The 71,515-nt window shown below is 51.9% G+C and overlaps 1 protein-coding gene and 2 long non-coding RNA genes across 3 annotated transcripts; 1 reads left to right on the top strand and 2 right to left on the bottom strand.

The window, feature by feature from the left end:
- Nucleotides 1-42,063: 42,063 nt before the first annotated feature.
- LOC150005555 (uncharacterized) lies at nucleotides 42,064-43,483 on the bottom strand. The gene is made up of 3 exons (XR_016512330.1): nucleotides 43,432-43,483; nucleotides 42,820-42,943; nucleotides 42,064-42,439 (listed from the first exon to the last, which is right to left on the bottom strand). It is a non-coding gene; the product is annotated as an uncharacterized LOC150005555 (long non-coding RNA).
- A 4,007-nt stretch (nucleotides 43,484-47,490) lies between these two features.
- Nucleotides 47,491-49,473, bottom strand: LOC150005554 (uncharacterized). The gene is made up of 3 exons (XR_016512329.1): nucleotides 49,003-49,473; nucleotides 48,268-48,348; nucleotides 47,491-47,587 (listed from the first exon to the last, which is right to left on the bottom strand). It is a non-coding gene; the product is annotated as an uncharacterized LOC150005554 (long non-coding RNA).
- Nucleotides 49,474-53,119: 3,646 nt separating this feature from the next.
- On the top strand, nucleotides 53,120-63,774 carry LOC150005553 (histone-lysine N-methyltransferase PRDM9-like). Its single transcript, XM_090284975.1, has 11 exons — nucleotides 53,120-53,188; nucleotides 53,407-53,530; nucleotides 53,721-53,828; nucleotides 54,843-54,889; nucleotides 56,225-56,381; nucleotides 57,011-57,112; nucleotides 57,303-57,574; nucleotides 58,186-58,253; nucleotides 59,392-59,585; nucleotides 61,442-62,647; nucleotides 63,695-63,774. Exons 1-11 carry the CDS (start codon nucleotides 53,120-53,122, stop codon nucleotides 63,772-63,774), a joined length of 2,427 nt encoding a protein of 808 aa, XP_090141101.1.
- The last annotated feature ends 7,741 nt before the right edge of the window (nucleotides 63,775-71,515 follow it).

The raw sequence follows: 71,515 nt of genomic DNA, 5'->3' as shown, positions 1-71,515 counted from the left end.
GCCTCTCCCCGCCCACTGGAGGGGCAAGCGCCCGTCGGCATGTATTCGCTCGAGAATGGCCAAAGTTCTCCACGCAGGAGACGAGCGAGCGACCACAGGAACCACCACTGATTTAATGAGCCATTCGCAGTTTCACTGTACCTGCCGTGCGTACTCACACACGCATGGCTTAATCTCTGAGACAAGCATATGCTACTGGCAGGATCAACCAGGTGGAGGCGGAGGTGAGCGATCGAGAGCGACAACGCCGAGGCGGGAAGCCAGGCAGACGTAGGATGCCTCTCCCCGCCCATTGGAGGGGCCAGCGCCCGTCGGCATGTATTCGCTCGAGAATGGCCAAAGTTCTCCACGCAGGAGACGAGCGAGCGACCAGAAGAGCCATGACTGATTTAATGAGCCATTCGCAGTTTCACTGTACCGGCCGTGCGTACTGACACACGCATGGCTTAATCTCTGGGACAAGCATATGCTACCGGCATGATCAACCAGATAGTGGCGCAGGTGAGTCAGCGAGAGCAACAGCGCCGAGGCGGGAAGCCAGGCGGACGGAGGACGCCTCTCCCCGCCCACTGGAGGGGCAAGCGCCCGTCGGCATGTATTCGCTCGAGAATGGCCAAAGTTCTCCACGCAGGAGACGAGCGAGCGACCACAGGAACCACCACTGATTTAATGAGCCATTCGCAGTTTCACTGTACCTGCCGTGCGTACTCACACACGCATGGCTTAATCTCTGAGACAAGCATATGCTACTGGCAGGATCAACCAGGTGGAGGCGGAGGTGAGCGATCGAGAGCGACAACGCCGAGGCGGGAAGCCAGGCAGACGTAGGATGCCTCTCCCCGCCCATTGGAGGGGCCAGCGCCCGTCGGCATCTATTCGCTCGAGAATGGCTAAAGTTCTCCACGCAGGAGACGAGAGAGCGACCAGAGGAGCCATCACTGATTTAATGAGCCATTCGCAGTTTCACTATACCTGCCGTGCGTAGTGACACACGCATGGCTTAGTCTCTGAGACAAGCATATGCTACTGGCAGGATCAACCAGGTGGAGGCGGAGGTGAGCGAGCGAGAGCGACAACGCCGAGGCGGGAAGCCAGGCAGACGTAGGATGCCTCTCCCCGCCCATTGGAGGGGCCAGCGCCCGTCGGCATGTATTCGCTCGAGAATGGCCACAGTTCTCCACGCAGGAGACGAGCGAGCGACCAGAGGACCCATGACTGATTTAATGAGCCATTCGCAGTTTCACTGTACCGGCCGTGTGTACTGACACACGCATGGCTTAATCTCTGAGACAAGCATATGCTACTGGCAGGGTCAACCAGGTGGAGGCGGAGGTGAGTGAGCGACAGCGACAACCAGCACCCGACGGGGAAGAAGGGCGCAGGGGAGGAGGCGGCCTCCAAGGTGGGGGCGGTAGGGGCCTCAGTCATGGACGGGCCGCCAGGAAAACGACACGGGTATCCCACCGCCACACCAGCCCGCCAGGGCGACCCCACGGCGCCCGCGACGCCGGCCAGCCCTACGGAGCGCGCACACAGACACGCCACGGCAGCTCTCCTCCTCCCAAACGCGTAAGCCCGGCCCCTGCCCCCGGGGTACCACACGCGACACGCGCCGCGGTGGGGAGGGTGGTTCGTCCACGTCTCCTCCGGACACACAACGGTCAAACCCCCACCCGGGCCGGACCCGGGGGGGGCTCGGCAGCCCAAGGGGGACGCCCCAACCTTCAGGCACACACACCGGCTCCCAACCGTGCCACGCGCGGCGCGACGCCGGCCGCAACTCACGAGCGGATCGCAGCGGAGGCGGGGAAACCGGGCACACCCGGGGACGGGCGGACGCCCGCACGCCCCCCTGCTCAACCCGTGCCACGGGAGAGCCACACGCGCAGAAACCACACATGGGCGGCCCCGCGCCAGAACACCAGCCCGGCCCGGCGGGACCCTCCCCCAACTCGGCGGGGGGAGGCGCGGGTCACAGTAGGCAGGGTAAAAAAGCAGCGTGGGAAGGGGGAGGGCCCGCATTCTCCCCTTCCATGGACCACCACAGACTCGACTCCCCGGGCGCACCGCTACAGCGGGGGCAACCCGGCGGGGCGATTCCAGACGGGAACAGGAAAACGACAGCACCGGCTCGGCCTCGGGCACCTGAGGGACAACCCGGAGCGCTCCAGGGGCACCACACAGGGCCGGGCAAGGTGCGTGCGCGTTTCAGCGCAGCGGCTCCCCTCCCCAACGCGGGGAGGGAACGCTCGCGAGACACAGCCACGGGGGCAAGGTGGAGAGGGTCCACCGCGTCAAGGTGACCACGGGGCCCGCCAGCGCCACGAGACGAGAAGGCAGGATCCCCGAAGGTCGGGCCGGGTTCCGCACCCCTTCCCTTCCACACACCGCCACGGGACGGGGAGGAGAGGAGAGGAGCCCGCACGCGGAGCGAGAAGAGCGATCCCATTCGCCATGAATGTCCGTCCCTCGTCCGGCGCGGCTTAGGGCCGGCCCGGGAGAGCGCGACGTCACCACATCGATCTGGCAAGGCAAGAAAGAGAAAGGACCGCCGCGCCCGGGAGGGCAGCGGGCGGGGAGCACGGCCGCTCGGGCGTCAGTCGTTGGACTCTTCCCCCGCGCCGGGAACGAGAGCCGGGCTCAGAATCGCAGCTGAGGAGCCCCAGTAGACCCGCTGACGGCCAGCGTGTCGACACTAATCTCGTGGCACAATCTGCCGCCTCGGGGCAGAACAATAACGGCTCCCGGTCGCGGGGACCCAGCCACGGGTAGCGGGACGCCCTGGAACGGAAGCGCGGCCACAGGCCACCGGGTATCTCCCCATCACCCACAGAGAAGGGGGCGGGGGGGGGCAGAAAACGATGCCGGGGCCATCTGGTCGACCCCTCCCCGCCTACCCGCAGGGACCGAGTCCCATGTGACGGGACCGCGGACACGCGTGAGCGTGAGGAGAGGGCCGCCCGCGCCGCTACAAACGCGCTTCCAAATCGGGACTTGGAAAATCATACCGCCGGGATGCCTGCTGGGACCGGGACCGCCGACCCACGCCCACACGCAGGACACGGCTCGCCGCGCTCCCCGACTCGGTAGCGGGAACTCGGGAGAAAACTTCCGGGTGGGCAGAAACCGAGTCCGATGCCCGAGACCCACGCGTGCACGCGTCCCGGCCAACCACGGCCTCCGCGGGCCTCGGCCCACGGCCCTTGCCGGTCACCGCCCTCCCGAGCGGGAACTCGGAAACCTCGGCGGGGAAGTCGCGCCCGCTGACCGGGACCCACGCGGGAACGCGCCCGGGGGCACGGAAGACCACGGCCACCGCCCCCCTCACGTTTCCGGATCGGATCGGGACTTAGAAGAAAAACGCCTCTGAGGCGCCGCCGGCCCACGGGCCGGCCCCAGGAGCGAACGCGGCCGGGCCCACGGGGCCCCGGCAGGCCGCCCCACGCCACGCCACCCGAGTCGGTTGCCACCTCCGGAGCGGTCGGCGCGCCGCCAACCTCTCCCGTTCCCCCGCGGCGGCCGGCCGGCAACGGTCCGGTCGCTCGGCACCCCTCCTCCACCCCCGGAGGGCGGGGAGGGGGGGCGAGGAGCCGGGCAGCGCCGGCGAGTGCTGGCCGACCCGTGCCGGCGGCCTCACACGGCGCCGCCCGCTACGCCCTCAATAGTCCTGCAGGTCCAATCTCCGGCCCGTGGGCCGCGCGGCAACGCCCAGCCGCCAACGGCATGATTTCGCCGCAGGCGCCGGCCCTCCCGAAGTGAACGGCGGATACCGCGGCCGCATTTTCCTCCACCGTGGCTCCGGAGGGAAGAAACGTTATCAAAGCGGCCGCCAGCTGGAGTCCGACAACCTCCCGCCACGGCAGCGGGACGGATCCCGATGGCGGGCCGGCCACGGTGCCCCGCCGCCCGCCCGCAGGACCGATCTCACCCCGGCACCCCACGTCCTCCTCGGAGCTCCCGGCCGGCACGATGCCACCGCGGCAGCAGAAGGGGGACTCGGAAGGGAAATCTCGGGGCGGCGGCGGCCGGGCGGTGGCGGCCGCCGCGGGCTCCCCGGAGGGCCTAGAACAATCGGGGCGCCCGGCCCAGGGACCTACCGTCAAACAGGACAACCATTTGCGGGACGACGACAGACGGATCTCACTTATCCTTTTCCTCCTCTTCTTCTTTTCTAGTTTTCCTCTGTTTTCTTTCTTTTTTTTTCTTTTAAACGTGGCTGGTTATGTCGTTACAGCAGTCAAAATTGTTTTTCCCTTCCCTTCCCTCTGCCCGGTACCCCTCTTCACTTCAACAATCCCACCCCCGCCCCACTCCGCTCATGTCCACGGGTCTTGCCTGTCAGTTCTTTGGCTTCCCCCTTTCCTAGGTGACCCTTCACTTCCCCCTGTCTGTTTTGTAACAACCAGTTCATCCTCTTCCTCCCTGCTCCCTTTCCGCCTTCTTCCCCCTTCCTCCCCCCAGCCGGCAACCCTTTCGGTGATTCCCCATACCTATGATTCTATCCCCGTTTTGATTTGCCCAGTTGGACTTTCTTTCTATCCTTGAGATTCAGTTCTCGGTAGCTGGGAGTTTGTGGTCATTTTAACCTTCATAGTTTTCTTCTGCTCCCGCCGCTACTTCTTCTTCAAAATGTCCTTTTAACGGGGATGAGAAAGAGGCATCAGCCATCCTCACAGACCTCTCCCCGGGGAATGGAAGAGACAGGACCGCAACAAACGAGTGTAACTCGCAACTTTTGTTGTGATGCGATTCCCAAGAATGTCCACAGAAAGGCACCACCGAGACGCTGTCGGAGGTGTTAGCGCTTAATGGGGCTGCTCGGGAAGCACTGAAGAGTATGTGTCTCAGCTGGGTTCTCAGCTGAGGCAGCGGTAGCCGAGTGGAAGAACTGCTTTTGCAGGAACCCTGAAGACCTGGGTTCGGGTCTTGGTGAGAGCACAAACACCCACGGTAGCCCGTTTTTTGCCTTTTTGGAACACAGCAGAGACGGCCATTTTGTGCCTGTCACCTATCACTTTTCCCAGCCTTCCCACCTCTCCATAAGTCCAGGAAGAGAAGACATCACGACCGAGAGTGAAGCGACGTGCAGATCAGTCCTACTGAAACCAGAGCCAACCAGTGAATGGTAACGGAAGGCAGAGTCACATACTCCCAAAACGCCATGACGGCCGAGAGGAGGAGGATTTAATATCTCTTGAGAATGACGGTGAGGACGAGGTAGTCAAACCGAAAGGAAAACAGAACAGTCCGAACAGTAAGCTGTCAAAGGGTCACACTACTGAAGGGGGAGCTGCGGCACCTAAACAAGTGTCGGTAAAATCAAAAAAGAAGTTATATCCAGACCTATCAGAATATACTGCAAATCATTCTGACGAGCGAGAGGTTGATTGGGATCGCTTGGCAGAAGAGGCAGCCAAATGCCATAACCCTGAAAGGCCGCCTCTCAAAACAAGGCCACCGCCCTATATCTCACCCTCCGCTCACCCTTCTGCACACCCTGTTACTGATCCTCGAGAAGAACTGAGGAATAAAATTGAATATTTAAAAGAACAAATACAATTAGAAAAGGAGCATCAGGAATTAATAAGACAATTAGAGGGGCTAAAAATAGGAAAGCAAAGAAAAGAACTTGAACCCTCTGTAGAGGGCCCCCAAAGCCAGAGGCCCCCAGTCAGAGAAGCTGCCCCCAAACTTCCCCTTCGGTCACGACTAATACCAGGCTTGGAGGAAATAGAGGCATTTCCAGTGTCGGAAACAGTAGACGCCCAGGGACAGGCCTGGCGACACCACACTGGATTTGATTTCAAAGTCGTAAAGGAATTAAAAACTGCAGTAGCTCAATACGGAGCCACGGCTCCTTACACTATGGCCATTTTAGAATCGGTCACAGATCAGTGGCTCACGCCACGTGATTGGCAAACATTGGCTCGAGCGACTCTAGCTGGAGGGGACTATCTCCTATGGAAATCAGAATATGTAGAAATCTGTAAGAATACTGCTAGACGCAATATGCAGGCAAATAATGGGTGGAATTTTGATATGTTAATTAGAGAAGGCAACTATGGAATTAGTGACAATCAAAGAAGCTCCCCACTAAGGGTGATATGAGCTCCTCTCTCACCAACATTAAACAAGGACAAGATGAGCCTTTTGCAGATTTTGTCCATAGACTCGTTACTGCAGCTGGTAGGATTTTTGGTAGCACCGACGCTGGCACAGACTTTGTTAAACAATTAGCTTTCGAAAATGCGAATGCTGCCTGCTGGGCAGCTATTAGGCCATACAAAAAGAAAACTGATTTAAGCGGATATATATGCTTGTGCTCTGACATCGGAGCGGCCTACCAACAAGGCCTCGCCATGGCTGCAGCGATGCAGGCTTTTACTGTGAAGCAGTTTCTAGCTCAACAAGGGAAGAAAAATTGCTTCAGTTGTGGAGAAACTGGTCATTTTGCAAGAAATTGCAAAGGGAAAAAGGAATCTAATAATAAAACTCCAGCTCCGGGGTTATGTCCTAGATGCAAAAGGGGAAATCATTAGGCAAATGAATGCAAATCTAAAATGGATGCCCAGGGCAACAGTGTGCCACCTATACAGGGAAACGGGAAAAGGGGGCCAGCCCCAGGTCCCCAAACCCAAACAAATCTATGGGGCAGTAAGCTTTGTTCCATCAACCAGCAATCCGTTTCAAGCCTCCTCAGAGCCACAGCAGGAAGCGCATGATTGGACCTCAGTTCCTCCACCCATACGGTATTAACCCCGGAAATGGGGGTCCAGGCTCTTCCCACGGGAATATTTGGCCCTCTTCCCGATAATACCTTTGTTTTAATAATAGGCCGCAGTAGTTCGACCATGAACGGTCTGCAGGTCCTCCCAGGAGTCATAGATAATGATTTTGCCGGAGAAATCAAGATCATGGTTTCCTCCCCTGAACATATTAACACCGTTGCTTCAGGCCAAAGATTTGCACGATTACTGCTCCTGCCTTTACTCTCTACTGCTAATACTGCCGTCTCGCAGTACAGAGGTGATCGTGGATTTGGGTCCTATGACGTTTTCTGGGCTAAAATTATTTCAGCACAAAAACCCTCTATGCTACTATGGCTACACGGCAAGGAGTTCTCTGGCCTAATAGACACTGGAGCAGATGTTACAATTATAAAAAGAGAAGATTGGCCTGAAGCCTGGCCCTTAGACACAACCATGACTCGTTTAAAGGGAATAGGACAAAGTCAGAACCCTGAGAGAAGCTCTAAATTATTAACTTGGAAAGATCAGGAGAGAAATCAAGGTACCATCCAACCATATGTTATAGCCGGTCTACCTATAAATCTTTGGGAAAGGGACCTCCTATCTCAAATGGGGCTAATAATAGGAAGTCCCAACACCACGGTCACCGCCCAAATGTTAAGAGCAGGATACATACCAGGTCAGGGACTAGGAAAGGATAGCACAGGTATAACGGCACCTATAAACACTCCTCCAAAAAATGACAGAGCATGTTTAGGCCATTTTTCTTAGGGGCCATTGACACTTCTGTGGCCCATGCTGAAAAAATTACTTAGCTCTCCAATGAGCCGGTATGGGTCGATCAATGGCCTCTTACTAGTAAAAAATTGCTAGCCGCACAACAGTTGGTACAGGAGCAACTCGAGGCTGGCCGTATTGTCCCCAGTAACTCTCCATGAAACACCCTTATTTTTGTTATCAAAAAGAAATCAGGCAAGCGGCGATTACTACAAAATCTAAGAGTAGTGAATAGGACTATGGTGCTCATGGGAGCCCTACAGCCAGGGCTCCCTTCACCCGTCGCCATACCATTAGGCTATTTCAAAATAATCATATATTTAAAGGACTGTTTTTTCACCATTCCCTTGCATCCGGAAGATCAAAAGCGCTTTGCGTTCAGCCTGCCAGAAACAAATTTTAGGGCGCCCGTGAAAAGATTTCAGTGGCGTGTCCTGCCCCAACGGATGGCAAATAGTCCTACTTTGTGTCAATCTTTTGTAGCCACAGCTCTATAATCTATAAGAGACCGCTGGCCTGACATGTATATAATACATTATATGGATGATATATTAATTGCAGGCAAGGCAGGAACTGAAGTTTTAAAATGCTATGATGAAATGCGCGTTCCTTTACAGAACAACGGCTTAGAAATAGCTTCTGACAAGGTACAAATTACGGACCCGTATAATTATCTAGGCTTTCAACTGAGAGGGTCCCAAGTATCTTCACAAAAACTAGAATTAAGATTAGATAAACTTAAGACACTGAATGACTTCCAAAAACTTCTAGGAGACATTAATTGGTTAATGCCCTATTTGAAAATTAGCAAAGGGGAACTTAAGCCACTATATGATATCCTTCACGGGGACGCTAACCCTACATCATACACAAGGTTGAGCATGCCATTCATTCCCAGACTACTACTTTTATAAATTATGACAAACCTCTAAAATTTATCATATGTAGAACAACACTCTCCCCTACTGCCGTATTTTGGCAAACAGCACCTCTTATGTGGATCCATCTACCGGCCACGCCAAAAAAGGTCATTGAACCATATTATCGATCTGTAGCTGAGCTCATTATAAAAGGCCGTGATCAGGGTAAATGCTATTTTGGCAAGGAGCCGGACATAATCATCCAACCCTATACCCTTGATCAAATTAATTGGCTCATACAAACTACCGATTTTTAGCCCATTTCCCTAGCTTCCTTTAAGGGGACGTAAGATAATCACTATCCTCCAGACAAACTCATTGAGTTCGCTAACAGGCATGAGTTTGTTTTCCCCCTACGCACGGCATCACAGCCGATAGCAAATGCCTAGTTAGTATTCACTGATGGATCGTCCGCTGGCAAAGCAGCTTATACATATCTAGATAAAAAGGTATCATTTATGACCAAAAGCACCTCTGCTCAAATAACAGAGCTGCAAACAGTGCTGGTGGTTTTTTCTGCTTTCCCCGACTGTCCGCTTAACATATATACTGATAGTGCTTACATTGCACACTCTGTACCTTACTAGAGACGGCTGGCCAAATAAAAAGCACCTCCAATGCTGGAGAACTGTTTAGACAATTACAAAAATTAATCATTCAAAGGTTACATTCATTTTACATTGGACACTTATGTGCTCATTCCGGATTACTGGGTCCTCTAGCTGAAGGAAACCAAAAAGCTGATTTAGCCACCCGAACTCCCGAGGTCTCTCAATTATTTGTAGTCAATAACAGCATTCGGGACAAATTCGCTGCTGCAGAAAATAGCCATCAACTACATCACCTTAATGCAAAAACATTATGCCTTATGCATCACATCACAAAAGAACAGGCTAGGCAAATAGTAAAGAATTGCCCATCATGTGCTATTTATTTACCAACCCCTCATCTAGGAGTAAATCCTAGAGGACTAATTCCTAACGCCCTATGACAAATGGATGTTACCCATTTTTCTGACTTTGGCAATCTTAAGTACATACATGTCACTATAGATACCTTCAGTGGATTCATCTTTGCCTCCCTTCAAACGGATGAAGCCACCAAACATGTCATTAGCCATATGCTGGCCACATTTACAGTATTAGGATGTCCTCAACAAATAAAAACAAATAATAGGCCGGGATACGCTAGCTCTAATTTCTCTCACTTTTGCAAACGTCTCAACATCCAACACATTACAGGTATCCCTTATAATCCACAAGGGCAAGGAATAGTAGAAAGGGCAAACCAGACTCTTAAAATTACTTTAAATAAAATAAAAAAAGGGGAATGGTATCCCACGAGGGGGTCACCAAGAAACATCCTCTCCCGTGCCCTCTTTATACTCAATTTTTTAAATTTAGATGCCAGTGGCCAGTCTGCAGCCACTCGCTTTTGGCAAACTGAAACTGAAAAGCAATTCGCTTCGGTTTTGTGGAAAGATCCACTAACTAATTCCTGGCATGGCCCAGACCCAGTACTTATCTGGGCCCGGGGATCAGTGTGCATTTACTCTAAAGAAATGAAGTCCGCCAGATGGCAACCGGAACGTCTGGTTAAACAAATAAACAGCAAGTCTGACACAATAAATAACCACAACTAAACCCAGGGATAAGGATTTACCCTGAGGAAAATTTCCTTATTTTCTATTTCAGGACATGTTCAGGAAGAACGTAATCCTGCTGCTCGGGATACTACTGCATTTTTGCCCGGACATAGAAGGTGACCTTGGGGAGCCGCAACATAAAGATCCCTACCTTGCATTATTCGGGCCCCCCTGCAGCTGCTGGGGAGGTACTGCCACCAATTACGCCACACCCAGTCACTATACCAAAATTGTAGATTGTGGCACAAAAAAGGCCTATCTCATATATGACGTGACCTTTGCAGGGGCCTCTGAACAGAGGTGGTATTGTGTAAATAAGCCTCCTGTCATACCCGCTACCAATGGCAAACCAGGAGCATGTCCCAAGGAATGCACCACCATCTATAATCAGATGCATTCTACCTGTTATAAGTCAGTACAGGAATGTACCTCCTCTAATGTCATTTATTTTACTGCCATACTACAGAAAGTGCAAAATGCTATTGACCGAGGAGATTGGGGGTCCAACCCTTCACCAATTGGGTCTACTAAGTATCTGCAGGCCTCTTGCCAAGGCACTGTTGGAAAGCCAGTATGCTGGCATAAGAAGGCCCCTGTACATGTTTCTGATGGTGGTGGTCCTCAAGATAGAATAAGAGAAATTAAAGTGCAAAAACAAATAGAACACCTCATAACAAACCTGTATCCAAAAATCAATTACCACCCTCTGGCGTTACCTAAACCGCGGGGTATATATCTAGATACCCAGACCACTGACATCTTGATGGCCACCCACCAAGCCCTTAACATCTCCAACCCCCAACTAGCTGCAGACTGCTGGCTATGCATGACTTTAGGGACGCCTATGCCCTTAGCCATTCCTGCTAATATCGCCTCCTTTAATGAGTCTCATCAAAACTGTAGCCCCAGCTTGCCCTTTAGAGTACAGCCCATGTATTTTCCTGCTTCCCTCTGCCTCCAAGGTAAGTCTCAAAATAATAGCTTTCATATTCATGCTGGATTTGTTGAATTTGCTAACTGTAGTAGCATAGTGAACCATAGCAGCTCCCTCTGCCCAGGCAAAGGGCAGGTGTTTGTTTGTGGGAGAAACTTGGCATTTTCATCCTTGCCCAACAATTGGACAGTGTGGGGAACTAAAAAGTTCCTCGGCTAAAGTCTTGCTGACCGGCATCCTAAAGTTCTGCTTGGCATGGCCTCATTATCCCATAATAGTTGTCTGCTCCTAATTAAGGGCAACTTCCCTCTTTCTCTTCCTGGGAGTTGCTGTCCTTCATTTTAACTCTTATCCCTTAGATAACACCCCAGCTGCGGCTGCCCTCCTCCCTAATGAAAACTTCCTCTTCTCCTGAGCTACAAAAATGCTGTTGTGACTAAGAATAAACGAGACTTGATCAGAGCACTGTCTTGTCTCCATTCTTTGTGCCTCTTGCCCCTTTCTCATCCTCACTCCCCCTCTAGGGTCCTCGTTGCTCAACCTGCGGGACGGGTCAGGACAGGAATATGCATCCTAGCTACCTTATTGCCAGACATAGATATAATTTCTGAAGATGACCTTGTTCCCATTCCCAGTTTTGACTACATTGCAGGTCGCCACAAAAGAGCCGTATCTTTCATCCCCCTACTAGTAGGGTTAGGCGTTTCAGGGGCATTGGCCACAGGGACAACGGGGTTAGGAATTGCAGTTCACTCCTACACAAAGCTCTCTAATCAGCTAATCGATGATGTTCAAGCTTTGTCCAGCACCATTAATGACATCCAAGATCAATTAGACTCCCTAGCTGAAGTAGTTCTCCAAAATAGGCGAGGACTAGACCTACTTACAGCAGAACAGGGAGGAATATGCTTGGCTTTGCAGGAACGTTGCTGCTTCTATGCCAACAAATCAGGCATCGTCCGAGACAAAATAAAGAAGCTGCAGGAAGACCTAGTGAAAAGAAGAAGAGAACTCTTTGAAAATCCCCTGTGGAGCGGACTTAATGGGGCCCTTCCCTATCTCCTCCCACTTTTAGGACCTCTCTTTAGGGCTAACTCCTGCTGCTATCCTTAGGACCTTTCATTTTCAATAAGATGATGGCCTTTATCAAGCAACAAATAGATGCCATAAAAATGCAGCCGATACAGGTCCATTATCATAAATTAGAACAAGCTGAGACTGCAACTTACCATGATGCTCATACACGTAACTAATGCCTCAGTGAGCTGGACTGGACAGTCATTGACGGGCAACTGGAGACCACACGCCTTGCCAGCCGCCGCCTAAGACAGGTATCTGGCCTAAAAGAAGTTGTCTTAGATAACCAATGACGGGTAAGGTAAGGCTGGCTCCATGTGGCGATCTCCTGACCTAAGACAGGCGCAGTCCCCGCGAGGCCATCAGCTTACATAAAATAAAAAAGGGGGACCTGTGGGGAACTAAAAAGTTCCTCAGCTGAAGTCTTACTAACTGGCATCCCAAAGTTCTGCTTGGCATGGCCTCACCATCCCATAATAGTTGTTTACTCCTTACTAGGGCAACGACCCTCTTTCTGTTCCTGGGATTGTTGTCCTGCAGTTTAACTCATATCTACCAGATAACCCCCAAGCTGCAGCTGCGTTCCCACCGAATGAGAAATTCCTCTTATCCTGAACTATAAGAATACTGTTTTGACTAAGAAAAAAGGAGACTTGATCAGAACACTGTCTTGTCTCCTCTCCTTGTGTCTCTTGTCCCTTCTTTATCCTCACTCCCCCTCTAGGGTCCTGGTTGCTCGACCTGCGGGACGGGTCAACGGAGAAACAACTTTCAAGAAAAGTGACAGTTAGGTGGTCCAAAGCAGTCAGTAGACGAGACGGGGACATAGGACAGACTGCAGGAACTGAATTTGTAAGGCTCCATCATAGCAGTGACGAACCTCAACAGTCATGAGATAAAAATAGGAAGCGAAACTAATAAGAAACAAAAGGGATGAGGAAATGCTGAGAAAGCTCTGTGCGGCGCGCTCTCACATACTCTACAAGTAACTTTTACAGAAATGTAGCAGTCAGGCTGTTCCTTGCTCCCAATAGTCGCTAGCCCCCCGGACTCCATCCTCTGTGACCCATAAGCTACATGCTGCACACATAGTCACTGAGGCCAGACCTTCAGAGGACCAGATCCAGCAGCAACGGCACACAATCCGGCAAGACCTCGCAGATCCATGATCCCGGCCAAGCATGGCACTCTTCCTTTTGTCAGTTGAGCTGTCACCGTCCCTGACGGGAAACAGTCCATGAGAGGCCTGGAAGTCCTGTGTGATGCGGCAGAGCGACACAGCTCGTCCCGGAGCTCCGGGAAAGGCATGGAGAGCAGTGGCAAAATGTTCTCGAGGGAACATGGGACAGAAATGCAGGTTTTCTCATTGGCCGCTTGGAAAACCAAGGAATGAAGCAAACCAGTGGAACAACGAGGAAACTCACAGTGAGAAGCCACAGAGGGAAGTGCCTGAGAAAGGAATTGACTGAGGTGCCGAGAGAAAGATGCAGGGACCACCCTGGACGTTATGTCTCAACAGAGCCAGCGGGCAGCAGTGGAACAAAAGGGTAGCTGCCTGGATTCCCGGCAAGGGAACAGACGAGGACAACGGAAGAGATGCCGTGCAGGGGACCCTGAGAAGCAGCCACGGGAAAACGTGCATCTCCCTGGAGGTGTCCAGACACACATCTCTGCGTAAGTAGAGGCTACCTGATGCTGTCAAGGCATAAAGGAGAGCAGCAGTCACAGGGGGCACCCACAGCAATGCACAGGAGTGCAACCTTCGAGACACACAGGGAGGAGGCAGAAGCGGAGTCAAAGGAGTGACGGCGGCAACGGCCGATGGTGATTCAACCCGTATCATCAGAGCCGGAACACACAGGTCCTGTGAAGAGCAAGAACGATAGGATGGGGACCTTGATGGCACACGTCGAGGAAAAGGAGGGTGAAAAAACGGTCCTGCGAGGTTCCTCGTGGGCCCTTGGCAAACAGACAGGAAAGTCGGGGTAAGAACCTGCGGGTGGTGGCAGGACACAGCACTGGAAAGGGAAGGAGGGAAGAAGCAGCCCAGACAACCAGTTTCCTGCCTCACGCATAGCCAGTGACGTGCAGTATCCAGAAATGTCCACAGGGCGGCAGCAAGGACGCACGGTGGGAGGTCATGCTGGGGAGGAAACGTAGCTGAAAGTCTATCAAGACCAAGCCCTGAACCTGCCTTGACAAAATAAATGCAATGCAGCTCATGGGATAGCATTTCCGGTATGTAGTCTGAGACACTTCAGATCACATCCCTTCGGACCCAGGATGACCGTGTAGTGATAAGCAGGCAAGCGGGACCATGAGAGGAAGAGATCGGTATCGCACTTGAAGTACAGAAGCACCCGGAGGCAGCAACCGGGAGCGATGGAACCCCAACCCGTAACACTCCAGTTATACGAGGAGCCTAAATGATGCCAGTCTGCAGACAGCCTTAGCGAAGCTGTCATTCTACAGGATGCCCACAGCAGGAAAGCGGTCCGTCAGAAATGCAGTCCGAACCTTATCATAGGCTGAGCTTGGGCATGTAGCAGAGGCACTTGCAGCTCATCCCAGCAGAGAGGAACCACCGGGAACGGACCGGTTTCCCTCACAAAACCGGGCCTGTGTTTCCACAGCTGCACAACAGCTCGCATTCTTCCTAAGGACCGCCTCACCCTGGGGAGAGAACAGCAGGCATGGATCGCACAACCGTAAAACACTGTCTTGCGGTCCATTCTGATGCGGTCACGGGGAACGGAAGGTGGCAACGGGAGTTTCCCTCTTCAGTCGTGCACATGTGACAGTCTGTCCCGTGACATGCAAGTAAAAGTCATAGAATGCAAGGTTCGGCACAGTGAATCGTAACTGTCTTGGGGGCAGTACATGTACGGGACCATGAGAACCGTGTTCAGGCTAGATCACAGAGCACTGTCCCCTCTGGGAACTGACCAGCCTCCTGCACTACTCTCCAAAACGTTCTTGCAGCCCCTCAGCATTTCTTCACACTAGCAACAGTGCCGTGGACCCTGCTGGCCCGAGCTCCTTTACCAAGGCAACTTGCATTGTAATGAGGCAACATTCAGAGAAGAGCAGATGGCATGGGGCCATGCACCTACAGGTGTACAGTTTTGTCAGCATTCGGAAACGTCAAGGGTTCCCGGTGCGATTCCCAGGAAGTGGACATTCAAAGCGGACCGCTCCCAAGCACGCTGTATGGCAGAACAGAGGGCAACCGCATGAGGTAACAGCCAACCTACGAAGAGGATCCCATCCTCAGGGGTTCAGAAAGGAAAGGTGGGCAACGGTCTTAGAGCAGGAAACCCATGGGGCAGAACCCAGCCCTCACAGGCATTGAACAAAGGCAAATTCAATCGCCTGATACAGAAGTGCAACGTTGCCAAGCACGTCGACGTGGAACGGGGACAACTCTAGCTCAGCTGAACCAAGTGGAAAACAACATCCAGCAACATAGAATCCTTTCTGTCCAGAGTAGTCACAGGTGAGGAAAAGGCAGGCACAGGACAAGCACGGAGCGGAAGTCCTGTGCGCAGAAACGGAAGAGAAACGCTAGCGAAGGGGAGGAGACACGGGCGTCAGCCGGCATCACGGGGCTCTCCCCAGGGAAGGAAAGGCACCGGACGGCAGCAGAGCTGCATTCCTTGCAACCTGCACTGTGATGCAATTCCCAGAAATGTCCACAAGACGGCAGCACAGAGGCGCTGTCAGAGGTGCTCGCCCTGAACAGGGTCGTGCAAGAGATACTCAAGAGCATGTATTTCAGCTGTGTACTCAGTTGATGCTGCGGTGGCTGAGTGGAGTAAGTGCTTCCCTTGGAACCCTGATGACCTGAGTTCGGGTCTTGGCGAGAGCAGGGACATCTGCACTTGCCCGGGGTGGCCTTTTTTTGGAGCACAGGAGAGACTGCCGTCACCTGTCACTTTTCCCAGGCTCCCCACATCTCCATGAGTCAAGGAAGAGAAGCCATCAGGACCCAGAGCTGACAGATACACACAGCAGTCTCATTGAAAGTGGAGCCAATCCGGTGGTAATAATGCGAGAGAGAGCCACAGGTTGCCAGAGCACCGGGACACAATGACAAGGGACAGTGTGTCCTTCCCATGGAACGGCAAGGCACAGGCAATAGAGTGCCCTTGAACCAGAACTATATCGAGCACCGATAGCCAAGGACAGTGGGAGAGCCGAAAGTGCTCCTGGCTGCAACCACAGGGGACACCTACCACATCACCTCCATGAATTGAAGTAGCAGAGACCACAGTGCTCTGAAGGCAGATCCGGACATGGAAGCTGCTGTAAGGGGTATCTCTTTGGAGAACCACACACCAACCACACTGAAGCGCCAGCAGCAGAAACAGACAGGGGCTGGCCCTCATTCCCAGCGCCGGCAGAAGAAGGCAAGCAATCCCCAACAGGAAGCTCCAGGAGAAACACAGCCCACTGCAGCTCAGTGGAGTAACTGCCATGACACAGGCCAGAGGGTCAGCGGTAAAGTCCCTGAGGTGGGCCAACATTCTGGACCACCGTCGTATTCCACCTTCATGGGCCGACATCCTTGCAGTCACACGGTGGATCTAACAACAGTGGCGGCTCTAGAATCTTCCCCCAGAAGATTCATGACATGCACAGGAAGACAACACAAGGCACAGTCTGTTCTTGCACTAACAGAGCGCTGTCAAGGAAGGGAAGACAAAGTCCACAGCAGGAACGCGTTAGCCTGGAGAGCACATGTGCACGGATCACCGAATAGGCCTCCTTTCATCATCATAGGACAGAGGAACACACGTGGAAGGGTGCCACGGTGTTTGTTCCCGCAACAAGGACAGACACAAACGGTCAGGAAGTACAGCAGTGCCAAGGGGAGATGGAACACACACGGGGCAGTCATGCTCAGCGACAGCAGACAGAAAGCAGAACACAGGGACCCTGAAACCGGGAGTACCGAGCCCTCGATTGCCCAGATAAGAAAGCTGCACACACCACCAACCCTCCGTGAACAATGCCAGCAATGAAAGAGAACAAGGAAATCAGACCCAGCACGTTCACCACAAGCACCGGAGACGGTGCGGGGAAGGGCAGAGCAGGCGGTCCTCTTCCCCAGGACCTCTCCAACGCAGTTGCCGGGAACAAAAGCAACAGACAGCGCGTCTCATCACAGAGTCACCGAAAGGAAAACAGGGCACAGCAAGCAGTTCTGCCTATGCACCTGCAAAGGCCTGCAGTTCATGGACGTGTCCACAAGACGGCAGCACCGAGACAGCCCAGCGATTCAGTCCAGGTGAAAGCACGCTCCATGCAGCACGGTCAAGTACCTGTGGAAGCAAGTGAAGCAGCGTAGCTGAGAATGGGCAAATGGATTGAGTGCCTGCCTTGCATACAGAAAGGCAGAGGTTCGAATCACAGGGTGGCTGATCGCAACGTTTTTACACAGACGTCATTTTCTGGGTTGCGAAAGAGGAAACCCATCAGCAGAAACCCAGCGGCAGAGGAAACAGCTCTCAGCCCCACACTGGGGCCCCGCAGGTGCTCAGTAGGGCACCGCCGAGGGGGTGCGGACCGAGCGGGAGCCCAGTATCCGAACGGGAAAGGACCGACGAGGCTCAGAGGGGAGCAGCCCGGGAGGCTTGTGGCGGACACTTTCTCGGGACGGCGGGGGGCCTCCCGGGTGCCCAGGCACAATCACCACCCACCTCAGCTCGTGTCCCTCTCCCCGCTGCTGCCTAGGCACCCAATGGCAGGCCCGCTTCCCCGCGCTCTGACCTTAGTCACGGGAGGAAAGGCTGCGCCCTCTCTACACACTCACCTCGGGAAGTCACAAGTGCTTTCCGACAAGGGCAACGTCGCTCACCGCTGCCGCGCTCCTTCGCCCCCTCTCGGTACCTCCTGACCCCCACTGGACAGATAACATCCGCCCGCCGCCAAGTTCTGAAAGTTCTGTGACGACCACCGGAACCCCTCCACCCCCCGTCTCTTCACACCGTTGCGCCACCAACTGTCTGGCTGACACCCGAGGAGCCCTACACCGGCCACACCCCCACCGCCCACACACACACACAGAGGAGTTGGGGCCGGGGGCGGGGGGCGAGTCACAGCCCTGCTCCCGCTGGGCCGTGGAAATAACACAAAAGGGGCGGCTATGGGTGGGAAAGGTGACTGGAATGTCAGAAGACCTAGGGAACACGGAGTGGGGTGGTTTCTGCCATCGGGATTGCAGGGACTCCGCCTTGACGAGCACCGCGAGGGACAGGAGACCCCGGGGGTAGTGGCAGTACCGCTGCTGCCATGGGGGGGCTCTGCCCCAGGGATGGTGGAAAGGTGCTGAGGGCCATGATGGCTTCCAGAAGGGTGCTCCTGTGCCCACAGCAAGGGGGGGGCACTCCCTCAGCCATAGGATAGGACACACCTACAGCCAGGCAGGGGTGGGGACACACAGACACGCAGAGACACACATACACCCACCGTTCACAGGACAGGATACACATTACCCAAAAAGCACACAGGACCCTATGAAGCTCACTGTTCCCATGGAAAGGGAAAACTTCCTTTGCACCACAGGAAAAGCCATGAGAAGAAAGCACCTCATTCAATCAGGAAGATGAGTGAAAGGGAAAAAACTCATCTTTGGAGAAGCATCACAGAAGCCAAGGACCGCACTTGGGTAAAGGTGCAGGTGTTGGCAGACATCTCGCAACCACGCTCAGGGAGGCCGTACATTATATAGGCCGCACACCCGTGCCACTATCACGCGGCCAGGGCTGTAGGGTGGCACTGGGAGACCAAGGAAACTCGCCCTCCAAACCCCTCGGGGAATCAGGCAACGGTGGAGCCCGGCCTCCTTGGCGGCATCCACATCCCCCTCTTAACAGCTGCCAATCCCACAGGCGGCACCGCCACCGTTGTAGCATCAAGGACAGGAACACCTTAGATAGGGACTGAAATAGGAAGCTACCTCACACAAGACAGTCCGCCCTCAGATCTAAGGTAAATGGGGATGGCTCACCCCGGTTCTCCTACACACACCCCACCAGACAAGGGAAGAGCCCCGCTGTAGATGACGGTGCAGTGCCAGGAGGAGCCAGGGCAGACGGAGTGGGCCCTGGGTTGCAGGGTAGCCAAGGCCATCAGACGGGAGCAACTCCTGAGGGTGGGTGGAGGCACCTTATGGGGAATGGCGGAAGGCTCCGAGGTCCCCAAGGCACGATCCCCAGGAGCACCCCCAGCTCATGTCCCTCCATCAGGGCACCCACTTTCTCCCCACGCAGTCATGGACAGGACCACGGGCCAGCACTTGTCCCTCCTTCCACCACCTCTGGCTCAGAGATGCCAACTTCTCCACTCAGCACGTCACTCTCCATAGGCCCCCCACGACATTCCTCTTCAGTGGCAACAAACTTTCTTAGTTGGGGAAGGTACAGAAAAAGGCACAGGCGATCCCCTCAACCCCCACTCTGCGGCCACCACCCACATCAGCGGCCCAAGGAACCAGGGCCGGGCCCCCTCCGGGGTGTCCTTGCCTCTCCCGAGCACCCTCCACACATACAACACAGATGCGGTCAAACCCCTGCCATGCCAGGATGAGTCAAAGGCACGTTCCTGGCACCATCCACACACCCACGACCCCCTCACCCTCTCAGGACCACAGGGCAATAAAGGGACCACATGCAAGGTAGAGAAAGGCATCTTGAAGAGTGTGCAAAGGGTGATCCAACCGCAAGTGGCCCTCAGCTCCCAAAATAGGCCATCCTCCAGAACCCTCAGAGACAAACCACAATGGCAGTTCCACATACAGCCAGCCATTCCAGCCTCCTCAGCTCTGAGATGCTGGACACCCGGTCAAGAATCACGTGACCTCCCTTCAGGCCCCTGTTCGTATCAATGTCTCCGCAGTGTCTCTTTGAGCTCACTCTCCTCTTCCTCTGCCAACCAGGCTTCTCTGATCAAGGCCAAAACTCAAGCTGCCTCCAGGGAATAACCCAAGACTGCTGGACTCAGCCCCAAACAACTAAGGGGCACACTTGGCAGATGAGAAGCTCATGGTGCAGGGGTGACAGAGGTTGGACCCCACAGACCCATCACAGGAGGGCAGAGAATCAATGTAACCAAACACTAGACTCAAAGGGCTCCGATAGGAAGGCAAGCGGCCCAGGCCGCTCATTCCAACTCCCCAAAAGCCCTTCAGCTAAGGGCTCTCTTTCCCCAAGGCACCGGGGGTCCCATCGCACAGAACTGAGACTGGGACACCTGCCTGCCTGAAGCCAGCAGCACTGCAGAGCAGATGCACTTCCAAGGAACCCAAGGATGGCAACAAATGGGGGAGGGTGACCATCCATCTGTCTACAAGTGCCACCCTCACACCGCTGCCCCAACCATAGTCCTCCTTTCAGGATGAGCTTGAAAGGACACACAGGGCCTCTGTTGCAGCTGCCCTACTCCACACGACTGACTGCAACTCACAAGCAGCAGCCAGAAGATCCATGCAGGGACCGGGAGTCCTAAGGCACTCAGAAGGTATCCAGATGTCCACTCCCCAGACGATGAACAGCTGTGCCGCTGGACCGGTTCCCACAACCCTTCAGAGGGTGCTTTTCCAGTCCTCAGATCTTAGAGCTGGAGCCACGCCCTAGTAAAAGACAGAGATCTAATTACACAGCTGGCCCCCCAAGACCCCACCCAGTCACAATGGGGGGGGTGCTCCCCGGCACACAGCCAGCCCCAGAAAATACAGCACTTAGTTTCCCAATGGGCACATACCTACAGCCACTTCACAGTCAACAAACTGCTTCCTAAAAGTACACAAGTGCCCGGCATCAGCCACCACACACTGCAGCGCACACCAGGGACATACGTTTCAGGAAGAGGCAACAACCATTAAACACAGGAACTCCACATACACTGCAAACACAGAGAGAAAGAAGCACACAGGGACAGAGGGAGGGAGGAAAGGACACAGACAAAGAGACACGGGTAACAAACCCCACAGTTGTGAACGAACACCTCAACAGCACCACGACACAGACAAGGCAGCACAAGAATGACTACAAACAACCAACACAGCATGACTCTGTCCACTGTCTGGGAAAGACAAAGCCACCGCCTCCCCTCTATCCTAGGGGGAAACGGCACCTCTCACTTCTCCACTCAAAAGCAGACCAGCTTTACCACGGTGACACAGTACTAACAAATACGGCTGTCCTAAAGAAAGTAGGAACGGCACACGTCGCATGGACATCCGCTGCACTGAAACTGACACAGAGCAAACCTGACTACAGGCTCCACGAGCCACATACGTCATCGTCACAATGGTGACAGAGTAAAACCAGATTCTTTCACGTGGGCCCTTGGTGTAAAACACAACTAGTGTTGAGGAAAACGGGTCTTTACTTTCAGTATCCCAACCTGGGGGAGGCATTAGGCACTTCAGCTCACTAGCCCTCTTCTCCCACAGGAGCCAGCACATCCCTTGCTCCCCAAGCCAAAAACAGGCCCAGAAGTTCCCCATCCCAGATCGGTCACCTCTCTCCTTTGTGTGAGAAACGCTCACAATAAAAACCGGGACACAGGACTTAAGCAGTAAAGCGAGGCCTTTATTCACGAGTCTGCAGAGCCGGGCGCACCCTCATAGCCAGCAGAATGTGCGCCCCAAGTAGACTAAGGAACCTGGTTTTATAGTCTTAGCTTCCCCACCCCAACGCAACTAGTTTCCCCTCCCCTCTCCTCCTTCCCCGTTTCTCCATGACTGGATACTCCGGAGGTACAATCTAAGGCGTTCATCTAAATGCCCCTACTGTGACTTGCGAATATGCTAATGTTATCCACTCCCTTCTCAGAGATCCTTTAATTACATTTGCCCTTAAGACCCTTTAATTACATTTGCCTTTTGTTACCAATGACTTTGCTACTGGTTTGGGAGTCACTATGACCTTGTTTCTAACAATTTCCCCCTGTCTCTTTTGGAAAATTGACTACTCAAACCATTCTATTTATTCCTCCAAATTTAAGGAGGATTTCTTGACTTTTTTCCTCATGGTTAGGATTCCCTTTGGTCTCTGGGAGGAGGAGATTATGAAAAGTTGCTGCATCTGTTTAGTTAGTGCAGTCTCAATTAGTCTTCGAACTAAACCTCTGACGCATGGAATACAGCAGCCTAAAGCTGTGAGGATGCCTGCTACCACTATGAGGGATACCAGAGCTGATGAGATTATTCCTTTCCAGTTGCCAAACCAATTTTCTAAGCATTCTGTTATGGGATTGTCAATACCTGAGTTTTCTGCTAGCTTATTTGCTAAGGTAGTTAGTCCCTGCAGAGCCTTAGTGATAGATTCATCAGGGGCTGTATTATTAGGGATAAAGGTGCAACACTGCCCCCCAAGCATTACACATACACCTCCCTTTTCTGCCAGCATCATATCCAGTGCCATCCTGTTCTCCAAAGCCACTCAACTGGTGGCATTTAATAAATAAATCAACAGAAGAGCACTGACTCAAACCCTGCTGCTATTTGATTTCTAGCTTTAAACTCATTTGGAACTCCTCTGGGGACCCCAATTGCGTCAATATAGATATGAGAATCAAAGGATCCACCAGGCCCCACTGACCTCTTTTCCCTAACAGGGGCAGTCTAGTCTGGACCGGTTTTGGAAATGCTAGGGTAAATGGGATAGCCAATTGAACCAGGGCACAGGTTCCACTCCACCTGTCAGGTAGGATTTTCCAGAGACTCCTTTGCCCACAATACCACCAGACATCTGCTCTGGGGACTTGGAGGGGAATATAGTCGCCGGCCCCACTGTGAAGGTGGCTCGCATTTCTGGTATGAGTGCATGTTCGGAGTTCTTCTGCAGGGGTACCCGAATTCGCTTCCCACCTAGAGAGGCAAGAAGAGTAATTCATGGGCCCCACTGAGTATGAAGGGAGGGATTGAGTCCCATTACTCCTTATAGAGGGAAGAGGAGAGACAAGCTTCTGCAAGTCCCATTTCCCCATGCATTCTCATCCTGGTAGAGAGCGAGCATACAGGCCATTCCCAAGGGGTCAGAGTCCCAGCCTAGTGGAAATGGTACGACCTGTGCCTGGGGTCTCCCTGTGGTACAAGCATAACAGTTGCTTTTATTCAGGGAATTAACATCAAATTTGACCCATTCTACCCAAGCATTTGCGTCTCCGTACCCAGTCTCTATCTCTAAGGTTTGTCTGAGATCTAATACCTTAAAAACTTTTACCTTGGCTGGATTATTCTGGAGTCTTTTCTGAGGTGTAGCTGAGAGAAGTTAGATTTTCTAGGGAAGGAGTAGTTGTCACTAAGTGAAGACCTAGCCACCCTGCTGGATTTATGTCAGATACATTAGCTTTTAGGCCATAAACTCTGGCAGCCACATGGGGTTCCTGACTTAAGGTCTGTGGCTGGTTCAGTGTCAGAAGAAGAGGGTTGCACTGGAGAGGCTGGCAGTTTCGGGAAGGAGCTCCTTGGTGAAAGTTATTTTAAGCAAAAGAGAGACCAGTTTAAAGTGAAGCCCACTGACCAACCCATACTTCGCCAACCCAACCAGTTAGTTCAGCCAAACTGTTGAGTCTCAGGAGGCAGCAATGCAGATGGGCTTCTTAAGTGAGGCTTCTATGTACAGACAATCACTCAGGTAATGAGATTATAGGCTTATACCCTATGAAAACAGAAAGAACACACACATGTTAATTCGCACAACACAATTCACAAACCAATTTCTAAATTTGCAAGACTGTCTTATTGGGAAGACATCCAGTTGCAAGGAATTTGATATTCTTCTTGCCTGTAAATTAAGCATTGTTGATATCACAGACCTGTTTTAACTTTTGAATGAAAACAAACTTTGAATTAAAATGAACTTTATAGACACAGTTAGCTGCACTAGTTTATAGTCTACCACCGAGCATTGTGATTTTCCTCAAATCATGATTTTTCTCCTTAAGATTACCCTCCTTGTTATTAAAGGGACTGCATTAAGTCCAGTTTTAATTTAGCCTGTTCATTTGCATAAACACAACAAGTGCAGTGATTGACCACATAAGATTTTTTTAAGTCTGCTTTGCTGGAACTTATACAAGGAACATTCATGTTGACTTTTAGTCTGCCCATCAGGGCACAGAAACTGAGCCACACACCTGCCATCTGGGCTTGCCTGTAAAACCCATGCTTTTTACAAGTTCTTCAAGCTTTCCATTGTGCCTAAAGTTTCCTCCTAGCCATTTATCAGGGAAGCAACCTTTGTTTCTTCCCTAGAAAGATTGCCATGGACCGCACAACCACCCAAGGTGTTAGGCCTTTCCCTCATGGGCTTGCATTAGCCTAGGCATGCCTCCTTCAGGCATGACATTCCAGTCAAAGCCTCGGCTGACATTACCACCATTAGCAACTGGTCTTATTAGTTTTATGCAAAGGAACCTTATGTCACTTCTTACTTCTTTACAATGCCAAATACTGGAGGGTTCCCGTAGGGAGAAAAATATAAAGGCGTGAAGGAAAATCCTTGTCCTTCAAAACTGCATTTCCATGCATTATACCTTCTATTACTAAAACCATACAATTTCTTCTCAAAACCTTTATAAATTTCTAACCAACCTTTTTATTTACATGCCTTACACCTTTCCTGGTTCCCCTTCTTTCATGTGAAGTTTTAAAATTTCCCTGGGAAACCTCAATTCTTCCTTTCAGAGCATAAACAGAACACAAGCAGCTGAGGTTTTCTTTTCCCAGGTTTAAAGCTTCCATAACTCTTTTTTTTTTTTAATTTTTTTTATAATTACAACTTTCCTCAGACCTTCTGCAACATTCACAAACTTTCTAAATACCCTTTACTGCTTTAGATTTAACCATAACGTGCTTCCGATCCTTGTTCTTTTCCACACGGTGAAGGACAGTACTCAAACTCAGTATCTGGCAGCTAAAAGTTCCTAGATTTGTAGATATTCTGCAGTTTTCTGAAGGTTAGACCTTGCAAACACCTGTCATGCAGCAATGACTTGAATGTTTAGACATATACCACTTTGCAAACAAAGCACATCACCTTAAGAGCATATCTAACCCACCATTTTGCCCACTTCAAAGATGGCGGCAGCATTACATGCAGCATCTTTGAAGACGGTGGCACCCATAAGTGCCACCCACAAGAAGGTGGCAAACCCACCTGACTTATCCACCATGGTGGAGCACTCACGTGGCTTACCCTAAATGGCAGTATACCTATGAGGCTTAGTGTCCAAATCACAGCCTTCATGCAGGCTCTGGAGGGAGAGACCCATTTCTCCTCCTGCAGAGGTGGAGTCATTGGCTTTGCAGTCACTTCAGAGGCCGTGCTGAGAGGGAAGTCCCTTGAATCTGCAGACGGGTGGGCACTGCAGAAGCCACGCTCACCTGCAGAGGGGGCTGCGCCCCAGGAGCCTCCGATGCTGCCAAGGGAACCGCCCCCACCTGGGGAGAGGGCTGTGCCGCGGGAGCCGCCCCTACCTGCGGAAGGGGTGGTGCCATGGGAGGCGCCTTTACCTGGGCGCAGTTTGGCGCCAAAACAGTTCCTTTGTCTCCCGGATTTAGAGAGTTAAAGAGGGCTACTTCCTCATTCTCCTCCTCTCTTCTAACATACACTTTCTGAGCTTCCCTGAAGAGTTTTTCAGTTGCTTTAATTGGCCCATTCACTTACTTTTTGCAATTTCTTACAAATATTTGGCCAGTTTCTGTTACAATGGTGACTTTTAAGAGTCCCTGTCCCACAGCATTCTCTGGATTTAGACCAGAATACTTCCTCATTTTGTCCCTGAGCTTCTGCAAGGATCTGATGGAGCTGTATTTCGAATGCCTTGGAGACATTCTGTGCATGGAGAACGGACTCCTTGATTTCCCTGATGACGAGGCTCCTAAGGTCTTTCATTTGAGCCCTAGCCTCCGGCCTGTTATCCCAATCAGGGTCTATACTGGGAAACTTCTGTTAGGCCGGGACAATTTCCTGACCGGGGGGATGTTCCCTTTCCCATATCCTCATAGCAGTCCGTCTGATCACTCCCTTCTCTTCCCCACTGAAGATGTCTAGTATAGGCATTAATTCCATCCACATGTATATGCTGGGTCTGGGGAACTGATCTAATTATTCTACCAGTCCAAGGGGGTCCTTTACCAAGCGCTTCATATTGCGCTTGAAGTTTCTAACTTCAGTGCTTGTTGAAGGAGCATTTGACATATCTAATATGTCCTGGACCCCTGGAGACTTCCCTAAGGGGAAACCGGCTGCTCTGAGGGAACGGGGAAGTTCTTTAGGTCTTGCTTACATTGTTTCAATTCCTTTCATAATTTAGATAAGTTGCCGCCAGCTCCGTAGGTGTCATGGGGGCGGATACTGGTGGGGTATCTGCTAGGTGTTCCTGGCCTCTTCCGTCTGTACTGTCCGTCCACGGTGCCTCCGCCCAGTTGGCTGCCGGCTGGCCAGGGCTATAAGGCAATGGGAGACAGGACAGAGGGTCCCAGGCCTTATCTTTTTCTTTTTTACAGGGAAGAGACCTGCGGATCTGCTGGTAGGTGGTGATCAGCAGAGAGTATATTCCCTCTCTTCCTTAAAGGCTGATGCCTGGCCCTGGCTGTTGTGACCCAGTGGACCAAGCACCAGCCCGCAAACCAAGTGTTGCCGGTTCAACTCCCAGTCAGGGCACACGACCAGGCCACACGCCAGGTCCCCAACTGGGGGCACGAGCGAGAGGCAACCACACAGCGATGCCCCTCTCTTCTTTCTCCAAAAACAAACAAACAAACAAACAATCCAAAAAAGCTGAACACACATATAAGACCAGGGCTTGACAAACCCAACATTCATCAGACCCAAATCGGGGCTAGGAGACAGATTTCCCCTAAATGGGTTCCTTTGGCCAAAGGAAACAACAATAATTTACCATTGTCTGTTCTTCCTTACTTTTGGTCCCCACCCCTAAGCCTAAAATTTCCATTTCCCATCCTCAGCTGATTCCCGTGGCTGAATCCTGCTGTGTTCTCAACCTAACGGACCCAGCGGAGGGGCCACTCCACACTCGCTTACGTACACACAGACCGAGATGCTTCGTTCGTCTCCGGCCGCTTCCCTCACAGGACAATGGACCCAGCGGAGGGGCACTCCGGCCATTTCCTCACAGGACAACGGACCCAGCGGAGGTGCACTCCGGCCGTTTCCTTCACGGGACAACGGACCCAGCGGAGGTGCACTCCGGCCATTCCCTCACGGGAGAACGGACCCAGCGGAGGAGCACTCCAGCCGTTTCCCTCACGGGAGGACGGACCCAGCGGAGATGCACTCCAGCCGTTTCCCTCACGGGACAACGGACCCAGCGGAGATGCACTCCGGCCGTTTCCCTCACGGGAGGACGGACCCAGCGGAGATGCACTCCGGCCGTCTCCCTCACGGGACAGCGGACCCAGCGGAGAGGCACTCCACACTCGTACCAGCCACACGCACAACTCGTACCAGCCACATGCACAATCAGCTTCCCGAGGATGCCCAACCACCAAGGCAGTACTTAAGTCCAATTTTCCTACCTTGGCCCGTGCACGAGGTTGCCTGGTTGCCGCTGTGTTTGCTTTTGTTTCCCCCTGCGTCGATCCACTGCTGTTCCAACAAGAAGTCTCGGGTCGTTTCCGGACACTGAGGCGGGTGGGCCCTGGGTCAAGCGGGCCACCCAAAAGCGGGTAGGACGCGTCTCCCCGCCTTGGCTTAGAGCCCTTCCCACATACAGGCGGAGGATCCCGGACGAGCCCCCAAATTGTGAGAAACGCTCACAATAAAAACTGGGACACAGGACTTGAGCAGTAAAGCGAGGCCTTTATTCACGAGTCTGCAGAGCCAGGCGCACCCTCATAGCCAGGAGAATGTGCGCCCCAAGTAGACAAAGGAACCTGGTTTTATAGTCTTAGCTTCCCCACCCTAACGCAACTAGTTTCCCCTCCCCTCTCCTCCTTCCCCATTTCTCCATGACTGGATACTCCGCGTTCACCTAAATGCCCCTATTGTGATTTGTGAATATGCTAATGTTATCCACTCCCTTCTCAGAGATCCTTTAATTACATTTGCACTTAAGACCCTTTAATTACATTTGCCTTTTGTTACCAATGACTTTGCTACTGGTTTGAGAGTCACTATGACCTTGTTTCTAACAACAGTACTAACAAATACGGCTGTCCTAAAGAAAGTAGGAATGGCACACGTCGCATGGACATCCGCTGCACTGAAACTGACACAGAGCAAACCTGACTACAGGCTCCACGAGCCACATACGTCATCGTCACAATGGTGACAGAGTAAAACCAGATTCTTTCACGTGGGCCCTTGGTGTAAAACACAACTAGTATTGAGGAAAATGGGTCTTTACTTTCAGTATCCCAACCTGGGGGAGGCATTAGGCACTTCAGCTCACTAGCCCTCTTCTCCCACAGGAGCCAGCACATCCCTTGCTCCCCAAGCCAAAAACAGGCCCAGAAGTTCCCCATCCCAGATCTGTCACCTCTCTCCTTTGGGATCTCCTGGACGATGTCCTCTCTCTCCTTATAACAATCCAGGAAAACGTGTGCTTGGCCCTATCAGAGCACCATCAAGTTCTCTGCACTCCTGATACACTCCGTGGATCTCATCCACCCCCTCTAAAATGTTGCCCCCTTTTCTTGAATCCCTGACTGCAGTCCTGTAACGCGATGGGCGTGGTAACGAGTTCTGGCCACTCACAGAACTTTGCGCAGGCTCTAGGCTCTTAGCCCCGCTCATCACCTGGAGGCCTTAGGAGGACCTAAGCGATTGGCAGAACTCAGAAACTAGCATAGCCATTGTCATTCAAAGGTACCTTAAAACGGTTCCTCAAAACTGTTCCCTTTTCCCCATCCCCCAACCGGCAGACTCCAAGGACTTTTGGAGACCACCACTCACCTCATAGGGAACGAATAGAATAGAAAACTCGTGCCTACGACCCTAGTTCCACCCTCCCGGGCCCTCTCCCGTCCTACTGCCTGCTCTTCCAACTTCAACAACAAAAATGACCGCAGAAACAAAAATTCTTGAAACTCTTAAGAATCCTTCCATAATACCTGAGGAGACCATTTCAGAACATATTCACATTCCAGGGCAAAATACATGGAAAACCTCAGATAGGGCCTTGGAGAAAACCCACTCACACTTCTAAGGATCCATGACCAAGGTCTTACGAGGCAGACACATTTCCCTCTCCGTACAAATTCAACTCCCTCACCCCTACCCCCCACCACACACAAATACGTCCCTCCTCAAAACAAAGGACTGGCACTCGTGAATCCGGGGCTCTGGAATGCCATGGGCAACCCGGCCGACCTACTGCAAGCTTCCCACCCTGAGCTTTGCCCACCCTACCCTTGCTGCTCCCATTCACGAATCAAACATTCCATGCATACTAACAGACTTCCTGATACTTCATACCTAACTTTATTCTCTAAATTGGGAAACATGCCTAAAGCCCATAACACCCTTCATTTTTTCGGAAACAAAAAACCTGGTGTGACAAAACTGGCGAGGTACACAATACCGGCCTGCAAGATTCACCAGAGGACCCCGTCACTGGATGGCCACCGGGTCCAGGGTGGGTGCTCTGTGGCAGGCTTCCCTGGGAACGTTTCTTCCCTGGTCCTAAACAAAATTTACTCTTCCTAGGACAGTTGAACCTGACAACTCGATCGATATACACAAATCACTTCATTCTGTTTCTGGGTCCTTGAGAGGAGGCAACTGGAAATGATGTTCTGTCAGGTCATGGACACCTGAATTTTGGTGATCAAACAGACCCTGCATCTAGCATTTCCCAAAACATAAGTGAAGAGACTGAAACTTTCCAAAAGGAAATGCTCATAGACTTAGCCCAAAATGTTAACTAAGCTGCTGTGGGAGGGGGAAACCCATGAGATGTCAATATCCGACTAACACTAAACATATCAATAAGCAAACTCCCCCTTACCGAAAGGGCTAAAAAATAGCTACCTGAAGACAGGACCGACCATGGCGATTCTTACAGGCCCACCGGGAGTACCGGAAGCTACCCCCACCGCCTCCGCCACCCATCTCCCTGGCTCCTAAGAGACGTTCATTCAGTACGGAGAATTTCCTTTACCCTGAACACCCTTACCCCTTCCTTGGCTCCCTCAATAAACCCGTGATCTGTTCCCACAGCAGTCTCTAGGTGATTTCTCACAGCAGGGCTACCCTAACAGCTTCATGTTCCCCCAAAGGGCCCAAAGGATCCTCTGACACTAGGGAACACCATCCACAACCTCACTGACCCTAGGCTTTCTTCTCAGCTACGAATGGAACCCAGACCCCCTATACCCACACTCACCAGACAAGGGCACAGAGAACTATCCCACGCCTCCCTTCATACACCAGACACTTTTTTTTAAGAGTGGAATAACCAGCAACAAAGAGGAAATGCATAGACTAACAGAAACATGAAGAAGGCCATGGTTTTCTCTGTTGTAACAAAACCCACGGGATGCTACGATGGAAAGATATCCCATAAGCTGTGCAGTTCTTACGTGCCCGATGGCCCACCACCAGAAGCATAACTCTCCATACCACACTTTAGTGACAATTAAAAAATTTCCTTCTTTCATAGTTATAGACAGTTCCATGATTTGCAAAATTTCTGCATTTATGTCTTATTTTCCGTTAAAACACCCTCAAACACAGTCTGGTCTCCCCTACGAAATCAGACTCCTCTTTAAAAAGTCACACATACAGTTTACTCTACTTTCTAGACACAGTTTAACTTGACCGGCATCTCCAAATCCTTCGACCCTGATTGGGGACTCATTCCCTATGTTGTGCTGCCCTCCAGCTTTTCGTCCAGAAACACGTGCAGTTCCCAGCCTTCTTGTCAACTGCACAGAATTCTCCTTTTCCTTTAAATCCGCATGGTGTTCTCACCTCCAAGCCACATGATGTTCTGTCCCTAAAACGTCTGCCACTTACTAAATCCCTGACTGCACCTTGGACGCAGTGGACATGATAACCTGTTCTCACCACTCACAGAACCTTCAACACACTGTGAGTGCTCTTCTACACCGTTCCTGGTTCCCGACCCCCTCCCATTGCCTTGCCCGTGAAAAAACCAAAGTGATTTGCACAACAAGGACACTAGCCCATACCCAAACACGTGGGAAGACACCTTCCTAAGAGTCTCCTTTCCCCATCTCACAACCCACAGGCTCTAGGAATTTTTTGAACTCCCCCCATTCTGTGACACTGCCACTGCCAAATGGCTACAGTCATGCCTGGCAGAACGATGACATGTCCTCTGCTTCCTGAACTACTGCGCTAAGCTTCAAACTCTACTCCTTCCCAACAGTCTAAAACCAGGCTTGGGTAGGCTGTGCGGGTGTCACAGACCTTCCATCGTCACCTTCCATAGTCTGACATGATTTCACAACATCTGTTCCTTGGCTGACAAGGCTCACAAGGTTCTAAATCTCTAACGTCTTCCAATGGGCTCCCGTACTTTGCAAAGAGCCCTTCCGATATCTCTGCGATTCACCTTTTTCTTACCACAGAAAATACATTCTCAGCCGCTCAGGATTCATGATGACTTTAAATCCCCTGCACATACTTCTCAAGGAAGGAAATTCTACAAGAGTCTATAACAGCCTACTGAAAGTTCTCTTCCACCTTCAGGAATGACTTCACCGGTCAGTGAGGCAGTTGTGTATTCACAGATTTGCAGCCCTTCCCACAGCCAAAAAGCCAAACCTACGTACATAATGAAGAGATGCAGCTGGCTGCTTCTGTCCCTAATAGCATCTAAAGCCGCCCCACCTCCCCTCTCCCCCTCCTTCTCCGTGTTTCATGCTGGATACTCCACAGTGGCAATCACACAGGATGACCTAACTTCCCTCAAAGTGAAAATTAACTCACAGTGCTCCGGTGATAGGTCTGCCACCGATTCTTCTTTCGCTTTTCTCCTTCTGGTTGGCTGGGCTGTCCAATTACATTTTCCCATCTCCAGGACCTTGGTGACAACGACCTCCCCTCCTTTCATCTCCGATATCCTGGGTCCTCAGAAGATATCAGAGTTAAGCTGTGGAAAGGCCCTTTCCTCATTGGTCAACAGGCTAATACAGTCCATTCTGACTTACAGACCCTCTAATGACATTTGCCCTTGACTCCTAATTATTTTTCACTGCTTTGGGACTCACCGCTTTTCCTTTTTTCTTACAAAAGGCTGTCAATTCTACACTTAAAATGACAAATACCTGCCTCTAAGACACAGCATAGAAAGCAGGGTCACGGTAAAACTCGGCCCATTTCTCAACTACTGCCAGAACCTTCCTCTCCTCTCACTGTTTCTCTCCAGGCCCTGCCCTCAGACAAACAAGGACCATCATAGAGGAGATCCTTCTAAAACAGGTTAGCCTACTATCCCAGCCCACCTCTCACCAGGAATGCTTTTACACAGATGCCTTGATGACTCCTGTTTAAGAGCATCCTCCATTTTCCTAAAATATACCCACCAAAGCTAAAGTGGAGTAAGCCAAAGACATCTAGGGGGCAGATGTTTTAAAACACTACAAACCTCTCCGGTTCAGTGCAAGAGCATCCTACCAACCGACATTCCTTGCATAACATCTCCAATCAAACTTCTACCATTCCTCCTCTCCCTCCTTCTCCTGCTCCTTCCAGGAAAGTAGCCACACAGAGAAAAGCACTGACATGAATAGAAACGGTACACCTTCATCTAAAACTATCCCTGCTCTCTGGAAAAAACATGGATACGGCGAATCTCTGCAGCCTGACCACGGCATCGTGTCACCAGACGCATACACTGCTTTTCACAGGGGAGCGACGGGACACCCCGTGAACCGCTGTCCACCCCCTCAGGAGATCCAGGGGGACACTTCCAAATACAACAAGCAACTCGCCTTCATTCTATCTCCTCTCACCACAGATATCCAATAGCTTTATGCTGAAAAACCCAAGGGACACCCTACATCCCACTAGCTGACTCCTGGAATAAGGACACGGGGATCCTCTCAGAGCCCAGAACTCTCTTATCTTTATGTTTCTCTTTCTCCTGGACCATTCCTTCTCTCACCTTCTCTTCCCTCCCCCTCCTCCTCCCCTCCCCCTGCCTTGCCTTTTCTCTTCTTTTCTTTTCTAAGTAGGACACCAGCCAAGAAACAGAGATGCCCTCCATTCCCACCCCAACCCCGCTCTATCACAGCTGGAATTCACAACTCTCAACTAGGACAACTTGGACACTCAAAAGTCTCACAACAAAGAGGCTCATTTTCTTCTGCAGTACAATACAGATGGACCTCCACACAACGTAGGGGACAACGGGACATACCCTGACTGTCAGAATAGGGATGATGGCACCCTACTCCGATGCCATCAACTCTACTTGGAGGCCAGAACAATAGCCAGAGATTCTGAAAAGACACATCTCTTCTCTGCCAAAGAATAGATCCACTTGGGTAACTGGCGGTGACATTCCAATGGACACCCATTCTAATTTCCGCACCCATCTCCCAAAAGTAGGCAAGGGAGGCTGCCTCCCCTATATTCACAGGAAAATCTACTGGACCCCAGCACACCAAGCACCCAACCCCTCAGTAGACAATGATGACTTATCCTCTACCCTGCTCCACCACATACCCAAAGTGGCCAACTCAACAACCCACTCCATCAGGGAATACTGACAAGAGACAGGACTACCTCCCATCCCTATCTGCCCTCCTACCCATGAGACAGATGGCACGCATGAAAGGCCCCCCTCGGGGACACACATCCTTCTCAGTAGCTCACCTGCTATGACACTGGAAGACTTGGCCAAGCCTCCCTGAGGATCCCTCCCTGCTTCCTACATGACTTGCATATCTTCACCCTTCCCTGGGATATGGCCTACAGGCACCTGTTTTTTTGATCACATGCTGCTTTAAAAAGGAAAAGGCAATCATTTCTAAAACACAGGGACCTAAAACAAGCAGACCAACTTCATACTTCAGACACTGATGAGAACGTGAGCATGGCCCCTACAAACCAATGACAAGCAAATTCCTGAACCGCTCCATAGACCCATGAAAAAACACCACAGGGACTTCCAGCAAAGATGGAGGCCTAGACGGATACGCTGCATCTCCCTCCACAACCGAGAAAGAATACAACGACCTCAAAAGTAGACACAACCAAAAGCTCCACAACATCGAGCTGCACGGAAGTCCAGCAAACTAACGTGGAGAGAAGAAACACTCACCAAGTAGGAGCAGCACAGCATGGCCAGATACGGCACGGTGTGGTGGCACTGGCAACAGCAGCACGCCAGGAGAAAGCACACCCACACGTTTTTGAAAACTCAGCAGAGACACCTGGGCAGTGCTCCCAGCACCACACCAGGCCTCTCAGCACCCAGTCCCAGCACCAAACCAGCCCTCTCAGCACCCAGTCCCAGCACCTGGGAAAATCAAGCCTCATTGCTTCTGACTATACAAACCAGTGGAGGTTGAAGCAGAGGCAGAAACTGATAGTCTCAGCACAGTCTGCTTGTTTAAAAGGACCCCAAGGTCCTTGAATGTCCACAGACCCACCCACCCACTCTGGGAACAACGGCCAGGAAAGCAGCTAGAGGAGCACCAATCCAGTGTGCAAGTGGGACGGGTGCCTATAAAAGGCACGCGGCTTGGTGAAGGGGCCTTCTCCATGCGGAATAAAGAAGCTAAGTTCTCGATGTGGCTTAGAGAAGGGGTCTCCAGGCTGCTTTAAGAGGCTCTCGCCATGTGGTTTTGAGGAGATCCATGCGCTTTGCAGGAAGAAGGCAGTTTCCAAGGAGGCTGAGAAACCAGGCGGTTCTGCATTAAGACCTGGAGGGCACCACAGCACAGAAAGGACCTCCCCAATCAGAATTGAGTGATTGGCCGCTGCTGCCAAAGCTGAACTGTGTTTGGAAAGTGGGGAAACGGTTTCTCTAACTTTTCTAAAACTAGCCTGGTTTGGTAGGGGGGAGGCAAGGATATGTGTTTATGGGTGTTTTAAAGAACATAATACTTAACAGCAGAAATCCGCATATAATCTAAATCTAGATAACTGTTAAATAAACAATTCTTTTTCTTTTCACTAAATTCTGGTATTCAGAGTTATCATTTTGGTGGCGGGCAATCGGGCCCCTGACTAAAGAGCCCGTGGGTTTGTTTTCAATTGGAGCAGCCCAGGGGTTCTGTCACATTGCCTCCACGGTCACTGAGAGGCTCATCCTGCTCAGATGAGTCTCAGGATCTGAGCACCCCCACCCTTCTTGCTCCTTGACAGCGGGTCTCAGACATGCTTGCAAATCACTGGGGATTCCGTGGAAACGCAGATTTTGGCATCAGGGCTGAGTGGGTCCCGGTTTCTCATTTCTGATGGGGACACTGCTGGTTCCCTGCCTACTTTGCAGCGTGGTGGAGAGCAGAGGGAAGAGAAGTGTGGGGGGAAAGAGGGGTTGAACAAGATGGCGGGCCTGCTGGAAGCAGCAGTCAGTGTGCAGGAACAAGATGGCAGAAGGGCCCCGGAAGTGCAGCGGAAGGTCAGACTTCCCGGAAGCGGCTTCTAAGTCCTCCGGGGGCGGGGACGAGGTGCCGGAACCCTATCGGAGGATGTGTAAGACCTTCGGGAGCCGGACAGAGGACCCCGAAGTCCCACGGGGGCAGGGAGGAGGACGCGGCAGTTCTTCAGGGGCGGGGACAGGGTGGCGGAAGATTCCCGGAAGCAGGGCGAGGCCGAACACCCGGAAGACCTTCGGGGTGAGACCAAGATGGCAGCGCAGGCTGCGTAGACCTTCGGGGGTTGGGCCTCGGCTGCGTGAGACCTCCTAGGGCGGAAACAAGATGGCGGGTCCGCCGCAAGCGGAAGTCGCCCGGAAGTCCTCTGGGGTGGGACCAGGAGGACGGAAGTGTCCCGGAAGTGCGGCGGAAGGTCAGACTTCCCAGAGGCGGCTCCTAAGTTCTCCAGGGGCGGGGCCGAGGTGCCGGCAGCCTGTCGGAAGCGGGGCGGAGGGTGTGTAAGACCTTTGGGAGCAGGATAGAGGGCCCCGAAGTCCCACGGGGACAGGGAAGAGGACGGGGTACAGAATACAGAATGACATGCACACCTACCACACCCACTAACTGAGATATGGCGAGGCCAAACTGGATTTTTATCTTGTCATTCGTGGGTGTTCCACAGGACGAACCCATCTTTCGTCGCCTCGAAATAAATCCTTAAACAAGCTATCTTCATGTTTTGCAATAAAGAACGGTTCAGCTAATCCTGTCTAACAAATTTTTAAAAGTTAGCGTACTGGCTTCTCTCCTACAAATAACTTTTAAAAGTCCGTCATCATTAGTGAACCAAACTATTAGTTAGGCTATTATTAATAGTACTTTTAAGGTGAAATATTAATACAATTCTTTGTGATCAATAAGGAACACTCCGGTTCAGGTATGTTTTTAAGTTAAATCAGAGGACTCTCATGGAAATAGGCAGAGTTCCCTAAGAAGCACTCGGTACTTAGTACAGACTTATTTAACTTCCGAGTAACAGAAGCCTTTAAATGACCAGTTAGGGGGTTGCTTGACACAAAATTTCAAACCTAGAAAACATGTATGGGAGTAAAATAAACGTATCAACGGTAGATGTAAAATAAACGTGCTTTAATTTACATGTTTTTAGAAAAGATTTTATTGATGTATTTTTAGACGGGAAGTGGGGAGAAATAGAGGGGGAGAAACATCAGTGTGTGGTCACTTCTCATGCACCCACACTGACTGGGGACCTGGCCTGCAACCCAGGTCTGTGCCCTGACTGGGAATCGAACCAGCAACCCTTTAGTTCACTCAATCCACGGAGCCACACCAGCCAGACATACATGATTTTAATATACAAAGATATATGAGGTACATAGTAGGTGCTCACTTTGTTGAATGCATACACGAATGAATACACGAGTCCATACCATCTGACAATTCCCTTTTCTTTCCAATATTCGGAGTTTCATCGCCGGTCGCGAAACAACTTTCACCTAGTTGCAGAAATTTGCTATTAAGGATGATGAGGCATTAGCCTGCGCTTCTTAAAATTGGAGACCTAGTCTTACTCAGATTTGAGTATGAAGAGAGGGGATAACAGCACGCTGGTTAAGAACACAGGATTTTCAGGTGGACGGCTTGGGTTCCTTCCAGCCTCTAACACCTGCTGTCTGACCTGAAAGCAAGTTACCTCCTTCTCTGCATATCAGTTTTGCCTTCTGTAAAACTGACCACGGTGAGGATGAAATAAAACTGTGCATGGAAGTGCCAGCACGGGGTCATTCTGATTATTCCACAAATGACTACTAGAGTAATGGTAACCGATAGACCTCCAAAGACAAAAATACACAGAAATATTGCAACAAAAGCAGTCACTGCCTGCAGAGCTACTGATTCTGCCTGAAACCTCCCGGAGGGCCACTAAAGGTCATTTCCCTACAGATCATCCGAGGAACGGAACCTTGCAAAATACGAGGGAAGAGCTTGTCTGTGGAACTGGGCACTGTCTGCACAGTACAATGACAGTTCAATAAGAAGCTTTCCCAGAGTCTACACCCTTTAAAGCTAATAATGATAATTAGAAGAGCAACCTACTAATAGCACACAGATGACATATTTCAAAAAAAAAATAGTGAAGGGGTTCAAGCAGTGACGCACACTAAAAACAGTATAAGAACAAAAATAAGAAGGTATTGGGCCGATAGTTAAAAATACAAACAACACGGGAGAAAAACTGGGACAACCGTAAAAGAACAACAATTTAAAACAAGACCAAAAAATTGCCAATAACAGGAGACAAAGTAAACTGGATACATAAAAGGTATAAATAAGAAACATGACATTAACACTCTGAGAGACTTAAGTTTTGGCTGTACAAATTCAATTTTAACTTTGAATATCATTTCTCTAGTACTGTCTCAAATTTGGGGAGTTAGAAGAATGATTTACCTAAAAAATTTGGTGATTAAGGAAGGACGAAAGACTGCAAAGCTGAAAACCTTATTTTGAATACTTGGCACCACCACTCGTTTAGCTGTGAACCTGCACATGCCACAATATCCTAACCTACATCAATATGGATATCTATTGGCACAATGTCAATAATTGTTAAAAGTGTATGGCAAGAACTCTTCAAGTCATTATATTTGAATATTTTATGTATGTTTGAATTTTTTAATTCTAGAAAATTAATAAGAAAGGATAACTTCTGCTTTGCTGCCTCACTGTTGTGCAGAAAAAATTAAATAAGCTATATTATCTTACTAAGTCAGGTAGTATCTAGGTAGTTTGCCACTCTTTTTTTTTTTTACCCCCGCTACGACTACTCACACTTAGTGTGCTGGGGCAGACGTGCGCTCTGCACAGTCTCCCGCTGGCCTTACTCCTCGCTTTCGGGGTTCCTACAGCCACCCCGAAAGAGCACTGGGCCTGATGATGGGGTACATACGAAGCGTTTCTGGAAATCTGTTAGCTCTTCTGAAGCTCCATCCAGGAAGGCTGAGTCTATTAAAGATAGAAGCCTGTTAACCCTAGGCTCATTAACGCTAAACCTATCAACCCTGAGCCTAGCCATCTAGCCCTATCCGTACAGTGGACTCGGTGAGCTTCCCTTAGCTGTAATTCCCAGAGTTCCCCACAGGAGGGCAGCACTGAGACAGGCGGGGAGCCACAGCCGGCAAGCACACTGACAGGTTGATGGAAGAGTTCCTCTGGAGCGCACAGGAGCAGGTGAAGCGCGTTGAGTTCAGTGGACTTAAGTGGCTTCTTGGCAATCCCAGAGCCTGGCGTCCGAATCGAGAGGTGATGATTTGCACTTTCTAAAAAAGTCTGAGCACCATCAGATTAAGTAAATGTTGAGTTTACTATTGTAATTTGATACCGTAAACCTCTCCATAGAATTGCGGAGGACGTGTAAGACCTTCGGGAGCAGGACAGAGGACTCCGAAGTCTCGGGGGCGGGGGCCGGGAAGGGGACACGGCGGTTCTTAGGGGTCGGGGACAGGGTGGCGGAAGACTCCCGGAAGCGAGGCGAGGCCGAACACCCGGAAGACCTTTGGGGTGGGACCAAGATGGCGGAGCAGGCTACGTGGACCTTCGGGGGTTGGGCCTCGGCTGCGTCAGACCTTCTAGGGCGGGAACAAGATGGCGGGTCCGCCGCAAGCGGAAGTCGCCCGGAAGTCCTCTGGGGTGGCACCGGGAGGGCGGAAGTGTCCCGGAAGTGCGGCGGAAGGTCAGAGTTCTCGGAAGCGGCTCCTGAGTCCTCCAGGGGCGGGGGCGAGGTGCCGGAACGCTATCGGAGGATGTGTAAGACCTTCGGGAGCAGGATAGAGGACCCCGAAGTCCCTGGGCGGGGGTGGGGCAGGGAAGGGGACGCGGCAGTTCTCCAGAGGCGGGGACAGGGTGGCGGAAGACTACCGGAAGCGGGGCGAGGCCGAACACCCGGAAGACCTTCGGGGTGGGACCAAGATGGCGGGGCAGGCTACGTAGACCTTCGGGGGTTGGGCCTCGGCTGCGTGAGACCTTCTAGGGCGGGAACAAGATGGCGGGTCCGCCACAAGCGGAAGTCGCCCGGAAGTCCTTTGGGGTCAGACCGGGAGGGCGGAAGTGTCTCTGAAGTGCGGCGGAAGGTCAGACTTCCGGGAAGCGGCTTCTAAGCCCTCCAGGGGCGGGGGCCAGGTGCCGGAACCCTATCGGAGGATGTGTAAGGCCTTCGGGCGCAGGATAGAGGACCCCGAAGTCCCAGTGCGGGGCAGGGAAGGGGACGCGGTAGTTCTAGTTCTTCGGGGGCGGGGACAGGTTGGCGGAAGACTCCCGGAAGCGGGGCGAGGCCAAACACCCGGAAGACCTTCGTGGTGAGACCAAGATGGCAGCGCAGGCTGCGTAGACCTTCGGGGGTTGGGCCTCGGCTGCGTGAGGCCTCCTAGGGCGGGAACAAGATGGCGGGTCCGCCGCAAGCGGAAGTCGCCCGGAAGTCCTCTGGGGTGGGACCGGGAGGGCGGAAGTGTCCCGGAAGTGTGGCAGAAGGTCAGACTTCCCGGAAGCGTCTCCTAAGTCCTTCAGGGGCGGGGCCGAGGTGCCGGCAGCCTGTCGGAAGCGGGACGGAGGGTGTGTAAGACCTTCGGGAGCAGGATAGAGGGCCCCGAAGTCCCACGGGGACAGGGAAGAGGACGGGGTAGTTCTTCGGGGGCGGGAGACACAGAGTGCAGAGAGGAGAGCATTCCAGAGAGGGTGAGGGACAGACAGAGGGCGGTACAGAGGGGGGGTCCAGGACAGAGCATCAGCAACAAGGCAGTGGCGAGTTGCAGGTCAGAATGAAGAAAGTGGACTTTATTCTCAGGACGAGGGAAAGCAGGAGCTGATTCGGGTTTATATAGAACATACTATTTGTGTGTGTGTGTAGCGGGCTGGGGGGGGGGCGGTGTTCTCTTAAAGCCAAAGAATACGACAGTGCAAATACAAAATTGGGCATCAAATTGAAAATCAGAATGAGAAACCTCACCAAATTACCGCAGTTCGATGAGCCGACATACCCGTAAGGCACCCCCCCACCCCCGGCGTTTCCGGCATCACGGGACCTGAATCCCCAGATGGTAACTGCACACACCTTAAGGATGAAGTTTGCCACAGTAGAGCTTCTGACTTGGCACATGTCAAGCCCTGTTCCTCTCCCACTGTCCCGGGAACTTCCAACGATGGTGACAACTTCTGTTCCTATGCCTTCCTGTCACTATACTGGGTATGCAGGCTCAGCGGGTGGGTGAGGAACACGTCCCAAGAGCCATTTGGACCCTGAGGTGAGTAACAATAACCTCACTACGCATGGAAGTATCTGCGAACAAGTATGTTCCGCTGCAGAAACAGACGGTAGCGCTTATTAACTGCAGGTAGAAGACCTTACTTTTGCAGACTTTACAAAAAGCACGAGCATGGAACACATCGTGAGGGTCCCTTCCCAGGCCTCCGAAGCGAGGGGTCCTGAAGCTTAAGCTTCACTCACTTCGCAGCAGATCTGTGAAATTCTCGCATGGGGAACCGACGGAAGGGTTCAATGTGCTCTGAGGAGAGCTGGAGGGGACAAGTGTGGGAGGCCGGCACTGCGGTGGTGGCCCTGGAGCCTTCCTGGGCTGAGACCAGGGCCCCCCACCCCACCGCCTCAGCCAAGACCGACTGCTCTCGTCTGCGGCCCCTTTTCCTCTGTGGCCATAATCTCTCCTGCACAGGACCTGCCACATGCCCGCCGTGGGCCTGCCGCAGCGTCCGCAGCTGTCATCCCCCCGCCCGTCTGGTCTGGGTCGGCTCAGCCCACGGTCGTTCTTAAACCAAGCGCTGGAGACGGAGAGAGGGCACACCCGGCCACCCTGAGGGATGTGCCACCTGGGGCAGAGGAACAGACAAACGCATTGTAAGAACCGTAGGTAAGGGGAAAGGTAAACTCGAGTTCTCTCTCGGGAGTAGAGGGGGAGAGGGAAATGGGATCTGAGGGATCCAGAGGTGCTCAGAAGCACTGATGACCGATTACCGTAGCGGGTGCAGGGCTTGCACTGTAAACGGGCCTTTCACGTGTTTTCGGAGCGGTTTGTGTGAACGCCTGTGTGTATACATGTGCACGCACACACTTCTGGTCCTAGGAAGAGCCATCGATGTCGATGGCTGGCAACAGGTACAAGAACGTGATTCCCACAGAGGCCGAGGGCCACGGGTTCTCCAAGACGGTAGGGACACAGCAAGGGAGGCCTTCAGGGCACAGGTCCCATCTTTCCCTGCTGATGACACTCACCCACCAACTTTAGCCTCTTGTGTCCCGGCACCTCCAGGGCTGCCCCAGGACACTGAAGCATGAAGGATCACAGACCCACTGATCCCGGTGAACAACAGTGACTGCTACAGACAATTCTCCTTCACCGTTTCCATTCTTACCGAGTTTTATTCCCAGAAAAGGGGGGGAGGGGGGTAGAAAGGTCCATGAAGAGCAGTCACCGCCCAACTTACAGAAAGACGAGGGCCCGATCAGATGCTACCATCCCTCTTTCCCACCGTCCGGGTTCAAAAGCCATCACGTGCTCACTGTGGAAGAGGGCGGCTGAAATGGGGCTCAAAAGATTTATAAGACCCCCAATTCTGTCTCCCACGTATCCTTTTCTTTTTGTTCTTTTTCTTTCTTCTCACGCTCAGCCTTAGCTTCTTCTTCCTCGTGTCTTCTGATCAGCTGTTCCACTTCCTTCTGTCCGAGGACTCCGATGACCGTCTTTCCATTCTCTCTGGTCGGCGTGGCAATTTCCACTGGGGGCAAACACACACACACACACACACACACACACACACACACACACACACGGCTGCGTTACGGGGCGCACTCAGCCCGCACAGGCGACCCGGTTCAACCCCCCCCCCCCCTTTGTCGGCCTTCGCTCACCACCCCTTCGTGTTTTGTGCTTCATATGATTCACGGATACTTTTATTCACGTTTCTGCGTCAACGATCTTTCTTCTCCTGACCCATTCCAACCTTCTAAGCTGCTGTTTTGTCCCTTCCTTTGAAAAAGTCCCACGAGCCAACCCGCTGTAAGCTGTGCTGAGCAGAAGGAACCGCAATTTCCTCGTGGGAACCTCTCCGACGCGGTCCAGGAAACTGACCGAATCGGAGGAGGGGACATAACCTACCCTTTTCAGCAGAGAGCTTGCTCACGTCCATGGTCTTGTCGAGGACTTTGATAGCTAAAGCAAGTGCTGACTTCAGGGTCATTTCCCCTTCTTTGTAGTCTTGTTTTAACATAGACACAGCTGCCTACGAAGCAGAAATAATCATCAAAAAGAAAGTCCTTTAAATGTCTGCATTTTTCAGGAACGTGGACTGGGCAGAAGACTGATGCCTGAATTATTATTAGCATGTAACCACTGTAAGCAATTATGATGGGCGGGGACACATGGGATGGGGCGGAGGGGGAGTGTCGATGCTCTGTGAATGGAATCTTTAACCCGGGGCCTCAGACCTCCAAGACTTTGTGATAGAATTCAAGGGGATTATCCACCAGGATATGAAAAAAACTGTATCTTATTTCAACAACTTGCCTTTGAAAATCACTATTTCCTTTTGTTACAAACGTAGGCAATAAACCCCAGTGGTATTAGCAGAACCTGCGACTGCATCACCAATAGCAATCACAGATGCTAAAGTTGTTGCAGCTACCTTAAAATACCATTTACATTCATCGCCGTTTCAAAATCATGTTAGGTACCTATTGCTAGGTTTTACAGCAACACAGAAATACTCACGGCGCTGTTATTTCCAATGCATGTGGCCTTCCATACCCCGTAATTTCCGCTTGAGTCGCTCTGATAGAGCTGAAAGCCGTAACGCTTATCCCAGCCAATGGACAGCAGCGAGACGCCAAAGGGACGTTTTTTCCCTTTAACCAAGAAAGAGGACTGTCAAGTACATCAACCGCCCAAATGCAGTATCGCTATAGTCACTTGAGCTCCCTGAACGTAGCCGAAGCACCTTTCTGTGAAGCTGAGCATTCGTAAGTGGCTTTGTTCTGGCCACCACAGACTAAGGCCCACCAAAATGTCCACTTGCTTCCGGGAGATGGAATTAAGACATGGAGGACTGCTTCTCAGTGCTGAGTTTAATTATTAGGTAAAAAACAATCGGTTTCCAGATTTAAAAATGCTATTTTTGCCTCTCGATAGTCTATTAATAAAACATATGATAATACATATCGCGGAAACCACAAAGCGGAAATGTGCAATGTTTTTACTTACTTTTCAATTTCTTTTTATCATCTCATAAAAAAATTATTACTTAGAAAATGTTTTCCATTTCTGGAATAAATATGCCCCAGATTTCCTACCTCCAAACTGTGCGTACGCTTGTTTGATATCACAGAGCGCTGTCACCAACTGCTCAGAAGGAATTGGCTCCCGACACTAGTAAATAAATACCTAGGATGAAAACATTGGCATAGTCATCATTTTTTTCTAAAACACAAAAATCTAAGCAAAACATATTCTGGACATAAACCTGCTCCATGGGGACATTAACAGTCACCTGTCATTTGAGAGGGGAGCAGGGGAATGTCAACATCCTAACAATCTTACTACCACAACATTTTAGAAGTTCGGGTTAAAAAAAAAACAATTTTCAATTAATAGATCTGTAATGACTCTCATCTTTGCAAAAACGAGTTCTCCTTAGAGATATCAAACAAACTAACTTAGAGATCATCAGTCACACCCTCTCTGACCATACCTTTGGGCCATGAGCCTCAGTTCACTGGTCAGAACGTTAGCGTCAGAAGTTATGCCGGCCACACTGCAAGCCATGTCCCTGGAGGAAAAAAATGTATTCATGTGTCTGTAAGCAGAGCAGGTGTCTGAGAGGGCCTTTAAGAAGTGTTTGCAAAGTCCCGAGTTCCATGATAAGTTTACCATGCTCGCTTCAATGCTCTGGTTTACTTCTGAACAGACAGAAACTACAGAAGGTTTATCTTTGCAGGACAAACCTGACATCATTTAACACGAAAGATACATGGCGCCCCCTCCAGTTCTTCGATAGGTGTATTTAGCACCACGACGCCGAACAGGGCGAGAGAAGGAGCACTAGGAAGCTAAAGCAAGTCCCGAGAGGGTCCAGAAGCAAGACAGAGGTTTTGCCAGAGAGGAAGAAAAACTACCCCCACTCCTGGGTCATCGGTATTCTCACCTCCAAAGGCCTGGCTGGCTGGGGCCGAGGGAGGGGGCTCAGGGGCTAGGCTCCCAGGAAAGGCGCCTTTCCTTTCTTTGCTGCCATTCCCCGAGGGCTGCGCTGGCTCCCCTAGAGCTGACACCCTCTGTCACCTGCTGTCACTACACCTCTGCAAGCCTGCCAGCTGCCAAGCGGCCCGTGGCCCGGCGGTGACTCTGGAGGGATGACGCTTCCTTGGACACGCATCCAAAGGCCCTAGAACCGGCACCCGCCTCGTCCCCCACTCAGGGGGGAAGTCTCTGACAGGCAAACCCAGTGCCCCGCCAGCTAGGAGTCCTGCACGCCCAACGACGCGAAACTGACGGGGCTCATCTAAACTGTTCCCAGACCTCCAGGGGTAAGATTCGGGACACTTCCACAGAATTCCCGAGTAGCCATTCTGAACACTTGGGGAGCCTGCCACGTGTCAGACCCTGCGCTAGTGTATTTCACTCGTTTTACTCTAGTTCATTAAACGGCCACCAGCACTCGAGGCGGCACCGAAGCCCAGAGAAGGAAAGCAACGGGCGCGAGGTCACACAGACTTAACCCAGGCCTGCACACCTACCATGCCTGTACTCCGAACGGTATAAAATAGTTTCTCCACCTAGGGCTTAGCCCTGCACGTCAAAAGAATAACGCATCGTCCTAAGCCTCAAGGAAGTTTCAAGTACAAATCAAAAATGTCCACCAGTAAAGGCACAATAACAAGCGTTCACTTCAAGTTTACTACGGCACACGGGCCAGCCCTCCCGAAATACGTGAGATCCTACGTATGTGAGCACGTGAGGTATTGAAACCCTCTCCCCAGTGAGCTCACTCACTCACTGACCTTATACATTTTTTCAGAGAAAAAAAAACGTCATCAAGCAGCTTGTGGGTGTTGCGTCGCTCTGCTGCAAGCCAGACACCGCCGTTCGCTAACGTTCCCGGACAGGTGCCCGCACGTCCGATGGCCTCCATGGCGTATTCAACCTGGTACAAGCGACCTGCAAAACACAAGCGGTGAGAAACCGAGACTCCCTTCCGGGTGCTTGCACCACTGGGCCAAGAGAGTCAGCGGGAACCCTGACAGGCTCTACCCTCGCGTCCCTCTCTCGTTCTCTCGTGCTGCGCGCGATCAACCTGGTGACCATAATTACATCAGAACACAAGAGAGCATGAACTATAAAAAAAGTGTCTTGATTTCCGCCCCCCCACCCCCCACCCCCCCAAAACGTCAAGCACTTAAAAATACTTTGGAGACAAGATTACGCAATTCCTATTTTACCTCCTGGAGAAAATAGAGTGGTCCTGGAGTCATATCTTCGAGACCTCAAAGGAAAAATATACCCATGACTCCCGTCCGCTGAAGGTAACTCCTGCATAAAACACATCCTGGCACCCAGAGTCCAGTGTGTAGCAGGGAACCGATCATTTCTTCCCACTCCGGTTTGCTCACGCAGGTCCGTAAGCTGAGTACCAGACCCTCTGTCAGGCGATAGCTTACGGACGTGTGCGTGACTTACCGTGTTTTCTGAACGTTACAGCTCCTGTCAAAAGAAAGTAAGATCCTTACTAAAACGAAAGTTACAATTGAGAAAGCATTTCCACGACTTAAACCCGTTCCGTCCACCCCCTTCTTTGGCTGACTCCGCAGTGCAGCTACTGAGCGCAGCAGGCTCTGTAGCCGCTGCGACACCGCCGCCTGGTGGTCAGGTGAGGGACGCACACGCGACTTGACACAGGTGGAGACCGAGGCACCGGGCTGGAGGGGAAAATCGAAAAAGCCCTTTTTTGAAAAAAACCAACACGGAAAAGGAGCCCAAATGGGACATGGGAGAGGCAGAAAGAGGGATGAGACCCTGCAGGTGCAAGAGGAAGAACTGGGGAAGGAGAAAGAACGGGGCGTCCAGGCGGAGCAGGAAGCTTCAGCAGAAAACACTGAGTCAGACGCCTCACGGGCAAGAGACAAACGGCCGAAGCTTAAAAAAATAAAAAGAATCGCAGCCGCTCGAAAGCCAAGCCAGTATCCCGACCACGGAGTCCAGGAGGACGGACACGTGAAGAGGGGCAGAGGCTTCTCCCCGGAGGGCTGGGGTCCTGCATGCGGAAGGAGGCGGGGGGTGGGGGTGGGGGCGTGGGGCGACCTCGGCCCCCAGAGCACGTTTCCCAAATAGCGGAACACCAGACGAAGGCCGCAGGACCGGCGCGCCCAGACGAGATTTCTTAAAGGTGGGCTGGGCCTCGGGGCTGCCTGGCACTTTGGGAGGCGGTGACCTGCGACCAGGCCGCCGAAGAGTCCTCATCCCCATGCTCCACGCCGGCGCAGCGCCCAAAGGCAGGTACTAACCGGAGCAGAAAAACTGGAATTGAGGGCTACACGGAGGGCTTCACGCCACAGGAAAAATCCACTATCACCCCGCCGAGTGTCCGCTGCCCATGTGGCCCACGCGCGTGCGCAGAACGATCTCGCGGGGTGGGGGGCGAGGGGAGAACAGGCCGAAGATACGGAAGCCCTCCGGGGGCGGGGCCAAGGACAAGGAAGCCCTTTGGGGGCGGAGACAATGTGGCGGAAGACTACCGGAAGCGGGGCGAGGCCGAACGGCGGGAAGTCCTTTGGGGTGGGACCAGGAGGGCGGAAGTGTTCCGGAAGTGTGGCGGAAGGTCAGACTTCCCGGAAGCGGCTTCTAAGTCCTCCGGGGGCGGGGACGAGGTGCCAGAAGCCTATCGGAAGCGTGGCAGAGGATGTGTAAGACCTTCGGGAGCAGGAAAGAGGACCCCGAAGTCCCACGGGGAGAGGGAAGAGGACGCGGCGGTTCTTCGGGGGCGGGGACAGGGTGGCGGAACACCCGGAAGACCTTCGGGGGTGGGACCAAGATGGCGGGCCTACCGGAAGCGGGACAGGGTGTGTAGACCTTCGGGGGTTGGGCCTCGGCTGCGTGGGACCTTCTAGGGCGGGAACAAGATGGCGGGTATGCCGGAAGCGGAAGTCACCCAGAAGTCCTTTGGGGTGGTACCAGGAGGGCGGAAGTGTGGCAGAAGGTCAGACTTCACGGAAGCGGCTTCTAAGTCCTCCAGGGGCGGGGACGAGGTGCCGGAACCCTATCGGAGGATGTGTAAGACCTTCGGGAGCAGGACAGAGGACCCCGAAGTCCCACGGGGACATGGAAGAGGACGCGGCAGTTCTTCGGGGGCGGGGACAGGGTGGCAGAGGACTCCCGGAAGCGGGGTGAGGCCGAACACCCGGAAGACCTTCTAGGGCGGGAACAAGATGGCGGGTATGCCGGAAGCAGAAGTCACCCGGAAGTCCTTTGGGGTGGGACCAGGAGGGCGGACGCATCCCGGAAGCGTGGCGGAAGGTATTCACCAACAGTGCCATCTGAGGCCAGCCAGCTCTGCCTCACCTCCTGCTTTGGACTTGTGTTGCCTGCAGCACCACCAGTGTGCAGTTCCTCCTGCCATGGTGCTCTTCATAGACTCCGTTGCTAGAAATTCAAAGTATGGTGCTTTAAAACAGAAAACAAACTGTGTTCCGCTTTCTCTTTAAGATGAAAGGTTACCCCCTATTATCCTGGTATCATGATGGGGCTCCTTAGGATAGGGAGGCAGGTCTCGCCCTCTGAGATGCATCTGCACCCCCACCTTTGCTGCAACACGATCCACACTAGCTAGATGCCGAGGGCATGGGCTGTGTGTGAGCAATGGACACATTAGAACGTGAGCTGTCTCTGCGTGTGTGATGGACACTGTGCAGCCGCAAATAAGGACAGAATCATGCCGCTTGCAGCAGTGTGGAGGGACCATGAGGGAGTTGTGCTGAGATAAGCTGGAGGAAGACATGTAGGCTTGATCGAACTTACATGTGGAAGCTGAGAACACAGCCTCATAGGGACAGAGAAAGGAATAGTGGCTGTGGGGCCAGGGGAGGGGAGGGCAGAGGTCTGTCCCAGGTACAAACTGCCACTTACTGATGAGTGACTGCTGCATGGTGACAACACCATGTACATACTGGAAGATCACTGTAACAGTAGATATTAAATGCTGTCACCACAGAAAACCGGTAACTGGGAGGTGAAGGACGCGGGATCTTTCCTGCACGTTCGACTATCAGATTGTCACATCGCACATCTTAAACTTACAGTGTTACCTGCCAATCGGTCTCAATACGGTCTCTCCTAGGAAAGGAGAGGTAGGAGGGTCAGGGTCAGGGAAGATGTGAAGTGGAAATGAGGTCCACAGGCCACGAGTCTGGAAAAAGCAAGAAATGGATGCTCTCTGGAGCCTCGGAGGGAAGCACCCTGTGGAGAAAGTGGCGTTGACTCGGGAGACCCGGCCCACCCTCCTAGGCCAGAGCCACGGGTGATCGGTTTCTGTTGCTTGAGTAACCTGATTTAGGCTGATTTCTTACAGAAGCCACAGAAACTGATACCCATACCAACTAATTCACTCACATGAACCCCACAGGGGAAAGCCAGTTAAATTCCCCATGGTGGAAAGAGTGGGACAGAATTTAAATAATATGGCTGCAGAAACTGAACAGTCATGCCCTGGAGAGCGATAGAGGGGTGGCACCCTCTGTCCACCCAGAAAAAAAGGAGCAGGGGCCCGAGCTGCTTCTGTGTCACACACCACCATGCAGCCGAACCGGTCTGGATGTCGAGACCCGCACCAAATTGGCCGCTGTCCTGGATCTCCGGTGCCCCTTGCTCTCTGGAATACGCTTTGTGCCCAGTAAAGCACATGTGTCACATGCAAATTGGCAGGGCCCACGATTCAGGAGCAATGGGATCAGAGGCGCATTGCAGGAAATCCATTAACAGGGTATTATTCTTGTTCACAGAGGAAAATAAGGACAGAGTTGCAAAAAATCTGATGGTTTTAGAAGACGAACGGCAAATACAATTTCGAAATGCACAAGCAACATCTCCCAAGACTGAAGACGTTTCAGAAACAAAGGCATTCCAGTGGCCCATAAGCCCATGAAAGGAGGCTGCTGTCAAGAGTCACTAAGGAAACACAGATTCCTAGGTCACAGGTGCCATGATAAGGCCAAGCGCTGCTGACAGACAGGAAAGGGGTTAGGAACAAGAGCCTCCTGTGGTTGGGAGTGGTGGCTACATGCACTGTCTGACACAGAGTAACACCCATGTGTTTATTGAACAATGGTCTCAAATACAGCCAAATAAAGAAAACTAAAGCAACTTGTTTGGCTTAGTCTACGGTGGGGTCGTGGCTCGACTGGACTTCTTTTACAACTAAACCGAAATGAGCAAAAATGAAGAGCTTCACGCTACCAGCACCCCAGGAACTTCCTGGGTTGAAGCAGGAAGAGACACTAAACAGAAGGGAGGTGAAGCTCTGCAGTAAGGGCCAGGTGGGTGAGGTTCCAGCCATTCAGACCCAAGGCCCTAAGTCGCTGCCCAGTGGAGGACAGCTGCCTTCCTTCCCCAGGCACCTCGGCTGTGTGCCTGGGGGGTGGGGAGGTGAAACATCTGTCCCAGGGTTGGGTGGCCTCAGAAGGACAAAGACCTAGGCATGTCACCTACTTCCCAATAGGAGGCACAGACATCACACGTGTGCAAATCTCGGTGGTGACTGCAGAGTCAGGATGCTGCTGAAACAGATTTGCTCTCTTCCCAGCCCACCTTGATGCAAACGCATGGTGTGGGACCAGCCGGTCAGGAGGGGTCATTTTGAAGAAAAGTTCATTGGAGAAAAGAATAATTCTGGGTGATGGTGGTTTCTCACTGGCTGAGTGCCTGGGGAGTCAGTTTTCCGGTACATCGCCGTGTTGGGTCCCGTGACTGCCACTTTTTCCTGCCGTTGACCTCAGGTGGTGCGACCTGAGAAGACCCCAGTGACCAGACCCGCCGACTCCACTGTACTGACGTTTCCCTTTACGCAATTTCACAGTAGTAATTACAGTTAGTTGGCTTATTTGCAATCCACGCGAATCAACTTATATTTCTGTGCTCAGAACCAGGCAAGGGCCAGAGACCCTCTGCTCACGTTATCCCTTGAAAGCCGGTGGCAGCTAAACTGACCCTGATCTGTGGACTCAGGGCCTTAGATCCTTAAAGTGCATGCCTTGTTTTTTATGCAAAATACTTGTAGGTTGTTTCGGGTTTTCGGTTGCTTTGTTTTCAGTTTGCTTCTATCTTGTCTTCCCGTTTCTGAAGACTCTGTAGACCTGCGTTGCTTCCCCGTGCTTTTTCCAGGATGCTTACCGCTACGTGTGTTGTGTGCGAATCTCTGACCCCTCTGCAACTTATTTTGTGCCTACAAACCAGGTGGTCCGAATTCACTGATTTGCCGTTTCCCTGGAGAGCCATGCAGCCTTGCCTGAGTCCTCACTGGGTTATGCGGGTCCTGCCGAAGGTGGGTTTGACAACCAAGAGCACAGAAGGGCCTAGACGAAAGTGATGCTGGAAATTAAGACTTCTGATTTGAGGTATGTTTACATACCTCTCGGTCCAGGTGTTTAATGATCCGAGCAGTGAGCTGGACTCGCTGGTGACAACAGTCTCTGACTGCTCAGGCCTCAGGATCTTAAAGACATCCTGTGACTTAGAATCTTGCTGAGTACTCCATCTTCCCTGATGTTGATAAGGAAAGCAAACAAAACTAAGTACAAATGGTGTTTAACCTTGATTGCTTTCTGTTAGTGTTTAAGGAACAGTGCATCTGTTCCTTAGCCTTAAAAGAGTAAGTGATTGGATTTCTGTTTTCCTGTCTATGAATGCTATATAGACTTGTTTGTCAGGAAGCATTCTTTTCAGTTAACCTTTTAAGCTTCCTCTGTTGTAAGTTTCAAGTACATTGTAATCATTCCTGGAATGTGCCTGTGAGCTCATTCCTGGACCCTCCCTGTTAATGAGCATATCTGCAAAATCCAATAAAAGGAAGGTGCTTGCACTGCTCAGGGCTGATGGTCTGAGCCAGCCACAGTCCTCTGAGCGTATTGGCCATTCATCCTGCTTGCTGGAATTATCTAATCGCCCCCGACCATATTCTACACTTCACGAAAGTTCAGGTTACCCACTACAGCCTGGTGGAACGAGGCCGCTTTGTCACCAGGCGGCAAGAAGGCCACGCCCACGCTAAACAGCTGCCGGGCTCCGGGCCCCAGCTCTTGTGGGGCGGGTCCATCCGCAACCTCTGGTACACCCCGCACCACAGAAACCGGAAACCGCCGCGCTGCGGTCCTCGATGAAGGCCGCATGACAGACACTGAGCAGCCAATCCCCGGGGAGTGGGGCGGGTCTTCCGCCGACGGTCACGCTCCACCCCCCCTGCCCCGCCCTTTCATCTTCTCACCACCCATTGGCGGGCAGGGCGCTGCGATCTCGGCACTGATTGGCCGCTCGCGCCCACGCCACTATATTACCTGGAACCTCGCTGTCACCGCCTCAGACCTCCTGAGGGCGGGAAGCGCGCTGCAACTCGGAGACCACGGCCAGGGTGGGCGGCGCGGAAGGGGGTCCGGGAGACTGACAGGAGGACGGGGGACCTTGCCGTGCGAAACCCTTAGCCCGAGACCTTCCAAGTCCAGCCTAAGAGCCCCGGTGCTCTCACCTGACAGGCTCCAAATCCCTTCAGCCTCCAGGGGCCCACGGCGGGCAACGCGGAGGGCCCCAAGTCTCGCCCAAACAATCCCTCAAGGCTTACACCCCAAAACGCCCTGAGAACCCCAACTCCCCTCGGCTCGGGGCAGCCTGATACAGCTGGCCCGGAAAGACCGAATGGCCCCAAACCCTGACACCCGAAGTGCCGTCGGCCGGGGAACGCAATGTTGGGGAACCGAAAGGCCGCAATGGCTGACCAGACTCTCCTCAGCCTCAGCGGTCTCGGAGCCTCTCCCCCCGGGCGCTGGAAATGCCCTCGGCCTGAGAGGCCCCCGAGCTTATCCTGAGGGACCCCGAGGCCCGGCGCCTCAGACACTCCCGTCCGCTGCAGACCGCGCCTGCGTCACGCGCGGGTTTCCCCAGAACCTGTCGCCGTCGGGGCCGCCGCGCGCGGGCGCTCGGGAGCCGGCGCTTCTGCTGAGGCGGCCGCGCGGGTCGGGGGTTCGCGGGCGCAGTGCACCCCCCGCGGGCGCATCGCCGTGACCGCCCGGCCTGCGCCCCACCCATCCCCTCGTCCCCTTGGGTCCCCACGTCTTCCCTGTCCGGACGCCCCGCCAACAGCGGGAAAGGCGTTCAGCCCGCTCGGCACCTTCTCCTTCCACAGGCGCCTGGGCCTCGGGGCTGGGAGACCATGAACGCCGACGCCGGGCCGCGGGGGTGCCCTGAGGGAGAAGCGGGGAGAACCGGGCGCAAGCCAAAGGTGAGCTCCGGCGTCGGCGGGGGGCGGGGGCCCCAGAGCTCCGCGGCCGCTGGCCTGGGGAGGCCCCGCCTGCGCCCGTGCGGACCCCGCTGTCTCGGCGCCCCGGGCACGGCCGGGAGGGACCCGGCGCGCCCCCTGCACCCAGGGCGGGGGTAGAGGGGAGGCCGGCTGCCGTTCTCGGTCGCCGCGACGAGCCCTGAGCGATCCCGTTTCCGCAGGCCGGAGACGCCTTCAGGGACATTTCCGTCTACTTCTCCCGGGAAGACTGGGCGGCGATGGGGGACTGGGAGAAGCGCCGCTACCGGAACGTGAAGAGCAACTACGAAGTGCTCGTCGGCCTCGGTAACGTCCAGGCAGACGCCGACGCGGGCGGACTGCGCACACGCGCGCACACACGCACCCCGGGCCGGGGACCGCGGCGCCTCGTTCCGGACCCCCCCTCCCCGCCCCGTGGGAGCGGGTCGCACTGGCTCTGCGGTGCTTGGTCCCCCTCGGGCTGCTGCTTTCACCCGGACATCTTGCTCCTCCCCAGGTCTCCGAGCGCCGCGGCCAGCCTTCATGTGCCACCGCAGGCGGACCGCCGGGCCCCGGGCGCAGGACAGCGAGGATTCCGACGAGGAGTGGACCCCCCGGCAGCCAGGTGAGCGCCGGGGCCGCGGCTGCGTCTCAGGAGCTGACGAGCGTCAGCGGCCAGCGGGGCGCAGAACGGCGCTTTGTGCGGCCGGCGCGTTCGTGGGAACTCTCCGAATGTGGGGTTGATTACATGTATGTGTACATGCGTGAGTAAGCGGGGACTGCATAAAGATGTAAAAGCGGATAAGAAACGACCGATTCAGAAGAGTGGCCATCACAAGAGAGGAGGCAGGTCGGCCGGGTGGGCAGGGCCGTGAGACCCCAGTGCCGACGGCCCGCGCGGGGCACACGCGGGAAGATTCCTGATCCCCGCGATGAAGGGAGTTGGGTCCTGGGCCGGGGTAGGGAGCAGCTCAGCTTTGCATCGGCCTCTGGTGTCGGCCACCGACTCGGCCGGTCTAGTTTCCTTGAGCCCATCGTGGGCAGGGAGGGTCTGCTTTCAGGGGTCTGAGCTTGAAACAGCTGAAGGCAACATGTTACCTTTGCCTTGATGGAAAGTCCGTTTCTGAGGTCAACAGACCTGAGGCTCCATCCCCGGACTGGTCGCTGCTGACCAGGATCTGATGATTGAGGGAGCGGGTGGACGGCCAGAGTGTGAAACGTGGAGCATTAGACAGGAAGGAGGCGAGGCGGCCGTGGGGCCCTTAGGCTGTCGGGGTGAAGACAACAGAAAGGGGAACGGGTCGTGTTGTGTAAATGGAGTTCCTGCACAGTTACATGGCCTTTCTTTTATTTCTGCCGTGAAAGGCCAGTTTACTTTTTAATAAATATAATAGCTAATTTGTAAAGGTAGCATTAAGCACAGATGACACTTTGTCTAGTTTTTTACAACTTCTTAAGAATATTAGTTGGTGCCCCCCTGTAGCAACACGGGCCTTAACGATAGCTCAGAAAACATTCCCAGCAGTCCTTGGATCGCCCTTGGACTGCTCTCTGGTTCCAAATTCTGTGCACCTAATGAGCATCTCCAGATTTTGGAAACATTTGCCAACCAAAGCACTGATTTCTCCTCATCTTTTAGTCAAACCTTCGGTGGCCTTCAGAGGGGGACACAGTAAACACCCAAAGGTGAGTATTTCCCAGATCCTGTTGACAAGAAACTCTTTCCCATGGATACAATGCAGGTAAGAGTAGGAAAATGCAGAGTTTCAGAGATGTAGAAATGCTTCATTAGATGCCTGAGATCACAGTATCGGCAGTGGTGCAATCTGACCCACAGCTCCTACTCCACACCTCTTACACTGAAACTTTCCCAGTGGTACCAAGTTTACACTCTCTTAGCCATATACTGTTACATCATACGTCCAACTAATGGTTTCCAACGCACTCCTTTTCTTCTGCGCTGAAGTGAAAGGTGCGCTGAGACCCTCTGACGGAGGGAAGCATACTGATGTATAGGCGGTTTGCACAGCGGATGGTCCCAGGTGAAGGAGGATATAGGCTCCCTGGAACCAGAGCACCCCCTGTCCCCCAACCATGAGGAGCTTCAGGTTGGATAATTGTAAAACAACAAGTAATACGATGGCTTAAGGACGTCACACAGTTTACTCATTATTTGACAGACACTTGTCCCCTTGAACTGACTTCAAATGCCCATCTGTGTAGGAAGAAGTAACAGCTTCTTCCTCTGAGCACTAACCTGGCCACTCTCATCCTGTTCGGACTCATGGGCTCAGCCTGCCTACCTCTGCACTGAGAGGAGGCCGGTCCATACCTGATTCTTCTCAGGAGTCCCAGGGACCCTGAGAGCCCCTGAACTTTTGCTGAATGAATGATTTCACAATTACAAATTAAACTACCACGGATCCGCAAACGCTGAAGATAATTTCTGTTAGATTTCAATATGGAGATAGCTGAGGGGTAAGTTGATAGGAGGACCATGATTTCACATTCAGACTCTGTTACACAGCTCACACAACACTTTGGTGAACGTTGTTGTATTTCATCTTTGCCATGACGTTAACAATGAGTGTGTTATAGATCCAGAAGATGAAGAGAACTAGCTAGTGGTACAACCTTATTCAAACAAAATTGGTGGGAACGGGAACCAGCTAATCTAATTAATTACAGATGTACTCCCCAAAATATAGCAATTTGAAAATTTGAGCATCATTTTCACTAGTGTCTAGACATGTTTCTGCCAACTATTTTTTTACTCTCTTCCCAATGCCCCTTACTCTCACTATCATAGAGAAACCTGAAATAAAAGAGCCTAAGGCATCAGTTTCGTCTTGAGTTCAGTATCCATACAGGCCCTTTCTTCTCCCTCTGATATCCACACTCCTCCGGTATTTCCAGGGGCTGTTGAAGTGTTACTTAGATTCATACATGTGGAAATATATCAAAGCCCTTAAAATTAAATAAATGCATCTTATCTTTTAATATGTGACTCTCACATTGAAGGCAATCTCCAGACCACCATTGAGCAGTGAATCTAGTTTGAAGGACTTGTCCACAATGGCTACTTTGCTGACTGCGAGTGGCTCAGAGCACGCCCAGAAACCCGTGGCCCCTCCTGGACAAGCAAGGACCTCTGGAGAGCACTCTAGACGAAAACTGGGTAAGATAGAATCACTTGGACGCTACAGCTCCTCTAAGTCCTCTGGAATGGATGATAAGCATGGCCTAGGTGTGTGGGGCGCACTTGGGATAGTCCTGGGTTTAAGCTGGACAAAGCTGACAATGAAGTCAGCACTGGAGCTTTGGGCTGATCTTATAAGTTCTCTTAGCTCCTGAATGCTGATGTGTAAAGTCAAGATAAGGACACATCATTCATATGTTGTTTGAAAGCATTACATTAAATTTAAAACTATTGACATGTGTGAGTTTTCCAATAAACCCACCTGTGATAATAGCGACCCGACCGTACATCCTTGGTGTCGTATGCTCAGGCCTTTGCTTAATGCTGACACGTAATGTGCCCTCAATCAATATTTTATAACCGAGTGAAGGTTAGGAAGTTACACCTGGTCATGGGACGATCTAGAAACTGACATTGAATCCTCCATCTCTGGTCACTGTGGACTCTTAGTCTCTCTGAACCAGTAGTGAATGGAGGGAAATACCAGAGTACGTAGGAAGGACGGGTGATGCTTTCAGGGGAGGAGAGTGTGTGCTTTCTGACAAAACAGAGACTGACACTCCAGACCCCACCAACCCAGCTCGCCTGCTCTTCTTCCTCAAACTCAGACCCCAAGAGAAAGGAGGTTGACGTGAAGATGTACAGCCTACGAGAAAGAAAGGGCCATGTGTACCGAGAGGTCAGCGAGCCCCAGGATGATGACTTCCTCTGTAAGTGGCCCTCACAAAGGGGCACATTATGTCTTGCTACATAATTTCATCTAGCCACTTGGTCCCCAAATCATTCCCTTCCTCCACTGTCCAGGAGAGCAGGATGGAGCCTCAGTGAGGTGAGGGCCTGCGCTCCCTTTGAAGCTCTCTGTATTCAGAAACCCCTAACCCCTGTTCCTCTCGCCTCCAGATTGTGAGAAGTGTCAGAAGTTCTTCACTGACAGCTGTGATGTGCACGGGTCCCCTACATTTGTAAAAGATCATGCAGTGGACAAGGGGCATCCCGACCGCTCAGCCCTCACTCTGCCCCCTGGGCTGAGAATTGCAACATCAGGCATCCCTGAGGCTGGGCTTGGAGTGTGGAACGAGGCTTCTGATCTACCTGTGGGTCTGCACTTTGGCCCTTATGAGGGTCGCATCACAGACGATGAAGAGGCTGCCAACAGCGGATACTCCTGGCTGGTGAGAGAAGTGTTTGCCTCCTACCCTGCCCTCTGGCTTCCAACATCCTTCCTGAGGCCTGGTGGGACGTCACCTTCTACATGCTAGACATGGATGGGGATAAATAATATGGTTAGCTCTGTGTACTGAATGGGCTTTGCATGAACAGGAAGCTCCTCCTGTTTAAGGATCAGAAGGTACCCCTGGCTGTTGTGACTCAGTGGACTGAGTGCCGGCCTGCGAACCAAAGTGTCGCCGGTTCGATTCCCAGTCAACACGTGAGGGGTAACCACACGTGGATGTTTCTCTCCTCTTTCTCCCTCCCTTCCCCTCTCTCTAAAAATAAATAATTTCTTTAAAAACAAAAGGACCAGAGGGTAACTGGGAGCAAAGTGGTACACACACAAGGCACTGGCTCCTCCCTTATAGGCTCCTGCTCTGATGGGACAGACTCATATGTGTACATGATGAGTAAGAAAAATATCCTAATGAGTAAGAAAAATATCCTGTGGTCGCAATTGGCGGTTGAATCCCCGTGTGAGCTGAAAGAGCTTCGATGACAGTATAGTGAAATAATTCTTCTGTTACCTCCCCACCAAAAAAAGCCTTTAACTTCTTCTCCTGAAACGCAGATCACCAAAGGCAGAAACTGCTATGAGTATGTGGATGGGAAGGACGAATCCTGGGCCAACTGGATGAGGTACGGTCGATCAATTTCTGGGTGCCCGAGAGGACTCTCATCTGCCACAGGCTTTCCCTGTCATCCTGCCCCCTTGGTGGCCTCCCTCAATCCTGTTTCTTTTGTTCTCCACATGGGATTCTTTCGTATCAGGAGACATTTAGGAAAAAAGGAGATAAAAATACAGTGTACATCCTCAAAATATAAAGATGTATGCTAGACAAACTTTGGACAATGGGGAAAAGAAACCTTGAAGAGCCTAGATGTACTGGAATACTGGATTATGCTTTACTTCATCTAACATTAATTAAGCACTTTCTATGGTTCCAGTTTAGACCAAGTTATTTATTACTTAAAGAGATCACACAACCCGTGTCCTTATGAAGGACTTACTGCAGACAGACATTAAATCATTGCTTTTAGAAGTATATGAGTACACTTTTCCTAACTTTACAGAAGTGCACAGTGCCAGGATAGGCTAAACCAAGGACAGCCCAGCAAAGCAGCCCAGCATCACCTCTAACTAGAGCTGCATTCTCAGGCCTGCAGATGAGTGGTCATGAGCCCCTTGCACGAGCGGCTCTTTTTTTTTTTTTTTTTTAATCAGGGAAAAGAGAATGTGAGTCAACTATCATTGCTCTGTTATCTTGCTGAGACAGAGAGGCCTCCAGGTTTCTATGGGAACCTTGGGGGAGACAAGTTAATTTTACCCTAAGAAAAGTATGCAATGATTGGAGAAAGACCTCTCAAGAGAAGATAGACTTGGGATGAGTATTGAATGATGTGAGATAATCTAGAAGCAGAGTCTAGATCAAGCACCAGGTTCTCTGGTGTGAAACAGAACTCGACTTAGCGTTTAGAGAAGCTAGAGGGAGCTGCGTTTCATGGCCAATAGGGGTGGATCTTAAGTCTGGAACTGGGCTTTGGGAAATGGTCTTAGGCAAGATGAGCCCCGTGAGCAGGACTTGGAGACAGATATTCATATGACATCTGACAGAGGCTCAGATGTTGAACAGAAGGCTCCCCGGGAGCACTAGGGGGAGTGGGTGACATCAAAGCCCGAGGGTCTTAAGCATCAGTGAGGAGCTGGACGTGGATGTGACAGGTAGCGGGAACTCACTGGTGTGTTTTTCTTTCCCTTCCTCTCCCTCAATCCCAGGTATGTGAACTGTGCCCGGGATGATGAAGAACAGAACCTGGTGGCCTTTCAGTATCACAGGCAGATTTTCTACCGAACCTGCCAGGTCGTCAGGCCAGGCTGTGAACTGCTGGTCTGGTACGGGGATGAGTACGGCCAGGAGCTGGTCATCAAGTGGGGCAGCAAGTGGAAGACAGAGCTCGCGGCCAAGAGAGGTGGGCACCGCTGTTCTCCTTCAAGACAGAAGTAAAAGAGAGAACTCTCATAGAAATGTTCACAGTCCAACTCCACTCTAAAGTCAGTACAATTTCAAGTCAGATGCTTCAGAAATCAAGGAGTCATTTCATATGCATTTGACTCCTAGGAACAATTTTTATTTTCTTTCTGTTCCTATTTTTAAAATGCTTCATGCACTAAATACACAACAGCATATAGTGCTGAAAGGCTTAGAGGCCAAAAACCCAAGTTTTAAAGAAGATTTTAATTATTTTTAGAGAGAAGGGAAGGGGGGGAGAGAGAGAGAGAGAGAGAGAGAGAGAGAGAGAGAGAGAGAGAGAGAGAGAGAGAGAGAGAGAGAGAGAGAGAGAGAAACATCGATGTGTGAGAAAAACGTCTCTCATTGACTCTTGTACGCACCCTGACCTGACTGGGGACTAAACACTCAACCCATCCATGAGCCCTGACCAGCGATCAAACCCGTGACCTTTAAATTTGTGGGACAACACCCAACCAACTGAACCACCATGGACAGAGCAAAAAAAAGTTTTTAAACATTAACCAACTGTCTCACCAAGGCAGATTTTTCTAACCTTTTTATAGCGGTTTCTTCTTACTTTCCTCTGTATTTCTAGATGAAATGTGTATGTTAATATGCACTTATTCATTATTTCAGGTAGTTGTCCTGTGAGTTCTTACTCTGTGCCACACAGAGTTCTGGGAACTCGAGATACCGATTAGCATAAAGATGAGAATCGCTGCTCTTGAGCAGCTGACGGGCGAAGGAGGGAAACTCAGGGACGGATGCTTGCATGTGCACAATATCACACAACGATTAGTGCTTTAGGGAAAAGGAATCCACAACCAAGTACCTGGGGATCACTGCGAACGGAGGGTGCAGTGTGGCTGGTGCTCAGGGAGGGTCCTTTGCATGGAGAACACTTAGAACAATACCTGTGGGCAAAGGGTCCCAGGTAGAGGGGCAGCTAGTGCAGAGAAGGAGAGGCGGGGTTTGAGCTGTCTGAGGGACACTCGGTCTCGACCTCAACATGGAGGGTAACAATACAAATCAGATACAGGTCCAGCAGCTGTAAACACAGGGTCCATGATCCAAGCTGAGCCACTTGGATGTTCCTTGGCAAGATGGGACAACTGTGCTGTTTTCAGCTGCAGCGTGAGCATGAGAGAGTGATGGCCGGAAAGCCCTGCAGAGGCCAGGGCGTGACTCTGTTCTAAAATTAGGCTTTGTTAAATTTTGGAAAATCAACTTCAGTGGAATCCCACAGTGATGACTTCATTTACAAGTGAGAGAAGATGCGGATGGGCTGCAGGGGTATGGGAGTCGGGTGTGTTGGAACTGTGGTTGGATAACTATTTTAAAACAGGACTTCCTAGTGTATTTGAAATGGGCTAACACTGAATGAAATAAAGTGTGAGTACTTGGTGTGAGGCTGAGGAAGGACATGTTTTTATTTTATAATTTCAGAGAACTGAAAGAAGCAATTGCTAGGTGGGGCCTGTGGTTTCTCTCTTTACTATGACTTACTTAGAAGATACACGTATATGGAAAAGGTCACTGCAGTTCCATCCACACAGGGAGTGGAACAGCCTCTGACGCTACTTGAAAGTCCCTAGTCTGGCCTATGTGCAGGCACGACCCATGATACGGGCTTTCTGCTTTCTGAAAACATTGCAGTGCATACAAATAAAAAGAAAAATAGGAACAGTGTGGGGGACAGAGCTTGCGTTGTCAACACTATAAGAATGCTTGGCGAGACAGGTCTTCTCAGGAGACCAAGTGTGCAGCTGAGGCAGCCTTGTCCATGTCACTGCTGACCAAAACCTTCTCTTTCAGCAGAACCAAAGCCAGAGGTCCACCCATGTCCCTCCTGCTCTCTCGCCTTCTCCAGTGAGAAATTCCTCAGCCAACATGTGAAACGCAGTCACCCCTCTCAGATTCTCCCGGGAACATCTGCGAGAAAACACCTTCCGTCAGAGGACTGCTGCCCAGCGGAGCAGAGTCAGCAGCAGCAGCAGCACCATGCCATTACACACAGTTGGAAGGACACAGGGGAAGGTCGAGTGGCCAAAGAAAGGTCCAAACCTTTGCTTAAAAGGATCAGGCAGAGGAGGGTTTCAGGGGCCTTGTTGAAACCTCCCGATAAACAAATGGGAAGCTTGAGTGAGCATGAGGGGATGATGGAGGAAGAGCTCAGCACAGGCCAGAAGGCGAATCCAGAGGACACAGAGAAATTATTCATGGAAGTAGGAGCGTCAAGAATTGTAACAATCAAATATGGAGGGTGTGGGCAAGGCTTCAATGACAGGTTACAGCTCAGCAGACACCAGAAGATACACTCAGGGGAGAAGCCCTATGTTTGCAGGGAGTGTGAGCGAGGCTTTGCACGGAAGTCACATCTCATCTCACACCACAGGACACACTCAGGGGAGAAGCCCTATGTTTGCAGGGAGTGTGAGCGAGGCTTTGCACGGAAGTCGGATCTCATCTCACACCACAGGACACACTCAGGGGAGAAGCCCTATGTTTGCAGGGAGTGTGAGCGAGGCTTTGCACATAAGTCAGCTCTCATCAGACACCAGAGGACACACTCAGGGGAGAAGCCCTATGTTTGCAGGGAGTGTGAGCGAGGCTTTGCACAGAAGTCGGATCTCATCTCACACCAGAGGACACACTCAGGGGAGAAGCCCTATGTTTGCAGGGAGTGTGAGCGAGGCTTTGCACGGAAGTCACATCTCATCTCACACCACAGGACACACTCAGGGGAGCAGCCCTATGTTTGCAGGGAGTGTGAGCGAGGCTTTGCACGGAAGTCGGATCTCATCTCACACCAGAGGACACACTCAGGGGAGAAGCCCTATGTTTGCAGGGAGTGTGAGCGAGGCTTTGCACGTAAGTCAGTTCTCATCTCACACCAGAGGACACACTCAGGGGAGAAGCCCTATGTTTGCAGGGAGTGTGAGCGAGGCTTTGCACAGAAGTCACATCTCATCTCACACCAGAGGACACACTCAGAGGAGAAGCCCTATGTTTGCAGGGAGGGTAAGTCATTAGCACCTTGATAGCCATAGGGCAAACGCAGCCTCCACATACTTTACACTCCAGCCCTGAGGGCACTTCAGATAAGTATACTGGCCCTTGACTCTCCCCAAGAGTGTCATTTGTAAAGAAGTAACTGGTTAAACAAATCCTCTACTTTCATAACAAGAGGTAAGATAGACAAACAGTTCCTTAAATGCTATGGAGATGCCTACACCAACCTCCTCCCTGGTGGTTTGGCCTCCTGCTCTGAAACGTGTTGTCTCCATACAACTTTGACTCCCACTCGCCTTACTCCCCCCATCACTGAAAGCAGAGCGTTCCAGGAGGGCCTCAGAGAGCTCGTGCTCCCAGCCACAGAGACTCAGCTTCTGCAAAGGCCTGAGTCCAGAGTCAATCTGATTAGGCCACCACCCAGGGAGCAGTATATGGGGGGTGGGGTGGTAAAAAAACACCAAGATGTATTTTATAAAAGGTTGTGTATTTATTCTTACATATTTAACCTTCGGTCACCTTCAAAGTGCTCTCCATTTGATGCCATACACCTATCCAGACGTTTTTCCCACTGCTCAGAACTGTTTTGGGCCCTGGCTGGTGTGTCTCAGTGGATTGAGTAGCCGGCCTATGAACCAAATGGTTGCCAATTCAATTCCCAGTACAGGGCACATGCCTGGGTTGCGGGCCAGGTACCTGGTGGGGGCCGTGTGACAGGCAACCAGTGGATGTATCTATCTCTCTTTACATCTTTAAAAAATTTAAAAGCGGTGTGTCTTGGGTTTTCTTTCCTTCTAGCTGCCCATCCCTAACAGAGAGAAGACCATGAACTTTCACTATTCTGTGACTGCTGGCATGGGCCATGAAAGAGGGACAGAGTCCTGGTGCAATGCTGGCACAGGGGCTGGGACTGAAATACAGTGGGGAGGGGAACCCACAGACTGCCAGGGGTTGGTCACCTCCACCCCCCACCAGGACTGACCCTAGAACTCTCCTAGAAGGCTGATCAATTCAGCCTCAGTAAGGAGAGGTCCGTTTCCTTTCCCTCCCCTTCAGCAACAAACCACATTCCTAGTGTGGCTGCCAGCCTCCGAGATGTCCCCCCAGCCCACCTGCTGTCACCCCTGCCCTTGTAAGAACCTCCTTCACCCAACTGGGCTGATCTGTGTTGTGAAAATGGCGTGCAGCTCTCAAAGCTGAGTCATAAACAAGTATTTGTGTTTCAGCCTTGCTTGCACAGTTCACACAGTCTCGATCCCCTTGCACAGGGGGCTGGGTGTCACACAGCCCTCCCAGCCACCTGTCAGTGCCAGGCAGCCATGACCCTTGGTTTGAAGAGGAAGCTCCAATGAGTGACTGCGGCCTCACATCTGCTGGCTCTTGTCCCCCATCAGGCAGCTGAGGTCACTGTCTTGTCCCTATGATACATGCTGGGCCTCCAAGGCCACTCCACCTACACCTGTTGGCTTCCCAACTCCTCCCCCTGACTCTGAGTGCCCTCAGTGGGGTGGGTTGATCATCCTTGGACAGAAAGGATGTCAGCAGCAGAGGTGACAGGATGGCATGGTCGGCTGCCTCCATCACACCCTTCACTCAGTGCCACAGTGGCTACCGCAGCTGTGGCCAGCCCCACCTGGTTTCTGCCGTGATTGTCTCCCACCCACGCAAGAGAGCTGCGGCTTGTTTGAAGACCACAGTTGGGCAGGTGAGGGGGTCACTGACCGCAACGGTCAGTCAAGAACACAAAACAGCTCACTGCCCTCTACATCTGGGTTAGGAAATACTTTCTGAAACTTGGCACATTTTTTCCTGAATCCCAAGCCCTGCCCTGTCTGTCCCTGGCCCTGGTCCTAGTTACCCTGGACAGTGTCTGACTGAGAGCTTCCCCTGGGGAGTTTGTCACCCACATATGCTGTCTTCAAAGATCAGACTTCTTAAAGGTCACTGAGGAAAGTTTTAAAAAATAATAATTTGTTTAGATTGACAACTGTGTCTCACTTGGTTGGAGGGTCATCCTGTAAACTAAAAGGTTGCAGGTTCAAATCCCAGTCAGGGCATGTGCCTAGGTTGTGGATTTGGTCCCTAATCGGAGCGTGTCCAAGAGGCAACTGATTGATGTTTCTCTCTCGCATCAGTGTTTTTCTCAGTCTCTCTCTCTCTCACTCTCCCTCACGCTAAAATCAATAAACAAGTCCTTGGATGAGGATAAAAATAAATAAATAGGGGGACAGGAGTAGGTGGAGATAGAAGAGGAGATAGAGGGACAAATGGTAATGGAAAAATGCAATACAAATATTAAAAATAATATTGAGTAATAAATAAAATAGAATAAATAATCATGTCCTTGGGTGAGGATTGGAACAAATTGTTTAAAAGTAAGAACTTGGACACTTCTGACCAAGATGGAGGCTTACACAGACACGCTGGGTCTCCTTCTACAACTAAGAAAAAATACAACTACCTCAAAACTAGAGACAACCAGAAGGTCTAGAAAATGAGCTGCATGAAAGTCCAACAAGCAGAGATATAAAGAAGAAATACTCATCCAGACAGGTAGGAGGGGCAGAGCTGGGGCAGAGAGGATGCAGTATGGTGGCTGCAGAGGTGGCAGTGGTAGGCTTGTGGAAAGTGCAGTCACACATTTTAAAAAGTCAAGAAGAACACCTGGAGACCGCTCCCCGCACCAGACCAGACCACGCAGCTCATGGTCCCTGCGCTGAGGACAATCAAGCCTCATTGCTTCTGACTGTGCAAACCAGTGGGGGTTGGGGAGGAGGCAGAAACTGCCGGTCTCTCAGCAGAGTCCGCTTGTTTAAAGGGTCCCCATGATCCTCGAACGTCCACAGACCCACCCACTCTGGGAACGACAGCCAGGGCAACAGCTAGAGAGGCTCCAGTCCCATACGGAAGTGGGAGGAGTGCCTGGAAAAGGGGCAAGTGCTGAGCAAGCGGCATTGTTCCCTCTCAGTCCCCTCTGCCCCACACAGCGCCACAACGAGGTGAAATGGGTCGCTCTGCACTGAACCTAAGGCTCCACCCCTTACAATGTAACAGGTGCAACAGCCCTACCTAAGACACAGAGGCAAACAAACACAGGCGCCTGTCAACATAAGGAGCCAGAGAAGTAAGGCCCAAAAGAGGGAACGGATCAAGGTTCCAGTGGGAGAACTAAGCAATGAGGAGACAGCCAACCTAACAGACGAGGAGACAGCCAGCCTAACAGATGAAGAGTTCAAAACACTGGTGATAAAGATGCTCACAGGCTTGACAGATACGCTTGAGTATGGCAGACACATAAGGGAAGAAGTGAAGGCTATGCTAAGTGAAACGAAGGAAAATCCACACAAAACCAATGGTGAAGGGAAGGAAACCGGGGTTCAAATCAATGATTTGGACCATAAGGAAGAAAAAAACGGTCAACCAGTACAGAATGAGGAAGCAGGAATTGAAGAAAAATGAGGAAAACTTCCCAAGTTTTGCAAAGGAGATGGACATATAGGTCCCAGAAGCATGGAGGGCCCCAGGCAAGCTGGACCCAGAGGGGACCACACCAGGACACACCACGACTGAGATGCCAAAGGGGAAAGATAAAGACAGAGTCTTGGGGACAGCAAGAGAGAAATGCAGAGTTGCCTACAGGGGGGTGCCTATAGGACTATCAACTGAATTCTCACAGGGCACTTTGCAGGCAGGAAGGGACTGGCAAGCAGCATTCTATGGGATGAAAGGCAACCCGCAACCAGGATGACTCACTCTATCCAGCAACGCTATCATTTGGAATGGAACGACAGATAAAGTCCTTCCCAGACAAGGGGAAGCTAAACGAGTTCATCATCACCAAGCCATTATTATAGGAAAGGTCAGAGGGACTGACTTAAGAAAAAGATCAAAACTAGGAACACGAAAATGACAACAAACTCACACGAAAATGACAACAAACTCACAACTCTCAAAAACTGAATCTAAAAAATAAAAACAACATCCAACAAAGCAAACCAGAACAGGAACACAATCATAGGTATGGGGATCATTTAGAGAGTTATCAGCTGGGAGTGGGGAGGGAGAGAAATGGGGAAATGGTCCAGGGACCAAGCATAATCAGTTGGTACAAAATAGACAGGGGGATGTTAAGAATAATATAGGAAAGGATGAAGCCAAAAAACTTATATCAACAACCCGTGGACATGAACAAAGTGGGGTGATATGGCTGCAGGGAAGGGGGATACTGGGCAGAGAGGAGCAAAGGGAAATAAATTGGAACTACTATAACAACATAATCAATAAAATAGACTTAAAAAAAAAACACCGCGGGAAGAATCTCAATACCTGATATCAAGCTAGACTACAGGCCTAAAATCTGACATATAAACAACAAAAAAGCCCAGCCATAAGCACAAATCTATACAGTCAAATAATATTCTACATAGGAGGAAGGAACTTAAAATGGAGTGACAACAACCTCTTCCTCAACAAATGGCATTGAGACAACTGAAGACAGACATGCAAAAAAAATTTAAACTGTGTAATGGGTCATCTTTTACTCTTTGCCATTTTTTGCGTTTTACCCCAGTGGCAGGTTATTTTTTTGCTCACGTATCCTAGCAACCTTGAGGCCTCCCCCCCTTTGATAGCTGACCCTAGCTGTAGCCAAGGACATGAGAATAGTTTTGTGCCAAGTATTTATCAGCTGAAGCCCCTTCTAAATTAGAAAGTGTGTGTATATGTAGTTTCTCACGCCTGTGTAGTTTTTTTTCTCTTTTGTTGTTATCTAGCTATCCCAAGGACATGAGTATAGCTCTTTCGCCTTTAAAAACCTTTTAGTCTGTAAAGCGGGGCAGCTCTCCCATCTTCTGCTTCTGAAGGTGGGAAGACCCGTCCCTGGCCAGGTAAATAAACGCCATAAACTTATTTCTAAATTGCCTCGTGTCCTCTTTGCTCGCAAATGCTCCATAACAACTGCACCACACAACAGAATAAACTCAAGATGGATCCAAGACTTCAGTGTCAGCCATGACACCGTAAAGGTCCTAACCAAAACCATAGATAGGAAAATTTCTGATGCACCACATAGCACTATTTTCACCAATATTTCTCCTAAGGCAAGACAGATTTAGGTAAGAACAAAAAAAATAACAGCAAGACCATACAGAAACAAATATTTGCCAGTGATACCTTCGACAAAAGATGAATCTCCAAAGTGTATATAGAACTAACCCATCTCAATACCAAGACAGCAGACCACATACTTCAACAATGGGCGAAACACATGAACACTTCTCCAAAGAGGACCCACAGGCTGTCCGTACGCCTAGAAAACGATGCTCCACATCACTACCCATCAGAGACACACACGTGAAAGCCACGGTGAGACATCACCTCACAGCACCCAGATGGTCCACCGTGAAAAAAAGGACAAACAACTGCTGAACAGGATGTGCAAAAAAGGGAATCCTCATGCCCTGTGGGTAGGGATGCAGACGGCTATGGCAGCTGTGGGACACGGTGTGGAATTTCCTCAAATAGCCGAACATGGAAATGCCTTTTCATCCTACAACTCCATGGCTAGGGCCATACACAGAGAACCCTAAAACACAGATCCAGAAAAACCTAGGCAACCGTGGATCATGGGGGCCCTATTTACAATACACAGCTGCTGGAAACATCCCAACCACCCAACAGTGCATGAGTGGATGCGAGAACTGCGGCACATGGATGGGATGGCACTCTGGCGACAGACAGAAAAAGAACTGCCTTCTCTGTCAACATGGATGAGACGATTGTGCTTAGCAAAATCAGCAGGCCAGAAAAACAGAGGGACACAGGACCACAGGTGTGGCAAGGAACACACAAACAGGGACCTAAGGGGACGGGGAAGGGGGAGAAGCAGCGAAATTGTGGGAAGGCCCTAGTCAACCAACTTCTGCAAATGACCCACGAACCTGCAGGACGCGGTGGGGGTGGACTGTGACACGGGTGAGCGCAGTGCAGGGGAGCAATGGGGCACACAAGTGAGACAACTGGAACAGAAAAACAGGACATGAATCACAAATCTTAAAATATTTTAAAATACATTCCTCAGACAATACTTCCCCTCAAAAAATCGTGAAAAGAAACAAATTCCGACTTCCAATTAAAATGGAGTCAATTACGATGGCAAAATACACTTGAAAATGACATTCTGAACTTCGGCTGTGCTGACTCCGGGGTCCTCTGCGGCTTTCCCTGCTGACCTCTCACTCCCAAGACACAGGGTGATCCTGTCTTCCCTGAAATGTTTACCTTTCAACCGACCCCACAGACGGCGAGCTGGCAAGACCGTCGCAGCACGAACACGATACACGGCATGTTTCTTGTTCTACGATTCACCTAACATGGCGGACTGCAAACTCCTGGAAGTGGGGAGTTAGTTAATACACTTCTTTTACGCGTTTGCACCTGGTTTTAGCGAACCCCCCCCCCATAACTCCTGGGGTCAAGGACTGCCTGACCCCCGAGAAACCTGCGGCCCCTGGCGCACGGGGACTGCCCGTGTCCTTCGCAGGTACCCTTCTCTGCAGACCGGACCTCAGCTATTTCGGTCCAGTCCAACGGGGAATGGAGGAAAAACGGAGGCAGGGCCCGCACCTCACCCGGGGATCTCACAAACAACTTCATGGAGGAGGCGAGGAGCACTGGCAGATGGGCCTCAGCCGCGCACCCAACGCTCCTGGGCCTGGTCTCAGAGTGCGGCCGCGCTGTCCTGAGATCACGAAAAAGTCTATCTTGGTGAGGGAGGAGGGAAAGCCTTGACATGCTAGGTATCCCTTCCATGACCTGGGAATGAAAGCCTTGGAAAGTGGTGGAAGAATGTCCACAGTCCCCAAAAAAACACTCACTGAAATTTTTTTGAAAAGGCACCCGGACATAACTTTCAGTCACTACCCCGATGTCGGTGCACTGCCTCCCACAGACCAAATCCCCAGCAAAATCATGATTGGGCCTCATGGACCCCGACACGTACCTAAGTCTGGGGAGTCGTCCTGACGCCTAAGACCGTGTTTCTGGGGATACGGGCCTCGCTTTACACAGCCCCCATGGGGACTGCTGCTGTCGGACACTGCCGGACTGCTACCGAAAGAAGGGGGTTCTTTCGTGGGGCGCCTCGCTGTAACACCCAACAACTAGTATGGAAGAAAACAGGTCTTGATGGAAAATATTCCGACCTGGGCAGGGCTCTGAACGGGAGTGCTTAGCGGCCCTATTCTCTCACGGGCCCCGGCGCATCCCTTGACCCCAAAAAGGAGAGAAGCCAGACACATACCCAGACTTACCTGACCTTTCTCCGTCTGCTCTCTCCTTGAGGATCTGGGGTGCAACGACACGGGCCTCCGCGTAACCATCCGGAGAAGCCTATAGGTATCGCAAGGCACCCGGCATGGTTCTCTCTTGCCTTTCAAAGCTGCATGGCTCCCCCTTCCAATGGCTGCACCCTCTTTTGAAGCTCCTGACTGCGGCCTCAAAAGCACTGGGCCTGGTAACAGGATGAGACCTTTTGCAGAACCTGCCGGGGGCCTGCACGCTTTGTCCTCACCTTCCCAGGGTTGGACCCCTCCCATCTCCTTGGAGACTCCAAAGAGCCAAAGCCACTGGCATCACTAAGACCCTATCTGTGCCCCATACAAATGCAAAGACATCTGCAAAGCGCTCCCCTTCCCCCATGCCCCAGGACACAGGTGTGAGGAATTGGGGGACCCCCGCTCTGGAACATCACCCCTGACCGCTTGGCCGGCCCTGGTGCCGGGGACAGCCTAGGTGCTTCCTAGGGATCCCGATCTGCAGACGGGAACGGACCGACTTCTCTGACCTCAGATTAGACCCCCCTCCCCCACCTCCGCCCTCTGCGGGGAGCCCCTTTGACCCCCCCGCCCCTGGAACCCGGCACTATCTGGGGGTGGCAACTCTTCCACCGCCAACCTGCTGGCCGGACACGGGGGCCACGGAGCCTACCCTGGGCTGCTGATGTGTTTCGAGTCTCAGTTACAAAAAAGACTTGCCTAGGAAAACGCAGGTGAACGAGTGCATAGCGAGGGCACAGGTGCTGCTTTCACAGAGGACCGAAGGGTCTCCGGCTGAGGCCTTGTGCCCGTTTGAACAGTCCCGGGGGTGGAGGAAGGGCGGGAGCGGTGAACGCAGGCGACCAAAGCCGAGGAGCCGCACGAGGACGTCAGATCCCCCGGGGGGATGAATGGCCGCCCGTAAGTCAATGGTGCCGACAACCAGACACCTGCTCCCCATCGGCAAGGGTCCCTTCGGGTCCTGGGACTGAAGGGCCGCTTTTCTGTCGCCTGCCAGGGAAGCTGGACCGGAAACGACACAAAGTGCCTGCCGCCCCCCACCGACCGGGGAGGAGTGTCCTGGGCTGAGAAGCCCCACGAACAGGGGCCGGGACGCGCGGAAACACCGAACCGTTCAGCGCTCCGTCGCCCCGGGGTCCGACGGAGGAGGGGCCTGCGCACCGTCCCTTCCTTCCAGGACTCACGGGTCCCGTGGAGACCCGCTTCCCACCGGGACTGAGAACAGCCCGTCTCACTGACTCGGTTTCCACAGTTCACCGTCCCCAGGTTCCTCCTTCCCGAGGCGGCGTCGGCCCTGCAGGGTCCTCCTCCGGTTTCCGCCCGGGGCACCGTCCCGCTGACGAGGAACCTCGGCTCTCTGCTTCCCAAAACGCCCAGCACCCGGGCCCTAAGCTCCTTTCTTTTCTTTTTTTTTTAATTGTTTTTTTACCTTTACGGAGAGTGGAAGTCAGGGAGAGAGGGAGAGAAACAACCGTGTGTGGTCGCCGCTCGCGCGCCCACCGGACGGGGGACCCGGCCCGAGACCCACGGCTGCGCCCTGACT

This window comes from Furipterus horrens, unplaced genomic scaffold, assembly GCF_987537825.1.
Source record: "Furipterus horrens unplaced genomic scaffold, mFurHor1.1.pri manual_scaffold_7, whole genome shotgun sequence".
NCBI classification, from domain to species: domain Eukaryota; kingdom Metazoa; phylum Chordata; class Mammalia; order Chiroptera; family Furipteridae; genus Furipterus; species Furipterus horrens.
Note: the sequence above shows the minus strand (reverse complement) of the source record. Positions and strands in the feature narration are given on the sequence as shown.

Bases quoted from the DNA above. Each gene is read 5' to 3' on its own strand.
- LOC150005553 (XM_090284975.1), top strand. From the start codon at position 53,120: ATGAACGCCGACGCCGGGCCGCGGGGGTGCCCTGAGGGAGAAGCGGGG. The intron at 56,382-57,010 runs GTAAGATAGAAT...CCTCAAACTCAG, and splicing joins GCACTCTAGACGAAAACTGG to ACCCCAAGAGAAAGGAGGTT. The intron at 59,586-61,441 runs GTGGGCACCGCT...CTTCTCTTTCAG, and splicing joins AGAGCTCGCGGCCAAGAGAG to CAGAACCAAAGCCAGAGGTC.